The sequence below is a fragment of the Schistocerca gregaria genome, chromosome X (assembly GCF_023897955.1).
Source record: "Schistocerca gregaria isolate iqSchGreg1 chromosome X, iqSchGreg1.2, whole genome shotgun sequence".
Lineage (NCBI taxonomy): Eukaryota > Metazoa > Arthropoda > Insecta > Orthoptera > Acrididae > Schistocerca > Schistocerca gregaria.
Window position 1 is genome coordinate 776021893 of NC_064931.1, and position 72089 is coordinate 776093981.

The window sequence follows — 72089 nt, forward strand, 5'->3', positions numbered from 1 at the left end:
TTTGAATACAGTCAGAGAGTCCCTTTAGTCAGCCATAGTGCTAGTGCCAGTAGTGCTAGTGTTTGTTTTGAATACAGTCCAGAGACAGGTAGTGCTATTTTCATAGTTTTCTACAAGAAGTGGTTAGCAATCACAGTTTAGTCATTAATCAGCTGCCTTTAGTGAATTAGCAGTCTAGTTAAAAGTTGATTAAGTCTCTTCAGTAAATTGATTCCTTAGGATAGATAGGATGTGTGAGTGCTGTGTGCGGACGCAGGAGGAGCTGGCCACTCTTCGCGAACAGCTGAGCGTGTTGATGGCCGCGGTCAGCCGTCTTCAGGCTGCTGCCTCGGAGTGTAGCGGCAGTGGGGAGTCTGGTGTGTCGCATGGTACACCCCAGGTGTTACATGCTTCACCCACTGTCCCTGCTGTCGAGACATCTTCGCGGGTACCTGGCACAGTTGGGCCACCCTCTCCCCAAGGGGAGTGGCGGGTTCAGCGGCGTTCGCGGCGCACGAGGCGGTGGGTACATGTGGAGGCTGGCCGTGTGGCATCGCCCGCTCTGCCTGTGAGTGGACATGTGGCTGCTCCTTCAGCAAGGTCTGAGCAGGCACACGGGGGAGGGGTTTATTTGTTATTGGGAGCTCCAACGTTAGGCGGGTGATGGAGCCCCTTAGGGAAATAGCGGAAAGGTCGGGGAAGAAGGCCAGTGTTCACACTGTCTGCTTGCCGGGGGGTCTCATCCGAGATGTGAGGGAGGCCCTACCGGCGGCGATAGAAGGCACTGGGTGCACCCGACTGCAAATTGTTGCTCATGTCGGCACCAATGACTCCTGCCGTCTGGGTTCAGAGGTCATCCTCAGTTCGTACAGGGGGTTGGCGGAATTGGTGAAGGCGGAAAGCCTCTCTCACGGGGTGGAATCAGAGCTAACTATTTGTAGTATCATTCCCAGAACCGTTCGCGGTCCTCTGGTTTGGAGCCGAGTGGAAGGCTTAAACCAGAGGCTCAGACAATTCTGCAGAGAGCTGGGGTGCAAATTTCTCGACCTCCGCTATCGGGTGGAGAAATGTAAGGTCCCCCTGAACAGGTCAGGCGTGCACTACATGCCGGAAGCGGCTACAGGGGTAGCGGAGTACGTGTGGAGTGCGCATGGGGGTTTTTTAGGTTATAGAATTCCCTCCCTAGGCCCGACAAGATGCTTCCTGAGACGCGGCAAGGTAGGAGTATGCAAAATGCAACAGGGAATAACAATATTAATGTGCTAATAGTAAACTGCAGGAGCGTCTATAGAAAGGTCCGAGAACTGCTCTCATTAATAAACGGTCACAACGCCCATATAGTACTAAGGACAGAAAGTTGGCTGAAACCAGACGTAAACAGTAATGAAATCCTAAACTCAGATTGGAATGTATACCGCAGAGACACGCTGGACAGTGAAGGGGGAGGTGTGTTTATAGCAATAAGAAGTGCAATAATATCGAAGGAAATTCACGGAGATCCGAATTGTGAAATGATTTGGGTGAAGGTCACGGTTAAATGAGGATCAGACATGGTAATTGGATATCTCTATAGGCCCCCGGGCTCAGCAGCTGTTGTGGCTGAGCACCTGAAGAATAATTTGGAAAATATTTCGATTACATTTCCCCACCATGTTATAGTTCTGGGTGGAGATTTTAATTTGCCAGATATAGACTGGGAGACTCAAACATTCATAACGGGTGGCAGGGAAAAAGAATCCAGTGAAATTTTTTTAAGTGCTTTATCTGAAAACTACCTTGAGCAGTTAAACAGAGAACCGACTCGTGGCAATAACATATTAGACCTTCTGGTGACAAACAGACCCAAACTATTTGAATCAGTTAATGCAGAACAGGGAATCAGTGATCATAAAGCGGTTACTGCATCGATGATTTTAGCCGTAAATAGAAATATTAAAAAAGGTAGGAAGATTTTTCTGTTTAGCAAAAGTGACAAAAATCAGATTTCAGAGTACTTGATGGCTCAACACAAAAGTTTTGTCTCAAGTACAGATAGTGTTGAGGATCAGTGGATAAAGTTCAAAACCATCGTAAAATATGAGTTAGATGAGTATGTGCCAAGCAAGATCGTAAGAGATGGAAAAGAGCCACTGTGGTACAACAACCGAGTTAGAAAACTACTGCGGAAGCAAAGGGAACTTCACAGCAAACATAAACATAGCCAAATACTTGCAGGCAAACAAAAATTATGAGAGGCGAAATGTAGTGTGAGGAAGGCTATGCGAGAGGCGTTCAGTGAATTGGAAAGTAAAGTTCTATGTACTGACTTGGCAGAAAATCCTAAGAAATTTTGGTCCTATGTCAAAGCGGTAGATGGATCAAAACAAAATATCCAGACACTCTGTGACCAAAATGGTACTGAAACAGAGGATGACAGACTAAAGGCCAAAATACTAAATGTCTTCTTCCAAAGCTGTTTCACAGAGCAAGACTGCGCTGTAGTTCCGTCTCTAGATTGTCGCACGGATGACAAAATGGTAGATATCAAAATAGACGACAGAGCAGAGGGATAGAGAAACAATTAAAATCGCTCAAAAGAGGAAAGGCCGCTGGACCTGATGGGATACCAGTTCGATTTTACACAGAGTACGCGAAGGAACGTGCCCCCCTTCTTGCAGCGGTGTACCGTAGGTCTCTAGAAGAGCAAAGCGTTTCAAAGGATTGGAAAAGGGCACAGGTCATCCCCGTTTTCGAAAAGGGATGTTGAACAGATGTGCAGAACTATAGACCTATATCTCTAACGTCGATCAGTTGTAGAATTTTGTAACACGTATTATGTTCGAGTATAATGACTTTTCTGGAGGCTATAAATCTACTCTGTAGGAATCAGCATGAGTTTCGAAAAAGACGGTCATGTGAAACCCAGCTCACGCTAGTGGTCCACGAGACTCAGAGGGCCACAGACACGGGTTCACAGGTACATGCCGTGTTTCTTGACTTCCGCAAGGAGTTTGACACAGTTCCCCACAGTCGTTTAATGAACAAAGTAAGAGCATACGGACTATCAGACCAATTGTGTGATTGGATTGAGGAGTTCCTAGATAACAGAACGCAGCATATCATTCTCAATGGAGAGAAGTCTTCCGAAGTAAGAGTGATTTCAGGTGTGCCGCAGGGGAGTGTCATAGGACCGTTACTATTCACAATATACATAAATGACCTGGTGGATGACATCGGAAGTTCACTGAGGCTTTTTGCGGATGATGCTGTGGTGTATCGAGAGGATGCAACAATGGAAAATTGTACTGAAATGCAGGAGGATCTGCAGCGAATTGACGCATGGCGCAGGGAATGGCAATTTAATCTCAATGTAGACAAGTGTAATGTGCTGCGAATACATAGAAAGATAGATCCCTTATCATTTAGCTACAAAATAGCAGGTCACCAACTGGAAGCAGTTAACTCCATAAATTATCTGGGAGTAGGCATTAGGAGTGATTTAAAATGGAATGATCATATAAAGTTGATTGTCGGTAAAGCAGATGCCAGACTGAGATTCATTGGAAGAATCCTAAGGAAATGCAATCTGAAACCAAAGGAAGTAGGTTACACTACGCTTGTTCGCCCACTGCTTGAATACTGCTCAACAGTGTGGGATCCGTACCAGATAGGGTTGATACAAGAGATAGAGAAGATCCAACAGAGAGCAGAGCACTTTGTTACAGGATCATTTAGTAATCGCGAAAGCTTTACGGAGATGATAGATAAACTCCAGTGGAAGACTCTGCAGGAGAGACGCTCAGTAGCTCGGTACGGGCTTTTGTTGAAGTTTCGAGAACATACCTTCACCGAAGAGTCAAGCAGTATATTGCTCCCTCCTACGTATATCTCGCGAAGAGACCATGAGGATAAAATCAGAGAGATTAGAGCCCACATAGAAGCATACCGATAATCCTTCTTTCCACGAACAATACGAGACTGGAATAGAAGGGAGAACCGATAGAGGTACTCAGGGTACCCTCCGCCACACACTGTCAGGTGGTTTGCAGAGTACGGATGTAGATGTAGATGTAGATGTAGGGGACCATCACATTAAAGGCCGAAACAGTTGAGACTCCTTTTAGTCGTCTCTTATAACAGGCAGGAATACCGCGGGCCTAGTCTTACCCCCGAACCCGCTGGGGAGCCGTGTGATGCGCCAGAGCCATATGCCAGATGTGATGATCTTCCGTCTCAGTAGTGCCGTATGGCAATCCAAAGCCCAGTCTTCCTGCAACAGTGCAGTCTTGTGACCACTGCTTCCAGCAATCATTTACAGTGACTACATTCCTGCCAAGTCTTTCTGCAATATCACAGAAGGAACATTCAGGTTCTCATAGCCCTATTACATGACTTCATTCAAACACAGTGAGGTGCTGATGATGGAATTTTTGTCACCTTAAAGGTGTTCTTGACTAACATCAACTCACCATGTCCAATCTCAGAGGTGACTAACGCTCAAGACTGTTACAATGAGTATTTAAAGAAAAAATGATTTGCATCTTCATAGTGGTGCTACTAGTGCCAATCTTATGTGAGAAGCATGAAATCTGAATAGACATCATCTTTCGGATGTAGAAACATGCCTACCAGCTTTTGTTTATGTCATACAATTCCTCCTTGGTGTTACAATTTTTTCCCATCAGTGTAGTGCCTCATGCCAAAAAATTTGAACATCCCAATCAACAGAGAGAAAGAGAGAGAGAGAGAGAGAGAGAGAGAGAGAGAGAGAGAGAGAGAGAGAGAGAGAACTATATAGCAGCACATAGACTTTTTAAACATCTCTAAACTCCAAAAACACATGAAAGTATTACCTCACACCCAACAATGAATGCAATAAATCCATTGTCATGTGTACTGTTTTGATAACTATCCAATACCTGAATTAACTTGCAAGACATATCAACCCCCATGCAAAAGAGTTGAAGACTTGAATATTATCAGAAACACATGCCCTGGTAATAGGGACATTATTGTTCATTTTCTCGCCCCCCCCCTCCCCCCCCCCCCCTACATACCATTTGACTTCGTGTACCATAGTCTTTTACTGTGGTAACAAATGACTGTGTACTATAGTTGTTTACGATGGTAATACAGCACTTTGATACCGCAAACAGTAACATTCATAATCCCTTAATCATGACAAACTAGTCGGCAGTAAACAATTTATTTAACAGGCTGAGAAACCCTGAGAACTGTTTCAATACTGTTATACAACTACCATACAGATATGGTATTTTACAATGGCTTGTGGCTTTTTATAGGTAAATTACTTCACTCAGCACCAATTATGAAGGCAGCTCCTGTAGTGGATTATCCACAAGCCTCTCGCTTTAGTCTAAAATTAAAAAAAAAATATTTGATAATGAATCTACCTTCAGAAACCTCTAAACATATTAAATCAAACTTAGAAGAGATAGAACATGCTTCAAACAGAAATAGTTGACAGAAAAATAATTAGAATACCATCTGTGATACAAATGTAGTGATATCACAGTTTAAAATCCATGACTGATTGTAATATCTGACTAGGAGTCTGAATATTTTATATTTCGTAGTTCGCGGACAAGTTCAAATATCTTTAACACGTGAATGAACTATAAGTATATATTTAACTTCAACTAGTTTCTTATGGTTTAAAAACACAGTACAAATGAGATCTGTTAATTAAATATAAAGATTCATCCCAGAAAGTATTGACATCAAAATTTAAAATTTCATATCAATGTTAATAATTAGAATTTTCAGTTACATTAATTGTTAATTATTGTGATTCAGTTGAAAAAAAACTGTTCCCAGTAAAGTAGGTCTTTCTGAGAAATATACAGTGGTTTCAAAAAGTTTTATCCAATTTCCCAAGTCTGAATCTTCTAACAAGGGAACCTACCGATCGCAACCCCCTCAGATTTAGTGATAAGTTGGCACAGTGGATAGGCTTTGAAAAACTGAACACAGATCAATCGAGAAAACAGGAGGAAGTTGTGTGGAACTATGAAAAAAATAAGCAAAATATACAAACTAAGTAGTCCATGTGCAAGATAGGCAACATCAAGGATCGCATGAGCTCAGGAGCACTGTGGTCCTGTGGTTAGCCTGAGCAGCTGCGGAACGAGAGGTCCTTGGTTCAAGACTTCCCTTGAGTGAAAAGTTTACTTTCTTTATTTTTGCAAAGTTATGAACTGTTCGTTGGTTCATTGATGTCTCTGTGCACTGCAATAAGTTTGGTGTCTGTGTTTTGTGACCGCACTGCAAAGCCATGCGATTAGTAGATGAAAGGATGTGCCTCTCCAATGGGAACTGAAAACATTTGATCGCAAGGTCATAGGTCAACCGATTCCTCTCTCTCTTCCATGCACTGTAGTCGACAGACGTAGTTTGTTTCGATGTTTGTTTAGGTGTAGCGTCCCCATACTATGGGGCAGTTACCTCGCATTGGACAGATAATAATTGTCTGAAAATAAAAAATTAAACTTTTCACATGAGGGAAGGCTTGAACCAATGACCTCTCATTCCGCAGCTGCTTACTCTAACCATGGGACCACGGTGCTCCTGAGCTCTCACAATCCTTGATTTTACCTATCTTGAGGATGGACTACTCAGTTTGTACATTTTGCTTATTTTTGTAATAGTTCCACACAACTTCTTCCTGTTTTCTCGATTGATTTGTGTTCAGTTTTTCGAGGCCTATCCACTGTGCCTACTCATAACTAAATCTGAGGGAGGTGCGATGGGGAAGTTCCCTTGAAAGGGACTGATGATACAAACTTACTGTTACATTTTAACTTGCACTTGAAAACTAAAAGTTTACCTTGGTACCAGTAGCAAGTTGCTGGTTCAGGTCATCTGGTGCAGCCCATTGTGCTCCAAGTCAAGGTGGCTATAAGACAGCAAAACAATGTGCTTTGTGTTCTCCATTTTAACATGTAGAATTCAGTTACAACTGTGCTGAGTGATTTTCATCAAGAGTGTGGTACTGCAACTCCTACAGCTCAAAGTATTTGACAATGCCACAAGTGGTTTCAAGACACTGGTTGTTTATGTGTGTGGAAGGGGGGGCGGGGGGGGGGGGGGGGGGGGGGGGGGGGGAGGGGAGTACAGACCAGAGATTGACCCTGTGTGCTCGCTCATTCCAGAAATAGAATGCATTCAACAGAGTTTTGCATGCAGTCCACACAAATCTACTCATCGTATCAGCAGACACTTTGGCATGCCTCAGGTATGTGCTGAATTTTGTGCCAACTTCTGTATTTGAAACCATACTGGATTTAATTTGTACAAGCCCTTCATGGTGGTGACAAACAACATTTCATAAGAGTTTTGTGAATTTATTCCAGGTGTGGGGCTAGGAGACAATAATTTCTTTTCACATTGAGTGTCCAGTGATTAGGCTTTGTTCCATTTAAGTGGAAAAGAAAACCACCACAACATAAAAGTATGGGGAACACAATGGGCATATACCATAGTGAAGCAGGAGAGAGACTCTGAAGCTTCATGTGTTTTATGCTGTTTCCTTAGAAAAGTTTTAGGCCCTATTCTTTTTACAGTTACAGGAATCGTGTACCTAGATATATCTGAGTTTTTTTCACAGCTGCAGGAACATGCTAAAACTTTTTTGTTTCAAGAGGATGGAGCCCCACCGCAGTGACACCTGCATTTAAGAGCATTTCTAAATAGTGAGTTGTCTTAATAATGGATCACCCTTTTTTTTTGTTCAGGGTTTGTGAAAAACTATATGCCTCCCATTCTTATGACATTAGGTGAACTGCGATGCCACATAACAAGCATGCTAACTCCAGACACACTTGCAAAATTATGGGATGAGTTTGACTATCATTTGGATCTTTGTAATTAGTCAGATGGAGGGCATATTAAATGTCCATGAAAGGTAATGAAAATTTTAATGTTAACATAATTGTCAGAATAACTCCTAAGGTTATATGGGCATGCAAGTAAAATATATTTTTCCTTGGCATTTACCAGAAATGATGGTCTCCCTCTGCTTACTTTTGCAAAGGCCATATGTTCAGTACCCCTGTTGATGATTTCTCACCATTTCACTCAAGGCCTCCATCATCTACTTCTCTTCTTTCTCTGATTTTAATTTTGTTTCACCACTACTGTACTAACTGAAAATGCTTCATGGGTATTTAAACTGTTTGTTTCTTTAAGGTGTCAGAACACTAACTTTTAGAGGAGCCTCCCTGATGCGTGTCTTACTGATGAATGCTATGTTTCTGTACGTAAGAAGCATGTCAATGATGTGTCTCCGTTTTAACTTACTGGAACAATGTCGTCTGCACAGGCATATACTGTGTACAGTATGTTGTTGTTGTTGTTGTTGTTGTTGGGGTCTTCAGGCCAGAGACTGGTTTGATGCAGCTCTCCACGCTACTCTATCCTATGCAAGCCTCTTCATCTGTCAGTATCTACTGCAACCTACATCCTTCTGAATCTGCTTAGTGTATTCATCTCTTGGTCTCCCTCTATGATTTTTACCTTCAATGCTGCCCTCCAATACTAAATTGGTGATCCCTTGATGCCTCAGAATATGTCCTACCAACTGACCCATTCTTCTAGTCAAGATGTGCCACAAATTTCTCTTCTCTATTCAATACCTCCTCATTAGTTATGTGATCCACCCATCTAATCTTCTCCTCATTAGTCATGTTATCCACCCATCTAATCTTCATCATTCTTATGTAGCACCACGTTTCGAAAGCTTATTTTCTCTTCTTGTCCAAACTATTTATCATTCATTCAGTTCCATACGTGGCCACACCCCATACAAACACTTTCAGAAACGACTTCCTGACATTTAAATCTATACTCAATGTTAACAAATTTCTCTTCTTCAGAAACGTTATCGTTGCCATTGTCAGTCTATATTTTATATCCTCCCTACTTCAACCATCATTAGTTATTTTGCTCCCCAAATATAAAAACTCCTTTACTACTTTAAGTGTCTCATTTCCTACTCTGATTCCCGCATCATCACCCGACTTAATTCGACTACACTCCATTATCCTGGTTTTGCTTTTGTTGATGTTCATCTTATATCCTCCTTTCAAGACACTGTCCATTCCATTCAACTGCTGTTCCAGCTCCTTTGCTGCCTCTGAGAGAATTACAATGCCATCAGCAAACCTCAAAGTTTTTATTTCTTCTCCATGGATTTTAATTCCTACTCCGAATTTTTGTTTCCTTTACTGCTTGCTCAATACACAGATTGAATAACATCGGGGATAGGTTACAACCCTGTTTCACTCCCTTCCCAAACACTGCTTCCCTTTCATGCCCCTCGACTCTTAACTGCCATCTGGTTTCTGTACAAATTGTAAATACCCTTCTGCTCCCTGTATTTTACCCCTGCCACTTTCAGAATTTAAAAGATAGTATTCCAGTCAAAATTGTCAAAAGCTTTCTCTAGGTTTACAAATGATAGAAATGTGGGTTTGCCTTTCGTTAATCTATCTTCTAAGATAGGTCATAGGGTCAGTATTGCCCCACGTGTTCCAACATTTCCATGGAATCCAAACTGATCTTCCCCGAGGTCGGCTTCTACCAGTGTTTCCATTTGTCTGTAAAGAATTCATGTTAGTATTTTGAAACAATGGCTTATTGAACTGATAGTTCGTTAATTTTCACATCTGTCAACACCTGCTTTCTTTGGGATTGGAATTATTATATTCTTCTTGAAGTCTGAGGGTATTTTGCCTGTCTCATACATCTTGCTCACCAGATGGTAGAGTTTTGTCAGGGCTGGCTCTCCCAAGGCTATCAAAACTCTTCACGCTGTATCGTATCTTGCATTTCATCTTCTTCCATTTCAACAATATTGTCCTCTAGTACATCGCCCTTATACAGACCATCTGTATACTCCTTCCACCTTTATGCTTTCCCTTCTTTGTTTAGAACTGGGTTCCCATCTGAGCTCTTGATATTCAAAGAAGTGGTTGTCTTTTCTCCAAAGGTCTCTTTAATTTTCCTCTGCCATTTTCTCTTAGTGATATATGCCTCTACATCCTTACATTTGTCCTCTAGCCATCCTTGCTTAGCCATTTTGCACTTCATGTCATTCTCATTTTTGAGACGTTTGTATTCCTTTTTGCCTGCTTCATTTACTGCATTTTTATATTTTCTCCTTTCATCAGTTAAATTCAATATATCTTCTGTTATCCAAGGATTTCTGCTAGCCCCAATCTTTTTACCTATTTGATCCTTTGCTGCCTTCACTATTACATCTCTCAAAGCTACCCATTATTCTGCTACTGTATTTCTTGCCCTCATTCTTGTCAATCGTTCCCTAATGCTCTTTCTGAAACTCTCTACAACCTCCGGTTCTGTCAGTTTATCCAAGTTCCATCTCCTTAAATTCCCACCTTTTTGCAGTTTCTTCAGTTTTAATCTGCAGTTCATGACCAATAGATTGTGGTCAAAGTCCACATCTGCCCCTGGAAATGTCTTATCTGAAACCGTCCAGTATCTCCAGGCTTCTTCCATGTACATAACCTTCTTTTATGATTCTTGAACCAAGTGTTAGCTATGATTAAGTTATGCTCTGTGCAAATTTATACCAGGTGGCTTCCTCTTTCATTCCTTACTCCCATTCTATATTCACTTACTATGTTTCCTTCTCTTCCTTTTCCTACTATCGAATACCAGCCACCCATGACTATTAAATTTTTGTTTCCCTTCACTATCTGAATAATTTATTTTATCTCATCATACATTTCATCAATCTCTTCATCATTTGCGGAGCTATTTGGCATGTAAACTTGCTCTACTGTGGTAGGCGTGGGCTTCGTATCCATCTTGGCCACAATAATGCATTGACTAAGCTGTTTGTAGCAGCTTACATGCATTCTTATTTTTTTATTCATTGTTAAACCTACTCCTGCATTACCCCTATTTGATTTTGTATTTATAGCCCTGTATTCACCGGACCAGAAGTCTTGTTCCTCCTGCTACCGAACTTCACTAATTCCTACTAAATCTAACTTTAACCTACCCATTTCCCTTTTTAAATTTTCTAACCTACATGCCTGATTAAGGGATCTGACATTCCGCACTCTGATGCGTAGAACACCAGTTTTCTTTCTGCTCATAATGACATTGTCCTGAGTAGTCCTCACCCGGAGATCCGAATGGGGATTTAGCCATACAGTAAAGCTGCATGCCCTCGGGAAAAATTATGGCTGTAGTTTCCCCTTGCTTTTAGCCGTTCGCAGTACCAGCACAGCAAGGCTGTTTTGGTTAGTGTTACAAGGCCAGATCAGTCAATCATCCAAACTGTTGCCCCTGTAACTACTGAAAAGGCTGCTGCTCCTCTTCAGGAACAACATGTTTGTCTGGCCTCACGACAGATAACCATCCATTGTGGTTGCACCGACGGCACGGGTATCTGTATCGCTGAAGCACGCAAGCCTCCCCACCAACAGCAAGGTCCATGGTTCAATGGGGGGAGGGGGGGGGGGAGAGGAGGAGGCAGGGGGGATGATAAAAGTTTGCCAAGGTTTTGTTGCACTATTGCACTAACACACTGGCTAACTAGATGATGTAGTGAAAGTTTCTGAATTGGACACAAAATGTTCTCTCTTAGACATAAGGAGTTCACTAGTCGTAGACTTCATTAATCACTATTCCACAATTGTAAGAGTATTAATAAAATGTTTTAGCTCTAAATCATTGTGATGGAATATGGAATAATTGCAGAAAATTATGTAAGTATTTTGTAAATTGCCGCTTTTAATTTTAGGTTTTTTACTTTCATGTGTGAAGAAAAGTTTTATGTATATCGGCTAGTGTTTTGTAAATGTCATTGTATTTTATGAAAATTTTTACTTCATTAAAATTGGGAGCACAAAGGAAGGAAGGTTGGGTATTATCTATCCTTGTTGTCATTAGAAACTGAGGCCAAGTTGACACTTGAAAAGCCTAATCAAAATAATCTTCCTGGCATTCATCTTAAGCGCTTTATGGAACATCTAGAAAACCTAAATCTGAACTCCTGAGAGGAAATTTGAAATAAACACTCTGAATAAAGTTTCTTGACTACTGCATGATCTTGCACAGTTAATTATAATACGAAAACATTAGCTACATAGCATTATATGACATGATTATTATTGATGACTTCGTGTCTCCATACGCTCAAAAAAGAAAGGCTTTTCCCATGCAGTTCTGTGAAAATACATCAGGGTGTATATATGGACAAGAAAAACAATTTTTCCAGATTTTCTGGTTAAAAATACACTTTTCCTGGGTGACACTTTTTTCAGGGTGAAAATACACTATACCTTGGGTGAAGGATATTTGATGCATGGCAATATGTACACTGCTTTTTTTGTATTATCGAAGTATAAATATGAATTCCACTAAATGCACCACAGTAGCTTCTGAGGCATTGAAATCGAGACTGTGATGTGCTTTTGTTAGCCAATCATAGCTCTTGTAATGTGACCTCTCACCAGTCAATGACAGCAGACATTCAGAGCATAGGTCGTGATGTAGTTAACTAACAGCAACATCACTGGTGAGTAGTGCGAACACACAAATATCAGATGCAAAGTAGCCAGTGAAATAGAGAAGGAAAAGCAGCAAGCTGACCCATGGCACTTAATGTATAACCATCAAACACATCCAACTTGTCTCATATCAAGGAAGAGGTTATCCAATGGACAGTACTGCTAGAAGGCCAATCTGAGACCTGCGGCCTATCTTTATGGTTGGATTACCTGCAAAATACAAACCTGCACTCCAAAGAGGGAGTCACACAAAGGCATCAACTACAGTACAGTAAATGGACAGCACTGAACAGATTCCACTGCAGAACACCAAACATTTCGTGGGTTACTCGGCTGAATAAATGTTCTTCGGAGCACGTCAACTTTTCTGTAGAAAAGCCAGTTGTGTGTGAAATTGCTCAAGAACTAGCCTCACACTTTTTCTGAGGGATAATTATACTTTTTGCCATCATTGTATGATTTATAATCTAGGAAGGAACTAAAATACATACGGAAAACTAACCTCGAAGCGTGAGCTTTTTTATCGTGCATTACTGCATTACCCTTTAAGGTTTATCAAACACAAATGAGTCAGTAAAATTTTTATAATGGCATAAAGACTGATCTTGTGGAACTAGAATGTTTCTAAATGGCTGGTCCACAAAGTTTTATATTTTGAATGAGATTCGAGTTCTCTATGCTTTAAGAAGTCCATCACACATTTCCACAGGCAACATAATTCACCTTGTGTAAAAAGAAATTTACTCTGGAACTGATGCGTCTCAAATCACCATTCACAGTATTTTCCCATGACCTGTCAGAAACGTAATCTTTGTTCTAAAGCCTTTGACACATTTTGCCACCAGCAGATGCTTGTGTGTGCTGTGTGATTTTTTTTTTTTTTTTCTGTAAATGGAGGATTTTCTTTGCAACTGAAGTTTTATTTTGGTGTTATTCTCTCATTTATATTTTATTGCTGCAGTGTTATTCTGCAGTAGCATACTGAAGTAAATTCTCTGTTACAGTATCAGTTCTTACCAGTCAAAATTACAAAAAATTAAGTGAAAACGAAAACAACGAAAAATTCCTAGTGTTGTAAAAAAAAATGCCCTGGTTTTTCCCACATTTTTCCTGGATGAAAAAATTACCACGTTTTTCAAGATTTCCCAGTTGTCCCAGAGTGTATACACCAAAACCAAAAGTGAATAGTGTACTGCTAGTACATTGTTGGCAGAGAGAAAAATCAAAGTTGGCTGTACAAATAACTGTGCGAAAATTCTGTGAATGCATATGCTGCCACTGGATCACCAGGTGACCATCCCACTATCATGATAATCATTATTATACAACAATCGTATATGCAATTGAGGTCCTCTGTACTCATCTGCATAATACATTGCTCCCTATGAAATGCAGCACTACATATTGCATGTTCCTACTAAAATTTCAGTCTCAGTCCATTACAGTTGTACCAACACTGTTTCAGTATCAAATGCTATTTGGTCGAAAGGCTGTAACAACACACACTACATGCTAATGCAATTATTAAAGGGATATAATGAGAGAAATGTAAGACATGGGAGAATTACCAAAATACTGAAAAATTATACTGAAACAGGTATTAGCTCTACAACTTTGCTTCCGCTGTTTTGTGATACATGGCAGTAGTGGCAAGTGGTGGTGCAGGTGGTAGGTCAACAAAATGCCATCACAATATTAGACAATTTGTGTTTTCATCATGAAGTTATTAACAATCACAAACGTCAACTTATGAGTCCAGTTCTCGTCCTTTGTGGGAAGTTTTTATATTTTTGCTCTAACATGAAGAAATCTGTGGCTGAGGTTCAGAAGATAATGGGTAAGCCCTATGGTGAGGCACCTTTTAGTGAAAGGATGTGCAGAGAATGGCTTCAAGAATGGTGATTTGGATAGCGAAGACTGGCATGGTGGTGGAAGAGAGGAGGTTTCTGAAGCTACTGACACTGACAGAAACAATCACAGGGATTGCTATCAGAAGCAACTGATGCATTTTAAACTAGCACTGAAATAATTGGAAATGTTGAAATGGGAAGTCCGAACCCACCCACTGTATTCTGCAGACATAATCTGTCTAACTACCACCTTTTTCGATCCATTGCACATGGCCCGGCTGACCAGCACTTCCAGTCATGTGTACAAGTGCAAAATTGGATCAATTCATGGATTTCCTTAAAAGATGCCCAATTCTTCCACCATGGAATACATATGCTGCACGAAATAAGGGAGAGAGTAGTCACCAGCGATGGCCAATACTTTCAACCATAAATTTATTTTAAGTTTTTCACAATAAAGCCACAAAATTCATTAACAAAATGGTGGAAACAAGGTTGTACACCTAATTAAAAAACTATGAAACACTGTTTCACCACTGATGCAAAGTTACAAATCTTTGCAGTACAGAAGGGGTTTTAACAAACATGCAGAAGGTGTCGACACATTTCGGAACTGTTGCTCAAACAGTACAGTCAACTCAATGGCACAAAATGTCACTGTAAAGATTTAACAAACTTAATAGATGTGCCCATGCTTTAGTAGTTTAAACAAGCACTTAGTGTAAACATTAAGAATTGTAAATATCTGTACACAATTCACTGCTCAGCCCTAATAACCTTCTCAATGTTTTCACTATGGATACATGTAACTTACATATGAAGTTAGATGGCATAATTAGCTCAACATAGAAAATTACAAGCAAACAATCTGCAAGTAAGCTCTTACCTCAGTATTTCACAGTTCTGAATCAAATAACGTTACATACACATGGTGTACTTGCCAAAAACTATTATTGTGTACTGGGTCTAGAAGTCTTCATTTGATTACCATTTAGAAGATACTTACACATAAGAGCTGTTCAGACACAACCAAAACATGTCACATTAGTGTGTTTACTTGGCATGGGGAATGTAATAACAAGTCACAAACTGACTAACAAAACAATATATTTTTACTAACAGTATTGTGTTTTCCAACACACAACTATTTCACATTCAGGTTTCATTACTAATACTGAAACACAGTTACTAAAACATAATCATGTCATCAAGCTCTCATCATTATTGCAATAAATATGAGTGGGAGGGACAGGAAACGTCAGGGTATACAAACAAGAATAACAAGCTCAAAGCAACAGATCACATCTGTTCAAATGCTTTGAAATATGCCTAACATATAAAACCTCTATTTATAACATTTTAAGGATCACAGTTCACTGGCACAATCTGTGTAATTTAACTATCAAGTAAAGCTATAACTAGAAAAGAAACACAATGAGTATTTTCTTCATAAAAAAAACACATTACTGGGAGTAAATGAAGTAAAAAACGAAACAAACAATAAAGAAAAAAAAGGAACATTTTTATCTAAAAATAAGTGGAATGTTTGAATGGCAAAGGAGACCAACTTCAGTCTTATATTTCTGCAAAGAAATGGTGCCAACTTTTTAAGGTCACTGAAATTTGCATATTGACATTGAGATATTGTCATTTATCCACCAAAAAACAATTTCCTTAAAATAGGAAAATGTCTTTTAAAAATGAAAAATACTGTGAATACTGTCTAAGGTTTTCTGTCATGATAGTACAAATACATTACGAACTAGACTCTGATAAATTAATATTTCACTGTACAAACTACATCAACACATTACAATATATTGTTCGTGGAACATGAAATTACCAACAGTACATAACTATCAGATTTTCAGTAATAAATAGTTACTCAGTTACTACAAACAACTATTCATAAATATATTACGCACAGAGTACATACATTTTTGCTCGATTTCTAAGTATTTTTAAAAATTAACGCTTCATTGTGTTCATAAACTTTCCGCACATAAATAGTAGGCTACTTATGATAATAAATTCTTCATATGCATTCAGCCTCACAATGGTTCTAGGAAACTGTGCTGCAGGCCATTTCTTTATAGCATAAAGTAATGTCTCAGCTCAGTGACACTTTTGTAACTCTAAAAGAAATACATCTGATAATTGGTACAATTTTTCTGCTAAACAGCATACTCCAAAGCTCATGTGCAAACTGCACAATTCCAGGTACCATAAACACGAATAATTTCTCTTACAAGAAAGTAGTAGCAGTAGTAGTAGCTTTTTCATGAAATGGTTCGACGTGGGGTGACAGGTGGAGTGGAGTTGGCAGTTCCTACCCTTGCAGGAATTGGAGGAGGAACACCAGCTCTTGCTGGTACTGGTGGTGGTTGCGCTCTGTCAGGGATAGGTGGCGGTGGTAGCTGCCGCTGTGGCAGAGGTGGTGGCTCCATCTCTTGTGCATTACTACCTGATGAGTCTAATCGTGGTGGAGGTGGAGGGGGCCCACTTGGTCTTGCTGGGCAGTAGTCATCCTGAATCTCCTCATATATTGCATTGCTGTCTTCCTGTTGGTTGTAGACTGTCTCTGGAGGGGTGGTAGGAATTTTCTGTTGCACAGGTAAGGGTTTTGAAGGAACACTGATCACCCTGCCTGTAAGAACAGTGTTTGAATCATCATGATACTCAAAATATAAATAATGCCAAATTACTTCTAACACATTGAGCCAGCATTTAGACAGTATGTAAAAAGCTAAAGGTACTTTTAGTCATAAAACAACCACTAAACAGGAAGTTTCTAGACTAATAGAGGCAATTAAGTTACAACTAAACACATTTCATAGGAAGGAAATGGATTATAGGCCATCAAAAAAGGTAATGTTTTTTTTTCCAATAACAAACATACTCCTCATTTTGGCATATTCTATAGTCCAGTCCCTTGAAAGTCACACATGAAGGAAATTGAATAATTTTTTGATTTATTTGTATTTGGATAAAGTTTTACATCTGCAAAATTAAAAGTGGTGGAAGAAAGGAGAGAAGCAAGTTTTTGCTCAAACACTGTGCTGACAGCAAAGTCATTAGAGATGAACATAATCTCCAACACGGCAATAATGAGGGAGGAAATCAATCATTCTCTTTTCAAAGCAACCATGCCACCATTCACATAATCAATTTAGGGAAACAATGAAAAACATAAATCAAGATGTTAAGATGGGGTTTTGAGCATTGCTTCTTCTGAATAGAGTCCACAGCACCACCTCAATTGGTGAGAACACGATAGGTATTAATTCAGCACTACAATAAAGGGGATAAGTAATTAACTACAGCCTTGCTGAAAGAACTCTCATCACAGAATTTACTTGAAGTTATTTCAGGATGTCACATGAAAAATAAATCAGAACTGAGAGACAAAATTCAACCTCTTTCCTCCTGAATAAGCTAGTACCATTTTGACCATGCGCACAGTGCCTCCTTACTTGGGTCTGCCATTTTTGTTATCCTGTGGGGTGTTATGTAAATATGTTGTGATTCAGTCTCCTACAACACTAGTTTACAATACTTGATAGCCAACAAATACTGATTTAACTTATCTCAAACACTTCAAAATTGTGTACTGAGTAGTCATGACTGTTTTCCTGTGAGCATTGGTACAAAATTATATCTAACCATCTAGCTGACTCTACATAGACCAATGAAGAATGGAAACACTTTCTGTACAGTATTTGATTTACAAACAGATAATCATTTTTAGGAAACAATATATTACGTAGAATATCTAGACAAAAAAGTGTACAACTAGAAAGAAAGGAGGTGGTGGTGGTGGTGTGTGTGTGTGTGTGTGTGTGTGTGTGTGTGAGAGAGAGAGAGAGAGAGAGAGAGAGAGAGAGAGAGAGAGAGAGAGAGACCAGGGGGATGGGGGGTGGGGGCGGGGAGAGGAGATCCACTGTTGGGAAGTATGCAAAGATTTGTCCATGTAGAAGAGGACATTAGATGGCACTTGCAGCTCCCTACCAAATGGTAATATTATTATTGAAATCTCATCAGCTTGATTTTTCCACAGTGGAACCTCTACTTTAATGTCAATTAGAATTCTACCATAGAAACACATATTTGAATCTAAAAAATTTACACAAACTAAAATTTCTACAGATATGAATCCTAATTATGATGTAATGCATCAGAAATGTCTGCAGGTACCCAATGGTGGCAAAGTTTTATAGAATCACTGTGCCCTTCTTTGGTTTCACCTGACAACAATTCCAGTAAGCGAACGTCACTGACATGTCCAGTGTGCTCCCCCTTATAACGAATGTTACAATGAAAAAGCCTTTCCACATGAGATGCAAGACAATGTGACTAAATAGTTGCTAGCCCCTTCTGATGCAATATAACACTGACAAATTTTTCATAGAGAGACAATCATATGGGTGAATTGTTGTATCATTCACGAGAAGCTAACTTGAACAGTAGTGAATGCAGTTTACATTTAATATTTGGAGGAGAAAAAAAATGATGGAGTCAAGAAGAAACATTCTTCTGAACTGTAAAAACTATGCCAATCCTCAGAACTTCTGTATTTGCTCATTCCCACTATACACTGTGTCCCATTTATATTGCTCACCCAAAATAACTTTTTTCTTATGCATTAAATGAAAAATTGTTTCCACCAATGCTTTTATCCTCATTGGGTAATTCTTGCTGAGGGTATGTGTTTTATGTATCACCACAGATGTAGGAGATATGGGGTAGAGGTTAAATTTTCTAAACGGAACCATGTACAATTTATTCAAGAACACTCTCACCCTCTCCAAGACATATTCAAAAATGTACCCCAGTGAATCATTTTATCCATGAAACTAGTAGCTATGGAAATCATAAATAGCACATAACTTGAAACTTCCTGGCAGATTAAAAGTGTGTGCCGACCGAGACTCGAACTCGGGGCCTTTACCTTTCACGGGCAAGTGCTCTACCATCTGAGCTACTCAAGCACCACTCACAGCCCGTACTCACAGCTTTAATTCCACCAGTACCTCGCTGCCTACCTTCCAAACTTCACAGAAGCTCTCCTGCGAATCATGCAGAACTAGCACTCCTGGAAGAAAGAATATTGCGGAGACATGGCTTCGCCATGCCTGGGGGATGTTTACAGAAATAACAACACGGGTTTTTGAAGAATATCAGGAAGCATGTTCCAGAATAAGTCAACAACACTGGATACTAAATACACTGCATGTAATAAAATACAGCATAAAGGAGAAAAACTTAAAGTAAACACACACACACACACACACACACACACACACACACACACACACACACACACACACGACTGGCCCTCTTCCCTCCACCCCCCCCCCCCTCTCCCTCTCTCTCTCTCTCTCTCTCTCTCTCTCTCTCTCTCTCTCTCTCTCACACACACACACACACACACACACACACACACACACACACACACACAAAACAATTGATGTTCAAAAACTGAATGAACTAGTCATAGCACTTCATATATTAGATATTTGTGTCCTCCTTTGAGCACATGTTCAGCAAAGGTGGAGTCTGATTTACTTAATCTCCAGCTGCATTCCTGTTCAGTCAGCCTTGTTGACATGGCCTGGCCCGTTTGACCAATGTACAGTTTATTGCAGTCAGTGCAGGTTATTTTGTAGATCCCACTGTTGCTTAGTTTATCTGTTTTGTCCTTGCTGGTGAATAGGAGATTAGCTGTAGTGCCTCTTACATAAAATGATGTTTTATAGTTTTGGAATTTCACTCTTTTGCCTAGGCTAGTTTGTCTGATAGCTTACTTAGATATGGAATAGTGCAGCAGTTGGTGTTTGGTGTGGTTGTTATTGCAGAGGGGGCATAAATGTAGAGCAAGATTTTTCTTCTTTGTTTCTTGTCAACTAATTCAGCGTTACAGCCATTGTTATATGCAATATATTTAATGGTGCCTACTTCTGTTTGGAAATTTTGTTTTGGCTCTGGTATGGATGTGAGGCGATGCACCATGGAATGGAAGGCTGCATGTTTGTGTGTTATTGGGTGTTGTGAACATGAGGGTATTACTGTGTATGTTGTTGCGGGTTTTCTGTACAATTTGAAAGTATATGTATTTGTGGTGATCTCTATGTTAAGGTCTAAAAAGTTAATGGATTTTTCACCTAGCTCCACGGTGAATTGTATGTTTTTGTGTTGTGAATTTAGACGTTCTAGGAATGTGTTCAGTTGTCTGTTGGTACCTGTCCACATACACAGTACATCATCTACATCTTTGTATCACTATTTAATATTATTACTGAAGGGGTTCATTTTCTAGGAACTGTTTTTGAAATTGTCCATGAATATTTCAGCTAAGAGGGGACTGAGAGGGGACCCATTGCCAATCCTTCTAGCTGTTTATAAAGGGTAGCTTCAAATTGGAAATAATTTTGTTTCAGACATGTTTGGGTGGAAAAATTTATGTCTTCTACTAGTACTGGGTTGACACCTGCTTTGTATAATAGTTCTGTCAGAATACCAAGGCATTCTTGTGTAGGTATGTTTGTAAATAAGCTGCTTATGTCAAAGGATACTAGTTTTGCAATACTTAGTATTGGAAGGTCTTTAATTTTGTTGACAAGGTCCACTGAGTTCACAATTCCAAAATTAGATTTGAATTTTGTTTTGATACAGGAATGTAATTCATTGGAAATTTTATAGTTTGATGCAGTGTAGGTTGGAACAAGTGGTCTTAGAGGATGGTCTTTTTTGTGTAGTTTAAGGAGTCCACACAGTTTACGAGCTGTTGGATTCATGTTGATCAAATATTTAGCTTCATAATCGTGTATTATACTTTTGCAGGACTTGGTTAAGTTTTTAATTTCATCATTAAAAGTTTTTGTGGGGGTCTTTGTTAAGAACACAGTAGGTATTGGGTGTGAGTAGTAGTTTCACTTTTTCAACATATTTACTTTTGTCCAGGAGGACCAAGGTATTACTTTTATTTGTACTTGTAATAATTGTTTTGTTTTGCGTGATTTTCTTCTTTAGGTTATTCAGTGTGCTGTAGTCACTAGATTGAGTTGTAGTAGTGTTACACTTGAGCCATTTTTGTATTTCACGCCTTACTATGTGTTTGGCTGCAATGTCATTATTTATTCTGTATTCTATATCAACTTTTAATACATCAAACTGCTTGGTGGAAGGATTAAGATGAGGAGCCTATTTGACACATTTTACTAACACTTTGATTTCCTTTGTGGAAAGGACTGTTTTTGATAAATTTACCACTTGTTCAGAAAAGTTTTCTTCAGTTTTGTGTTTACGGTTGCACTTCGATGACATTGGTTGTTTATTTTAAGTTTCTGGTGTAAGAACACATCATGGATTATATTTTGCACTTGTTCCCTCATTTCATTATCAAAAATGTCGAACTCACACTGATGTAGATTGCTTGTAATTCTCATGTGTATCACTTTTAGAAACAATGGAAACAAAACTTTTCTGAATGAGTGGTAAACTGAAGGAACATTCTGTTAGAAATAATAGGAAATCGTCTTGTGAGCAATACAATATTCTTCACTAAAATTTGGAATGCCTTATCTGGACTGAGGTCAAGTTAACTTTGGCAGTCTTTGCAGATACAATCCTGGTTAACAATGGATGGATTGTAAAAATAACAACTTCATTTACTTGTTGATCACTTTCATCATAATCCTCTCACTACCACAAGAATTATCCTTAATAATGAGGCCAAACTGCACAAAGAGTATTGGGAAGGGGTACCAGATTTAATTGTGCAACATGCATCCTACAGACATGAAGACTACAGTCATAGTAATTTTTCTTTTATTTATATATTCTTTCATAACAAACAGAATGACTAATTTCTTTGATTCAGTGTGTTCAGAATAATGTCACTTGCTAATACAGCTTAACACGCAGCGTGCTAGCTTGTGGAACAGGGAGATGACACATATGTATGCCTGACTGTGACTCGAACCTGGGACTTTTGCCTTTTCTGAGCAAGTGATCTACCGACTAAGTGATTCAAGCACAACTCATGAACTGTTCTCACAGGTTTACTTCCCAGTACCTCATCTACCTTCCAAACATCACAAAAGCTCTCCTGCATACTTTGCAGGACTAGCATCCTGGAAAAAAAGGTACTGCAGGTATGTGGCTTAGCCACAGCTTAAAACAGTATTTACAGCTAGTGAAATGAATGTGCCCCATATTATATTAGTCAAAGGAAACTTTAAAACTTTAATCTTAATTGATTATGGATTTGAGTAATATCTGTACAAAAACAAACCTTAGGAACTTGTTTTCTGTGTTGATATGGTGATGCTCCAGGTGACACACTCGGCAGAGGTGGTCCACCAGGAGGGGCTGGTCGGGGAGGTGCCTTTAGCAGCGCATCAGACTCTTCACCAGGACTTGGACTGTATGATCTGTCCACACTATACACATAATCTGCTTTGTCTGTACCTATAAGAAAATCTGTATTTCAGTTTCACAAATGTGTATTATTATGTATTTCAACTTAATATCACTTTTTACATTTGTACTAAAGTAAGTACACTTGGTTTACAGTTTTATATGTGAGGGTAAGTTGACATTATCTTCTTACTTTCAGATTATTCTTAATGGATTATCACTTACACTCTTGATCAGTTGTGGATGATACATCACTTGATAGCTCAGGTAAAGGTTCGATGTGATCGCATAAAGGTATTGTGTTATTGCTGCAGAGCTCTATTTCCTTCAGGGCCTGATCTTGCCAATTTGGAGTTTTTAAGGAAATATTCAATGCATGACCACAAATCTGGAAGAAGAGAGAATTACCTTCCATTAAAAGAAGGCTTGCTATTCATGTGTAATACAAAAATTAAATGAAAAAAGAGCTGCCTGTAACAATGGACTTAATGATGAGAAATACATGTAATTTAGTTTTAATCATTCAAACAAATATGCACAGCGCGTATAAACGAAGCTGTACATTCCATGGTTATCACAATAATATTACTCATCAAATGCACATACAATGTGTTGCTTTTGAAGAAACTGTTTTTTGCCTGGAAATGGTGTGCATACAATATTTACATCAGTGACTTTCTTACAACAGGTACTGCGAAATTTAAGACTCTGATAAAACAAGCACCACATGTACAACAGACTTGATGATAATTTCTAGAGGAAAGCTTCATACAAATGCAAGTGATACACAGATGGAAGCAAAAAATAGTTGAATGGAATTGAGAACAAATACATACAGAAGATGAAAATACAAGGGTTACAAAGAAGGTATCTGGTAGTTGGTGGGAAGAAGGCAAATGTAAAAATGGAAAGCACAGAGAAACACTTTCAATCTCAGAAAAAAAAGAATGGGAAAATGGTAATACAAAGGAAAGATGTATTTATTTCCAGGTTTTGTAAAGCACTCTTGCCAGTACTTCTATCAAAGAAAATTACAATTACAGTGAAATGATCTGATGGAAATCTAAACACAGTGTAAAGATTTTTTAATCTTTCGTCATAAATTTCTGTTTATTTGTATCCACAATCCTACAGAACTTTAGAAATGATATTTTCCACCTGGACTGTTATTAAATCCAGTATATTTAATAATAGTCCAGGTGGGAAATGTTGTCTTTTTTATCATAATGTCGAAGCAATGGAAATTCTAAAATGGTACTTTATCTGATAGTTTGTGTACAGCAAATTTTACGTGCCCAATAACATACACTGAGGGCTTGAAGTGGGGACCATAACAATTTGGACTAGGGAACCACATTAAGATAGATCCTAGTTTCATACAACATGAAGAGAGAGATATAAAACAATGTATTCCACTCCCCTATGTTTACTGGGTGAAAGATTGACAGTAATTTATGGCGACTACGGTAAGCATTAAATTTAAGGCCAATTAATGCGGTAAACACTCACAATGCTAAGTAAAATTCCTTGATGGAGTACAAATATTTAGCAATTAACAGCTGCTTTAACTTTATTTTAAATATGTTTCCTTTTAACTTTTTTATGGTATTTGGCAGTCTGTTGTAAAAAAATCTTCCAGCAGAAAATGGATTATGATTGGTTGCTTTTTTATTTCTGAATTTTATGTGGTAATCATCTTTCTTCCTTGTATTATAACTATGGATATCACTATTTATTATACTGTGTTCCAAATTTTCTTTTACAAACAGTGTAGTCCTTAGAACATATAATGAATACACTGTTAGTATATTATACTTAATGAAGTATTCTCTGCAGGATTGGCGTTTACTAATATTTGCTATTATCCTAATTGCTCTCTTCTGGGCTCTAAAAGCCCTATCCATGTATACCGTTAGTGTCCTGCCCCAAATCTCAATACTGTATTGTAGGTGGGAGTGTATAACACCAAAATAGATTTGTCTTAAGACTAGTGATGCTATTATGCTAGAAAGGCATTTTAGCAGGTAGGTATTACACGAGATTTTTTTACACATGTAGCTGATGTGTTCCTTCCATGTACGATGTTCATCAAGTAAAATACATAGGAATTTATGTTTATCAATTGTTTCAATTGATAACTCTGGCTCAGTATCCACTTGTCTTGATTTGTAATTTAGTACAAACTCCATTAGAATTGTCTTTTCCTTATTTAATGCCAATTTATTTTTAGTCATATATTCTGTGATGAGGCTAGGGTTCTTCATATTATTTTGCACTGCTAGCTGTTTTGTAGAGCCCCAGCTTATAAAGGAGGTGTCGTCGGCATAAAAAAAAAATGAAACATACAGCATTCACATGTCACACTGCACATTCATTCCACATTCAGGTTATTTTGCATCATACATGCAGCAGAAAGGAAGGTACACCAATTAAGGAACATGAAATAATTTATTCTTCAGTTTAATACAAAAAATGTGGTTCACTGCAGAAGTGCCAGAGTATGGATCCAAAGGTACTGAGTTCAATCCCCAGTTAGTGATAGAATTTTTGTCTGTCACTTTTCTTTCACATCTCTCAATGTTTGTTAACTTGAAAAAATGCTGAGTTACACATTGTGGTTCACAAACCACATCAAACTGTAGGTTCCCCTAAAATTGGTGTAGTAAATCTATTCAAATTTCCGAGGGTCGCAATGGCATACAACCTCTAACAGGACTGTGCTTGGTAATTCATTGTGGTTTCAAACTAACCTTTGGGTTGATGACAGCTTTAGCACTATAAAACAATTCATATTTACAGTTCCATACAGGGCAGCTCTTAATATGTTTGTTTCAGACTGAATTGTGGCTATGTTGCAAGACCTTCATTTACAACAATTATTTCAACAATCATCAAGTAATAGATTATAAAAGATATTTACAACACCAGGTGAAGAAATAGCTTTGTCCAAGTGTATTTATCAATTCATTCACACATTGCGACTTTTGACAAAGTGTCAGAGAATGGGGCACAATGAGGAACTCTAAGTGTTCCACAAATTGGGTTTTGGAATAATCTTGTTGAGTAAAATACTTCAGCTGAGGTGAAGCTGTGCCACATTTAACATAAGAAACACCCCTGCGAGAAAATGGACTCCAAAAATGAGGCACTTGGGCATAGGCAGGAAAATGTGGTGTTTAAATAATTTATTTTAGTCATGTTTCTCCAAGAAACATAATTATACAATAATCTATTACTTCTGCCATTAGCAGAGGTTGCTACTGAATTTATAGAATACTAAGTAAAGACTTAATCAACGGAATTAGTTAATCAAACAGATGCCAGGACAAGCCACCTACCTTCAGTCTTTTCTTTTTCACTTACACACATACTGTGTACATCATGACAGTTCATCACTCTACTGACTAATCTTCATAACCAGCAGATGAAGGTGCAGAATACATGCTTCTGCAGCATTGGACTGCCTTATTTAGTTTCTGCACCACCACTGCTGTGTTAATGGGTAAGCCACAGCTATGCCAGGTTTTTGGGTCCAGTGATTAACAGTAACTTCAAGAAGACTGCTAGGGCTCAATGGCTCTGAAAACCTTTCCTATCTACATTTTCGTATCTTTATTTTCACTGTACTAAGACACATGTAACAGATCAGTATTACAGATTATATTTCCATGTATGCTTGAGTAAACTATTGTCTTGTCTCTTTATAAAAAAAAAAGAGGTTGTAATATATATTAATGTTAAAAGATCGGGATGCTATGTTATCAATGGCAACTGTGATGGCTATACTTAAAATAGTAATTCAGTGTATAAGATTTTCTTTTTCAAAGTAATCACAAACAAAATACCATATTTATCCAAGAATATTTGATCCTGAATAAAATATGACCCCTTTTTAAGATGGTACAAAAAAATTTATTTCTAACATATTCTGACCAATCAAACTTACTAACCATTTTATTAACATAAAGTATATGTGTAAAAAAGTTATTATTATATCTATAATAAACTTATATTGTGTATTGATTATCTACATTCTTATAATAGAAGAAGAAATAAAATAAAAAAAGAAATGATTTACACTACATTTTATCATCACTTTCTTTTTTGCTTACTATCTAAATTAGTCATTTGTGGTACCGCTATTTTTGGCTAAAGTGAAGATATGGGACATTGCCAGCCGTGACGGTGTTTTTCTATTGTTCAGAGAATGACAAGGGATGATAATTTCAAGTAACCAATGAGAGGTGAGGACCAAGACAATGAATTTCTAGCTCTGAAATTTAAATCATTCTCTTTTTCGCTATGGTCACAAATATTTGATCCCCCCCCCCCCCCCCCCCCCCCCCTAGAATTACAAGGTTGTGGGTGTGGTTGTGGTTAGGTTGGGACCTAAGAGCAGTGCATATATTGCTGTGAGTGAAACAGATATCAGTAACATTTATAATTTTTGTTCACACAAATATTTAGCCATATCCTTCAAATATGAAGAGGTTGAAAAATCAGCCAACCAGTTGCAAATAAAGGTTTATTAGCTCTTGACCTAGGTTTCAATATTTGTAAAAATATCTTCTTCAGTGGGCCTCCTTCTGAAGAAGATATTTTTACAAATATCGAAACCTAGGTCAAGGGTTAATAAACCTTTATTTGCAACTGGTTGGCTGATTTTTCAACCTCTTCAGGTTTACACATTTGTTGTTTCACAGCCATGTTTAAGATCCTCTAAATATGTTGTGATTACTGAGCTGGGGGTTATGATGGGACCTGAGAACATGACCAGAACACAAGGATTCAGAGCACTGTTTTCCAAGGAGGAGGAGCGATGCTACATGCTGTGCCTTGTTCATCGTGACGTAGATATTATAGCCACTGGCTGACAACGAGTAGGTCATCAGTTATTACCACACTCTGAATTTATTTATCAATTAACATTTGTGATTTCTGGAAGGTTCAGACACTTATTTATGGAATTCTGTAACTTATAAGAATGTCCTATGTATGTAAGTAATCTTTTGAACCAGGCAATTTAGTTCCATGTGCACTCTCATGTGAGCTCAGTATAATTGATTGATTTTAGTGATAAGTTTGCATTCTCGTTGACAACTCTGATCTCCATAAATGCATCATTTCTTTTCAACAACTCTAGAGGGTAATATACTACGTCTAAGTAAATAAGTGATAACGACGACATACCTGTGTGTGAGACTTGCTGGCTGCCACCAGAGCACATTGCCCATCATGAAATGTGACCCACATTGTGTCTTCAACAAATCTGACAAGAATTACTTCTCCAATTTGACTCAGTTCTTGTAGAAGTGCCATCATGAAATTATCATCAAAGAGATCTTCTCCTGTAGCTTCAGAATCAACTGCCTGTGAATTAAGTACTTGGACATTATGATATATTATTACCAAATATAGTAGATGTGTAAAAAATGTAGAACATGCAGCTTCCATAAAAAACAAATAATCTTCTGCATATAAGAAGTAAGGAAATAAAGGTATCTGTGTTTTGTGCTATAAATGATTCAGTGTAATGAAGTGGCTGATAGCAGAAGGGCTTTAATAAATGATGCAGATAGTAAATAAGAAAGGACAGTGACTACTTAGGAAAGATCAATACTATGAAATTAATACAGTCTGCAGTGGTAGATGAAAACTGTGACAAACATGAGCAAACGAAAAACATTCAGTGCAAATGACGAGTGGGCACAGAATGATTCCATGGAAGTTTGCCTCTCTTTTTCCATTCCTCACGCAATCTTATTTCCTGGCCCTCATACCTACATTGGCTCCAAATAATATTCACAAGCTTTTATTATGTTTTAGGTTATTTTATTGATTTTGATTTTCAGTAAGTAATAATTGACTTTCTTCCATTTCCTGATCAATTAATCAGCTATTGCTTTCTGATCCTGGAGCACACGTACCACATCCAGCTATGAATCACATAGATTCACACAGCAGTATGATACATTACACAGTAACTGTGAACACCAAGGCACAATATAACTATGCTCGTATTCTTTATTTTATGACAGTGATGGGCAGGACACATGTTACACATAATATGCTGTTCAACATAGTCAATTGTACCAACTACATGTGAGATCATATATTATCAATTACTTTCAGCATGCTTCTTATGCTAATTCTTTCCCAAAAGCTCATTAATTGAAGTAACATCTACATCATCTATACCTGAATTACCACTGTTGCATCTGGAGGCCCAATATCCTGAATAACTTCCATGAATATTTGGCTTCGGCGCTCTTCATCTACGTGGCCCACATCAATGTCGATTACTGCAATAACTGGTCTATGGTCACTTTGTTTCAGCTCAGCACGTCCATAATGCACAAGCCTCCCTGGATTCCAATCACTTGGTAAGTCTGTAAAAATAAAAACAGTAAAACTTTCAGAGATCTAAAACAATATTCAACAGAATCGTGTTTGATACAGTGTGAAGACATACACCATATAATCTATGTTTGTCTAAAATTTGCAGAACCAATGTTACGTCAGTAGTTAAATCACAGAAGCAACCTCGTGATTACATTAAGTCAGTGATTAGTACAAATTGTGTGATAAAGTCATTGTGAATCCTCAAACTAAAGTAACATGCTGCAGCATGGGCACCACAAGGTGGTCAAATCATTCTAGAGAGATACTGATTCACACACCTTGCACTGCTACCTACAATTTTCTCAGGTAGTTGGTGCTAGGCATACTGAACATAGATGGCTATCAACAGTATACCATAAATGATCAAATGGGTTAAGATCAAGTGATATGGGAGGCCTAGCCATAGTCACAGTCACATATTCACTTGGGGGCAACCAAAAAGTAGTGACATGTCACACAGTCCTGTTGAAACATGCATCTCCAACGAAGTACTCTAACGTCAGAAAGACATGCAAGAATGTCCACCTAACGTGCACCAGTCTTTGATAACTAAAGCTGGACACTACCTTACTGACATACAGTCTCCACAGCTTCTTGCGCCATTCACAACAGCCATGGTGTCAGTTGCCTTAATAGCTAAACCAACAAACAAGATTCACTGGACCATGTTACACGTTGCAACCGTTCCATAGTGTTTGTGGGTTCATGCTGAGCATTTAACTCTGTGTTGAACAAAGGGACACAAGTCAGACATCTGTTGCATTTGTCTCTGTACAGCCCTAGTGGAAATGGGCTCCTGAAGAACCATATTCGAATAGGTCAAATAGGTGATGATCTGGTCCACAGTAGACCACTGACAGCCCTGTATGGTTCTGTGGAGGTAATGTGATGTCCATTTGTCAAACACCTGGGATTGCCATTTTCAGCCGTTTATGCATGCGGGAACATTATCTTTGTGATATCTAAGATCTACCACTGACTGTTTACCATGAAACAAGAATTATTGTGTTACCTCCTTTTTAATAATAAGACCTAATGAACAGTGATAGAGTACTAACAAAAATTCCCTGCAATGAAGATGTGCAGCAGAGGGTGCCCCATACCAACCCACCATTGCTGGATTCTGTTGGTGTTTCATGGCTGACTGTTCAAAGCTTCTACAAGCAGCGGTATAACATGTGGGAGGACCACAGAACACAATGTCAGAATTGCGACCGGAAAAAGATCCTGATTGAGAGGGGCCAGAGACATGTTTTAAGGCTTGTGAATAAAAATTGTTTCCAAACCCAACAGGAATTGTTGCAGGCAGTGAAAGTAGGTCCATCCCAATCTGTTGGGGAAATAACATTGTGATGGGAACTGCATGCAATGAACATTTGGAGTCAGTCACTTTGCAAAAGGCCATTGCTCACACAGACACATAAAGATGACAACAGCAAAGTTCATGGGCTGGAAGAATATGTGACCAGCTTTTAGAACACTCCTTCACTCTATTACATATCACATGGCCTGCATAATCATTTGACTTGAACTCCATATTAAATTTGTGGGATATGTTGGAATGGCAGGAAAATGCTGACATCAGCACCCCTGCAATTTGGTGGAACTGCATAATCAAATCATCAGTGAGTGGCTTAACCTGGATGTGACACACCTGTATAGCCTTGTGGACTATCTTCCTAACAACACATTATCGAGTGCATGGGTATAATTACACACTATTAAATGATGCTTGAAAAGGTTTCTCTAGGGTTGACTAATTTTTGTCCGATGATCTTATGTCTCAACATAAGTTACCACAAAGTTTTCTGTGCCATGAGTCTCTTAAATGGTTTCATAATGGTCTATGAATTAAAATGATGTGAAAAGCCCATAACCACCATACAGTCAAGTAACAAAAATTATTTATAGTTCCTCTTTTTTTCTTGCGTCGATTTACCAACTTTTGCTTCAATTACAGACATTTTGATCAAATGAAAAAAACATTTTTATAAGTTTCACTAGCTAGCTGTTCTGGATTAGACATCTCTAATATTTCCCATAACTAAACACTGAACTTTAAAAAATAGCAAGCTATGTAAGATCAAAGCAAAAATTAAAATGTTCCATTAATATGGAAGAAAGGTCAGTAAACTAATGCTTAAAAAGTTTTTACCTGTAAATAAGATATACAACAACTATGGTATTCATTAATATGAACTAAGAACTAAAATTACTTCAACTAAGAACAAAAATTACTTCCACATTTCATGATTTAATCTCACTAGCGCACAATGTAAACACATGAATGAAAAAGCAGTCATACCCATGTCAGGTATCTGCTTCCGCCGCTTCCACAGTACCCTATCTGTCCATGCAGGTGCTCTGCATTTTTCACTTGTGTCATAGTCATCTGAGAATAGATCATACTTGTATGTTGGAGGGAAATTAATGTTTCCTTCAATAAAATTTTTGAATACAAGACCTTGATCTTGTTGATTCTGAAAAAAAGAATTTTTGTCATTATTTGCCAACTAATTTAGGTAACATGATCACTTCAATAGCATTTAAGAAAAGAATTTCTAACATAATTCATAGTAACACACATTTAATTTACATTCTCATTGCAATCTGCATCTGAATCCACATTTTGCTGGTGGAGTTGAAGGTGATAACTGGAGAATGAGTGTCCAGGCAAAGAATTTTCATTCATCACTCATATCTCTCTATCTCTCTATCTCTCTATCTCTCTATCTCTCTATCTCTCTCTCTCTCTCTCTCTCTCTCTCTCTCTCTCTCTCTCTCTCTCTCTCACACACACACACACACACACACACACACACACACACGCACTCGCACTTGCACACTACATACTTCTTTAGTATCACCGTTTAGGTACATCAGATTGCAAGAGAGGATGATAATGCTCAGTCAATAGTAGTGTAGAAGGCAGGCGGTGGGGGCAAAAGCATTCCACTCTTCTGGTTTGTCCCATAGATTGCTAAGTGTGTGTTAAATATTTAGTAATGAATTTCTCTTTAGTGCATATATACTGACAGTTATATTGTTTGCACAGGGTTAATTGTGGATGAATGAGAAGGAAACACCAAAAAAGTTACAAAATCAAACTTGTGAAACACCGCCACATAATGGAAATGACATCTGTAACTGCACCAGTTATCTCACACACAGTAATTGAGTTTAGTTTCTGTTACTCACTTATTTCTGCACGGAAATGAACTGTATGTGTGTATTTTGCTGTGTAAACTAGTGTTACTAGTTTGCTCTTAAGTTCTTTTGTGTAAATCTTGGTGTATATCTGTGAGAGGTGATCTACTGGCCAAAGAGCAGTCTCGCATGACCCTCTTTAAATTTCGTGACCGTTGCATACAATGGTCAGTGCAGCTGCTGCCATGGAACAGAAAGGACGCTTGTTGTCTGACACACAGTAATTTAGATTAATTTCCGTTTCTCACACATTACCACAATGAAGCAAATTGTACTTGGGTATTTTACTGTGTGGACTAGTGTTACTAATTTGCCCTTAAGCTTTTCTGTATAAATCTTAGTGCATATCCGTGTGAGGCAATTCGTCATCTGAGGAGCCATGTCACATGACTCTGTTTAATAAGTCAGTGCTTGAGAGTTAGCTTGTTTATTTCCTGCAATAGCTTTCGTGTAAGCTGAAGTGCTAATAAAAACTAACTGTTGATACATCCATTTTCAGTAGAGAAATTTATTCCTGTTTTAAGGCCGAGCAGATCTTTTGATCTTAGGCTGTACTGATAACTCTGCAAAGTAGATTTTAGTGGTTGTTTATTCTCTCACCTATATTTGGCCTTTATTCCATCTTCAGTTACACCTCAGTGCTTTTGAGATTCTATTCAGTTTTTAAGGCAGGGACCGTGCTTGTTGTGAGCGGCCACAAAGGGAACTGGCTGCTGTCCTTAAACAGCTGGACGCTATGTTAGCCACTGTCGAAAGGCTTCTGGCTACTACTCGAGGTAGTGGCAGCATCAGGATGCTGGTGATGAGACATTTGACATGATTGGTGCTGCTGAATTTATTTGGTGACCAGGATGTTGTTGCGTTTTCTGATGTGCAACATCTGCTTGTTTGTCTTTACTAGTCAGCGAATGGCAGTCAGTGGTGGGTTCATGTGTCACTGGGCAGAAGGCGAAAAAGGGAATGGTCCACACGACTAGTTCCTTACGGCTTAGCAACAAGTATGAGGTGTTATACAGAGTTGACAATCCTTTTGAGCCAGTACTGGATGCCTCTCCCTTTGGGCCAGTGGCCAATTTTCCTGCTCAGTCCAGACAAGTGAAGAGGGCAGGTTTGCTAGCCATTGGGAGCTCCACCATTAGTCACGTAATTCAACCCCTCAGTGTGGCAGAGGGAATCTTGTCCATGACACAGAAGAGGCCCGTTGGTGGCTATCGGGCGTACTGGGTGCAACCACTTGCAAATAGTGGCACATATCAGCACCAATGACGTCTGTTGCTTGGGTTTTGCGGCCATCCTCGGTTACTTTCGGCAGATGCCCATGGGGTGCAGGCTATGGTAATCATTTGCAGCATCGTACCCAGCGTCGATCAGCGTCCTTTGGTTTGGAGCATACCCAGTGTCGATCAGCATCCTTTGGTTTGGAGCAAAGCGCAAAGTCTAAACCAGGGGCTCAGACTACTCTGTGATGGTATAGGATGCAAATCCCTTGACCTCTGCTATCACATGCAGAATTGTAGGGTTTCCCTTAATAGATCACACATGCACTACATGCAGGAAGCAGCTACAAGTGTAGCAAAGTATATGCGAGATGCACATGGGGTTTTGTTGGGTTAGTGAACACCCCAAAAATATTTTTGCTTAGAAAGAGTGACAGGATGCAAATTGCAGTGTATCTTGGGCAGCATCAAACATTCAGTGCTGAGGTTGAAGATGTGAAGCATAAATGGCAAAAAATCCAAAACACAAAACATTGTTCAATATACCTTAAACAAGTATGTTCCAAGCAATATCTTAAGGGATGGGAGAGAGACACTGTGGTTTAATAGCTGCATTAGAATACTAAGAGAGCTTCATCCCAGATTGAAGAGAAGTCAAAAAATACCTGACAAACAAAAGCTGAACATAGTGAAAATGGGCATACAGTGAGCAATGGGAGAGGCATTCACATGACTTTGAAATTAAAGTTTTGCCAACCAATCTTGTTTTGGTCTTACATTGTCAGTAAGCAGTTCAAAATTCTCTATTAATTCACCCAGTGACCATACTCGCACCAAAACAGAAGATAACACAGAGTAGGACGAAATACAGAATTTGGTCTCCTGAAATTGTTTTCCACAGAAGACAGTAACACAATCCCTCTTTTCGATCATTGTACCAATGACAAAATGGCTGATATTGTGATAACCGATAGTAGAATAGAAAAACAACTGCAATTGCTTACTAGTGAAAAGGAACCAGAACCAGATGAGATACCTATATGATTCTACAAAGATTATGCAGAAGAACTTGTTCTCCTTCTACCAGCAGTTTATCGTAGATTCTGGAGCAACAGAAGCTCACTTGGAACAGGAAAAAAGTGCAGGTCATTCCCACTATCAAGCTGGGTCGTAGGACTAGTAACACTAATCTGCACTGCCACGAAAGTGACATAATCCTTAAGAAAAAGGTAGGCAACTTTAGATGTTGTAATGTGTATTGTAAAGCCAAATTTCTGAGTGCAGAAAAATTTGTTCTGCATATGAAAGAATTCATGAATTCTAATGGAAGTTGGTGAACAATGTTATGAATGTCAAAGAACATGGGCTTCACAATAAAACGAATTATGGGAGGAAATTACTTATGAAGTAGAGCCATACTGAAGATGCAAGAATGGTATTTTTATGAAGAATAATTTGCAGGAAAGTGCAGCACCTTACATTTACTACAGTGATGAACAAGTGTAATGTGGAACCATGTAAGGTCAACATGTTGAAAAATTTCATTCACAAAGGCTAAGCTAAAAAGGACTTTATTCCTCAGGGTAAGGCATCAACTTCTAAGATTTCAGAGAAGTAGCACTGAAAATGATATACATACATTAAAAAAAAGTTTTGCATTCGCTTGGTTTCGAGAGTTCTGGAGCCTGTATAGAAAATTGGAATAGAGATCAACAAAATCATCATTTCCACCTTATTTATTGCTCATGAAAACCTCACTTTGCATGCTTTACCACCATACAGCGAGACCTTCAGAGGTGGTGGTCCAGATTGCTGTATACACTGGTACTTCTAATACCCAGTAGTACGTCCTCTTGCATTGATGGAAGCCTGCATTCGTCGTGGCATACTATCCACAAGTTCATCAAGGCACTGTTGGTCCAGATAGTCCCACTCCTCAAAGGCGTAGATCCCTACAAATGATTGGTGGGTCACGTTGTCCATAAAACAGCCCTTTTCAATCTATCCCAGGCATGTTCCACAGGGTTCATGTCTGGAGAATGTGCTGGCCACTCTAGTCAAGAATGTCGTTATCCTGAAGGAAGTCATTCACAAGATGAGCATGATGGGGGTGTGAACTGTTGTCCATGAAGATGAATGCCTAGCCAATACGCTGCCGATGTGGTTGCACTATCAGTCGGAGGATGGCATTCACGTATCGTACAGCCGTTACGGCGCTTTTCATGACCACCAGCGGCGTACGTCAGCCTGACATAATGCCACCCCAAAACAACAGGGAACCTCCACCTTGTTGCACTCACTGGACAGTGTGCCTAAGGGGTTCAGCCTAATCGTGTTGCCACCAAACACGTCTCCTACGATTTTCTGGTCACAGGCATATGAGACTCTCATCGGTGAAGAGAACGTGATGCCAATCCTCAGCAATTCATTCGGCATGTTGTTGACCCATCTGTACCACACGGTGTTGTGGTTGCAAAGATGGACCACACCATGGATGTCAGGAGTGAAGTTGGGCATCATGCAGCCTACTGTGCACAGTTCGAGTCATAACACAACGTCCTGTGGCTGCAAGAAAAGCATTATTCAACATGGTGGCATTACTGTCAGGGTTCCTCAGAGCAATAATCCACTGCAGTAGTAGCCATTGTGCGGCCTGAGCGAGGCATCTCATTGACAGTTCTTGTCTCTCTGTATCTCCTCCATGTCCGAACAACATTGATTTGGTTCACTCTGAGATGCCTGGACACTTCCCCTGTTGAGAGCACAAAGTAACAATGCGGACATGATCGAACCTCGGTATTGACTGTCTAGGTGTGACTGAACTACACACAACACAAGCCGTGGCCTCCTCCTTGCTGGAATGACTGGAACTGATTGGCTGTTGGACCCCCTCCATCTAAGAGGCCCTGCCCGTGCATGGTTGTTTACATCTTTGTGCAAGTTTAGTGACATCTCTGAACAGTCAAAGGTACTGTGTCTGTGATACAATATTCACAGCCAACGTCTATCTTCAAGAGCTCTGAGAACTGGGGTGATGCAAAACTTTTTTTTGTGTGTGTGTATATTTTTAACAATGGTTTACAACCAATTATTTTACGATCTTCACCCACATTGTTACTGTGATTAACAGTTCCACTAAGTGGAAGAATCAAACACCTCACTGCACATAACAACCAACCAGATTTTTTCTTTTGGCTAAAGCAGCCCCCACAATCTGGCACAAACCACAGCAGAATTACTACTACCTGATGGTGAACAGAATGAGCACCAAGCAATATGAATGTTGCAGTGGAGAAATATACAATGTTTAAAACTGGAAAGTGCTCACAGCAATTGGCAGCATTATACTTTTTCCATGGGCTGACTGCATAAGAGTTTGAGAATAATTGCCAGTTGAATATGACTGACAATAAAATAGCAGGAATTTTTAAAGGAACCTTTCAGCACAAATCTTCACACAGCTGATTCATTTGAGCTTGACAGTTAAGAAATCAGAATGTTGTTACTGACCTGAAATAGGCATGTATCTATCTATCAATAGTCTAGTCTGTGTGGCTGTTGCACCTGTAGACACATTTCAAATTTTTAGTAGCTAGGTATCTGTCTATGGAACAATAATTATGTACAAGTAAATGTCCAGTAGTAGTTATGTGAATGCACATTAAAATATTTTTTATTTTTCACAAAGACAGCCAACGTCATTTCACCATTTGAACCAGAACAATACTATTTACATTCAACTGGTTACTAAAGTTGATTTGAATGTCTGAAGCATGAGTGAACATCAACCAATATAATTACTTTGAAATAACTTACTTTGAAATCAGCTAACTTGAGCAACAAAGTTACATATGACCTTTCTTGGTTGCTACAGGTGTGCTTTGCTAGAATTTTCCATCTGCAATATCCATCCAATAAAGCTTCTGTTAAAATTTCAGCTCAATATCTCAATTTTCGCAACTGAAAGTTATCTGTTTGACATACAAATACAAATAAATACACACACACACACACACACACACACACACACACACACACACACACACACACACACACACACAACCTGCAGAGAGAGAGAGAGAGAGAGAGAGAGAGAGAGAGAGAGAGAGAGAGAGAGAGAGAGAGAGAGAGGGGGGGGGGGAGGGAGGGGGGGGAGGGGTGGAGGGGGGGAGTGGGGCAGTAGACATTACGTTACTGAAATAATTTACTAACCCTAAGTTGATCATACTGTAGAATTTTATCATATTCTTTCTTCTTAATCAATTCCTTCATTTCATCTTTATCCATGTCCACACGATAGTTGAAGTCTCCACACCAGAAAACATAATCATGTGAATTAAGCATTCGGCTCTGAAACATAAATTAAAAAAGTAATGTTACTCTCTCTCAACAGTTTACGATAATGTATTTTCACCCAGAAAGTGAACAAATTTTATTTCCAGTTTTAATATACAAAAGCATTAGCAGAATTAGATACAAAACAACCCCCCCCCCCCTTTAAATTCTCACTCATTTAATGGTATGCAGTTATGTTCTGCTTTAATTGCCATTCTACATAATTTCATATGTATATGCTTATGTATGCTAATTTTATTTGTTAGCAGCTATTTACATTTATTTTGTGATATATACAAGGTATGTAAAAAAAAGTACTGCGAATTTTGTAACTTCCTGGCAGATTAAAACTGTGTGCCAGACCGAGACACGAACTTTGGACCTTTGCCTTTTGCGGGCAAGTGCTCTACCAAATGAGCTACCCAAGCGCGACTCTTGCCCCGTCCTCACAGCTTTACTTCTGCCAGTACCTCTTCTCCTACCTTCCAAACTTTACAGAAGCTCTCCTGCGAACCTTGCAAAACTAGCACTCCTGTCTCCGCAATATCCTTTCTTTCAGGAGTGCTAGTTCTACAAGTTTCGCAGGAGAGCTTCTGTAAAGTTTGGAAGGTAGGAGACGAGGTACTGACAGAAGTAAAGCTGTGAGGACGGGGTGTGAGTCGTGCTTGGGTAGCTCAGTTGGTAGAGCACTTGCCTGCGAAAGGCAAAGGTCCTGAGTTCGAGTCTCGGCCCAGCACACAGTTTTAATCTGCCAGGATGTGTCATATCAGTGCACACTCTGCTGCAGAGTGAAAATCTCATTCAGGAATTTTGTAATTTCACGGGCTGTATTAGTCTAATTCGCACAATTTATTGTTGCCCTGTTGGTAAACAGTCTGAAATGTATCTGTACAATGGTAGCCATATTGGATGTTTAGTGTGTCACTAGTTGTCATGAAGGTTACATATGTTTGCTTACGAATGGACAGTATTGATCGAAAGAAACAAATGGATTGGAGAATTTGCATTAAATTTTGTTATAAAATTTGGTAGAAGGCAACAATGTTTTAAAAATGGTTTTGGTGAGTCTGCTCTGAGTAAAACAAAGGTTTACAAGTGGTAAAGGCATTTCTGAGATGGCCGTGAAGAAGTTGAAGATTTTGAATGTTCTGGATGTCCCAACACGCCAACAACCAATCAAAACATAGAAAAAGTGAAAGAAATGACTGAACGGTTGTAGAATCACAATCAGAGAAGTTTCTCATGATGATTAATTGGGCCATGCAATTAAATCTTGTCAGATGTTTTGGGTATAAGACACGCCACAGCAAAATTTGTGCCAAAGGTGTTGAATTTCAACCAAAAATAGTGGTAAATAAAGGTCGTTCAGGAGATGCTAAATGAAGTCAACAATGATGCACAACTACTGAAATGTGTCATAACACTTGACGAAGCATGGGTTATGGTATGATGTCAAAACTAATGGTCAATCATTCCTGTGGAAGCATTCTGGATCTCCAAGACCAAAAAATGCTTGGAAATGCAATCAAATGTAAAGGTTCTGCTCATTGTTTCCTTTCATTTTCATGGCCTAGTGCATCATAAGTTCTTTCCAAAAGGTCAAATAATCAATAGTACTACCCACGTATTCAATGCTGTTTGCAAGAAACAATCCAGAGGGGGCAGGGAAGGACAGTCTGGATTTGTGGCGTAACAATTTGTGGCTTTGCTACATGTAATGCTCCTGCTCACACTTCATTGCTAGTTTGTGAATTTTTGGTGAAAAGCAACACTTTAATGATGCACCAGCCCCCATATTCACCAGATATGTCCCCATGTGAATTTATGTTTCCAAAACTAAAGAGAGCTTCAAAAGGCCATTGCTTTACAAGTTTACACGAGATTAAAAGCATATCGCTGAAAGAGCTAAGAAGCACAGATGTAAGTGTATAATACCTAATGGGGAATACTTTGAAGGAGATAACATTAATGTTGATTATTTCCAAAAAATGAAAATTCCCAAAACTTTTTGAACATACCTTGTATGTACTGCTGTGAGATTTATTATCTAGAGAACTTAGTTTCTTATGAAGTTACACAAAATATGGTGCTACATCTTCAAAATTTAATGAAATTTTATATATTAGACTAACAGATGTTCTTGCTACCATGTATTTATGAGCTGATATTTTGTGAAATTCGATGTCAGCAGCGATGTTCCTGTGGGTCTGGGTTTGCCTGGCAGTAGAAAATAACGACTTGCATGATATTTCAATTGACATTTCACCTTCACAGTGACTGCTTCAATCACACAGTGTGATGTTAGTGAATCTAGTCAAATTGCCTTATCACTAGTCAGATGAAGAAATGACCTGAAGATGAGGTACAAAATTTTCATGTATGTCTTGCAATATTAATAAATTAATCTGTAACTCGTTACAGTCTTCAGACTGTTGCTGTTATTACAGTAAAAAAATAAGTGCCTTTAATTCCACTGGTATTTGTTATCACAATTAGGTGGTTGTACTCAATCTGCACAATGCATGATTGTAACTGCATTTTTGACAATGCTGAGCAAATAAAGTTGCTTATTGGCATGAAAGGTTGCGGTAGTTCAACAAGTATGAAAGAAGAAAAATTTGGTTTTGGGAAGTACAGTTTCCATCATCTGGACGGAAGGAAGATATGAATAAATCTGACAGTGGAAAATGTTTGTAACTTATTAAAATACTAAGTAGGAAGACACAAGAGATTCCACCCAACATGTGGAAACAGCAAATTATAAAGTTCTCGTAATATTTTATTTAGTGACTTTACATCAGATCATGAAGTGTCTGTTTTGCATTACTATGTTATGTTTTTCTTGGCTCTAGGTCCTAAATGATATTCTACAGAGTTCATTAATAAGAATACACCTTTTCCTCACTCCCTCCGCATAAGAAATTAATGATCTGGAAAAGTCTGAGATCAAGTGCTTGTTCAGAACAGCCTGTAGAGTTGCTTTCTATCCAAGATCTTTTGGTTTACTGATTGAAGTTACTTTGCTGATTGAAGTGTCGTTTATGACTGTTTCTCAGTGGAAAAAAAAATTTCTCTGTAGTGTTCATCTTACCTTTAATAATTGTGAAATATTAGAAAATTGGTAAGCTATTGGGTTTCCATGATAAACCATGTTACCCACACTTTTGAAAGATTTTTTTTTTAAAATTCAGTAGTCAAGAGAAGCTTTCACTCACCAAGGAGAAAACAGCAATTAGTTAATAATTTACTTATTCATTTCTTCTACTGTATGGCAGCTACTACGTAAGAGTGCGCCCCCAGTAGCTGAGTGGTCAGCGCAACAGACTGTCAATCCTAAGGGCCTGGGTTCGATTTCCGGCTGGGTCGAAGATTTTCTCCACTCAGGGACTGGGTGTTGTGTTGTCCTAATCATAATCATTTCATCCCCATTGACGCGTAAGTTGCCGAGTTGGCGTCAAATCGGAAGACTTGCACCAGGTGAGTGGTCTACCCGCCGGGAGGCTCTTGTCACACGCCATTATTATACTATGTATGAAGGTTACTGACTACATAAAATTAAAAGGGGCTTGAAAGTTTCCACTGATGAGCAAAGAGAATTGGTTCAAAACATTTAAATGTAAGTAACTACACTGGAAAGTGAATGACCATTTGTCTAGATAACTGGATGAACTACAGTGTCTGTTTTATTCAAATATTTCTTTTTAAATGTGATTACAATGGCCTGTTGGCAACAACAACAATACACAGTTATACATATTTTATAATTATTCAGTTACAGCACCTGCTTCAGGGCGACTGTATTCAGATGTTGAAAATTTTCAAATTCATGTCTGACAATAGCAAGATGAAACAAATTAACAAAGAGAAATCACATAAATAACAATTCATTCAAAAATAACAAATGAACCCACCAGAGAAATTTTATATATTTATTGTGTAGTTATATTAGAAATCTATATGTATGTACCATTGGAAAATTAATTTTTCTGGTGATTTCTGCATAATCAGCATTCCTGTCAGTGACCTGTGACTGTCCTGCAGCAAAGTGTGCACAAACAAAACACAGTGATGTGCTGTAGAACACACAACGAATTGCACAAGCTCCTTTATTCCCTGTGAGGAAAAGAATAAAAGTTGCAATCAGTATAAAAAATGTAATATAGAAATGGAAAAATGTCAGTTCCTAACAAATAGTATGTATTTAATACACATGAGAAGACACACAATTTTCAGTTAATGGAGATATATGAATAGTGTTTGGGAAAATCCATTCATCAAATAAATCACTTCTATGCTTTTCTTTTAATTTTTTTTTTCAGAGAGATTTTTGTTACTTTTTAGTTTTTCAATTATACTAACAGAAACAGTTCCTTATTTGAACCTATCTGAAAGAACTTTTGCTTTTCACGGGCAATCCTCTCACCAGGAATTTGGAAAGTAGGATAAAACTTTGAGCTGCAGATAGCTTAAATGATAAAGCATTAACCACAAAAGCAAGAGTCAACATTAAACTTTTAGTACAGTGCACATTTTTAATCTCTCAGAAAAATTCATTACAGCAAATACTTCGCTGCAAGGTGAAAGAGTCATTCCAGGCCATCGTTTTGATTTATATTTATTATTTTTCACATAATCTGCAGGTAAAATATCACACACTATTGCTCAGAATACATTAATACATGAGAAGTACAGTAAACCCACAATATAACAATGCCTGAAGTCAGTAGTATGACACTTGATTTGTATATGCATTTAAAATTACTCTGTGAATTTTAATTAACGCACAAAGATGGAGAAAATCATGGTTTTACTAAATAGAAATTTAACAGAGGTTGCAAACATGGCTAGAAATGTGTCAAACAGCTTAGGTATCCTGTAAGTATCAGAAAAGTAATGATAATTTACTGACAACCAACCTGTAGCACCACCCAATCCTGTCTTCACAGAGTCCACAGCAACGTCTCTTATATGAGGAGCATGTTCAGGTCGAATAAATAAATACAGGCAAACCCCAACTAACTGCATGTATGTTACTAAAACATATTGTGAGTCTCTGGACAAGACTTTTTGTAGTTCTTCAGCCCATGCTTTTGCATTTTCTGAACTGAAAAAAAATTGTTTTTCACATTTATTCCATAATGTAAATTATAAATTTTACTAACAAAAATAAAAATTGGAGTACGTTTATGGATAACGTACTGAATTTATAACTGGAAGAAAGTATGAAGCCATTGCATGAATGTAAAGCAGAAACCAATGACAGAATGTTATTTATATAAATAGCTGTTATACAATCACATAAAAATGAACTGTGATGTACTATTCAACTAGGTTGAAGCATACAACAGAATGCTTCATATAATTATGTAGTTAGTTACATGTTCCATAGATTATTTGAATGATTCTTTTATCAAAATGATGTTGAACGAGTCAGTTAACATTTTATGACCAATGATTAGTGTTAACATTAATGAACACTTCTCTTTTTAGTCCTACTCATACAACTACGAATAAAAAGAAGGTTGCTTTTTTTCCCTCTTGGGCTACCAGTTTTTAAACAGAAATTCGTCCATGAATATGAGTTGTCCAGAACGAATGATTTTAGGTTAGCTTTACAATTTCCTCTGCTACTTGTCAGACATTTCCTGTTACTGGGAAACAACAAAACATTTTTGTTGCTGCATACTGAATTCCTTTATTGGCCACTGACAGCTTTAATAATAGGCAATATAGGTCTATTTTTCCTCTAGTGTTAGAGGCATGAACATCACTGCCCTTTTCAAACTGTCATAGATTATTTATGATGAATTTCTTTAGTGAATATATGCATTGAGATGGTGCAGTTAAAATGCTTAACTACTTGAAGAGATAACTACATGATGACTGTGGGTGAACACTACGTATTATTCTTACTGTTTGCTTTTGTGCAATCAATATTTTCTTTCTAAGTGGTGAGTTACACCACAAAATTATTCCACAAGACATGTAAGAAAGTAAACAGAAACTCTTCGCAAGAGAGAACTTTATCTGTTACAAGAATATACTGCACAATTAATTGTCAAAAAATTGTAACTGGAGATGAAACTTGTGTCTATGGATACACCCTGAGATGAAAATTCAATGTTCCCAATGCAAACGCACTGAACCTCCTCATCCTAGGAAGGCAAATCAGCCAAAATATGAAAGCCATGCTCCATTTTCCCGATACTGAGGGTACAGTGCGAAGAGTTAATTCATAGGGACACAGCTGTAAAGACCAAATTTTAGAAGGGTGTACTGTGATGTTTGCAAAATGATGTACAAATAAAGAGGCCAGAAAAATGGGCCAATCATTTCTTCCTTCATCATGACAATGCCCTGTGCCACACCTTGATTTTGATTTGCAAGATATGGCCGGAGAAAGTGTTCCTGTCTGACCACATCCACTTTACTCAGCAACTTTAGCACCATACAATTTCTGGCTCTTCCCAAAAATTAAAATTGTGCTTAAAGGAATCTGTTTTGTCGCCAATCCTGAGACTGACCGGGCCATCACAGAGGAGCAGAATGCCTTCCAAAATAAGCCTTCCGGAAATCCTTCCTGTCATGTATTCAATATTATAATATCCTTTGAAGGAGATTAAATCAAATGCCATGTAAAAATATTACTTTGTTTCTAATACAATAATTCATCATGTTTTTTGATCACACCTCATACATTCCACTAAAATGCTATATACTGTCAGTGGTACATTACATCCACTGCACAGTGTTGGATCCTCTCGCTGGAGGAGATTACCAGATATGTAAAGAAAACTTCATTCAGCCTCAGTGACTCGAAGGAGCTGTACCATGATCTGCCGGCCGAAGATGCATGGTCCTTTGCTTCGACAGATACACCACTGGGTGTAGAGGGACTTTAATGGTGCCACTGTAGGGTGCAGGTCTCCTTGGCTACTGCATCTGCCATTTCATTTCCTTAAATTAGTACATACCCTTGCACCCAGGCGCACACACACACACACACACACACACACACACACACACACACACACACACACACACACACACACACACACACACAGCTTGTGGTGCACTTGGGTAGTCAGAGCAGATGAAAAACTTTGTAGAAAATGTATGTCTCATATTCTCCAATGCCATGGGGATGGGGTGGTACTTCTTTCAAACCAAGTGCTATGAGCTCTGCTTTCACACTAATTACTGATGGCTTTGTCACTCATGGAGACTCTGTGAAAGTCTGTTCCATGGGCACAATACTGGTGATCATGTATTAGCTAAGAACTTATATGCTATGAGGAGTTGTCACCATACAGACAGTTGTGGTTCACCAGCCTCAGTACATTACATTCAGTTACAAGAAGCTCTTCTTAGAGCAGTTGAGACAGCAGCAGTAGGAAGATGATGTAATGTGGTGTGAGGCACTGATGACAGATGGTTTATGTGGTATATGTACTGTGAGAAAGACCACCTAAATCGTGGTCATTCTCTCCAATTGGCTGCTGTGTTAGGTAGCAGCATGTCAAAATGATAAACTTCAGTTCGATTCAATTCATTGCTCTTAACACTTAATTTTACCTGCATGTACATTTTCAACAAAGTATAAGGATTTTATAATAACAATCTTTTTAGTTTACATTATTTCTTATTACACTGTAATTCATGATAAATTCAAGTTATAAGGCTTGACTCACTTTTAAAAAGTATCCCCTGTCAATATCTTAACTTCATTTGGTAACAAGTTATTAAAACCAGCTCCTTTGACATAGGGACTTTTCGCTGTTAAAGTTAATTCTCTGTTAACCATATGAAAATCTTTTCTGTGCCTTATTTCATAGTTGTGAATATCCATGTTTCTTTTTGTGACCTTAGTGTCTTCTTTCACTAGCATTATAGTTTCTAGAAGATACATGGCATAATCTGTGGGAATAGTGTGTCTAATAAATAGAGGTTTGCAAGAAGTTCCTGGTTTTACTTTTGCTATGATCCTCAAGGTTTGCTTCTGCAGTATGAAAACTCTTTTCATATTAATTTGGCATGTCCCACCCCACAGTATTATTCCATAAGACAAGGAAGGATACACTAATCCATACTACACAGACAGTCCTTAGTGTTTCAGAATTAAGATATGGTGATAATCTTCTTAATACTTACAGACTGCCCCCCCCCCCCCCCCTCGGACATAATCAGCTTGTTCCTCCCATGAAAGTCAATCATTTATGCATAAACCCAAGATTTTACAATCTGTACAGGTTTTTGGTAAAATTTCATCAATCACAGTATTTTTTCTGTTTGGACCATTTGGTTTAAAAGGAATAATATTAGTTTTTTCTCTGTTTACTTTTAGGTTCTCTCTTTCATAGTGAGCTCCTGCCTTTTCAATAAAGTTATGTATCTTTTCAACTAGGCTGGGCTCATTGTCTGCATAGCAGACACCAGATGTATCGTCTGCATACATTGTGATCAATTGTTTATTGTCAAGAGGACTTGGAAAATTATTTACACGGCATATGACTAGGACTGGACCTAAAATGCATATCTGAGGAACACCAAAATGACTAGTTCTTATACTTGACCTTTTGCTCTCCAGTATTTCTCCATTAGAGTAAGTAATCTCTGTGCATTGTTGTCTACCCTTTAAATATGTTTCTAGCAATTGCATGAGTTTTCCAGTGACACCACTCTTCACAATTCTTGATATGTGCATATAATGATGTACCCTAATCAAAAGCCCTTAAGAGGTCCAGGAATACTCCTGCTGCCTGGGATTTTTCATTTACTTTTTCAAGTACATTATGGAGAAATTGTTCTGCTGCTGACTTGGTGTTTCGACCTCTTCTGAAACTATGCTGGAAATCGCTTAATATGTCAGCATTGTTGTAATGATCCAAGATTTTTTAAAATATTATTTTCTGAATCAGCTTGCTGAAAGTTGAGATCAGGGCAATTGGTCTGTAGTCCTGTACATGCTTCATTTCCCCCTTTTTGTGCATTGGTTTCACTACAGAAAGTGTCAACTTGTCAGGGAACACACCATCTTCAAGAACACAATTTATTAGATGAACTAATGGTTTCATTAGTTTATGTTTGTATTTCTTCAATAGATTTTGAGAAATTTAATCTAATCCTGCTGATTTTTTGTTTCTGAAGTTATCAATAATCTGCAGAATGTCATATATGCTTACTGGGGGTAGTGCACTGCATTTCTGTATGTTACAGGACTCAAATGAGTGCTGAATATCCTGTTTCACAGAGAGATCATTTTCGACAGTATCTATGAAGTAATTATTAAAAATATTGCTGACTAGAAGAAGATCAGAGATATCTTTATTATTCACAATTAATTGTACATTACTGATTTTAGTTTGTGTTTCATTGTTTTTGATCTAATTTATAATTAACCAGCAAGTCTTTGAAATGTTATCTGAACCTTATAACTGTTGGCTGATTCTTTCCAATTTTAATCTCCTGATTTCTTTGCAGTACTTACATTTGTACTGCTTGTAGAGTTCTTTATGTAACTCTGAGTTAGTCAGTCCGTGTAAACAATACACGTTTTCCATTTTTTCTTTCAGATCTTTTGTTTTAAAATCTAATGGCACAGTTTTTGATTTTGAAGGCTGATTTTTCTGGATATTCACTGTTTTTAATGGCATGGCTCTATTTAAGTGCCCAGTCGTAATTTCAGTGAACATGTTCCATTTATTGTTGGCCCCAATAGTGATCATTAAGGATTCCCATGATTCCTGCCATAAACTATGTCTTAGTGTAGTAATGTTGTTTTCAGATAATATTTGCCTGTGCTCTTACACTCAGACTGAATTTGATATTATATTTTAGCACTAGTGTTTGGCCTAAATGATCTGAGGGGTGACCATTTATTACGTGTGTTGGGATGATGTGGTCATAATTTATAACAACATGACAAACTGAACTACTGTGTGTGCTAGCTATCCCTGTGGGTGCTAATCCAAGAAGATGTTTAGCCTGATAAGACACGATAAAATCTGCAAAACATTTGCTTTCCTGACCATCATGTAACGTGCTGATGTTCAGATCTCCCAGTATGACAAGATTTACACTTCTATAGCCTGACATTAATTTACTTAAAACTCTATCAAGTGATTTCAGAAAAGCATCAATGTTGCCACAGGGTGATCTATATACACCTATAGCATAGAAAGAACAGTGCAAAATGTGATTTTAACAATTGCAATTTCGAAACCTCTGTCAACACTTTTTCTGTGGTGCTTTTCTCAAGTAGATGGCTACACCACCACCTTTATTGTGTGTTCTGCAGTAAAAAACTAAACAGCAAATTTACTTGCATTTCATATAAAAGCATCTCTAAATACCAGGCCATCGTTCCATTACTTCAGAAGTGTTAATTAACAGTAGAATAATAAACAACTGCTAAACGAAATGCCTGATGGAACACTTTGGAGAACTTCAGGTTGTGTGCAACTTGAATGGCGGGCGATATGGTTTGGCTGTCACATCAGAGCTCGATTGGCAGTCCTGGACAACACATGTTATCTGCGTGGTCATTATCCGTCAAGTTTTAATTAGCAATCTCTGGTCTGAAAATGTAAGAGGTCGATCAGCAGTTGAGGAGGACAGACATGTTCTCTACTGCGATCGGTATTGGTTAAGAAATCAATTAGAAATCTCTGGTTTTGAGACACTTAAATGATAACTAGTTTGATAGTAATTATGCAGTTCACTATTTTGTTTACTCTCTGTGAAAGTGTGAAGAATGGAAGTTATTTGTGATTCATAAAGTGGACTATAATTGTGCACTCAGGAACAGCATCTAGGCATATCTATGTTAGTGCCAGTGTTCTCATCTGCGGCAGCAGCATGTCAGTAGTATATCAGTAGTATATTTCCTGGGAGTACTGTGACAGTTATGGAATAGGGAATTATGTCCTGCAATAGTATGTGTGTTCTTATCATGGCACATATGGAGATGGGCTCCATCTAATGAATGATAATGCCTGCCCACATGGGTTTGATTTTGTAGATGAGAACCAAAAATATGAAGACTTCACGCACCTTGGGTGACTAGCACAATATCCAATACTGAAATAAAACTGAACATGCATGGAGTGCTCTAGGATAACAGACTGCTGCCTCAATATCACCATGGAGCATTGGTGACCTATAAAAGGTGCTTGTCCACTAATGGGAAACATTACCACAAGCAGTCCCGATGAGCCTAATCAACAGTACTGACATTCTGTATATTACGGCAGAGGGATACTAAAGGTTCCTTATCATGCAGATATGAGCTTATGAGCTGAAAGAGCATGAACTTTACTCATTATGTTAGTTTGTCTTGTGTCATGCATTTTTATTGTGAGCAGAACACATATCCCAAAAGATTATGTCATCAAACAATGATGACAATATGCAAAATAAGTTAGTTAATTTCTTATTATGTCCAATGAAGGCACTTATTCTGAAGACAACATCAATGAAGTGACTCAGGCTGTTACACAGCTACTTTAATTCACAGATTAATCAGCTGCACGTAATGCATTCGTGAAAGTTTTGATACAGAGTTTCTTTGGGGCTGTAAGACAATTACTGTACACAAATCAGTACAACAACAGCTCCTGTACCAACACTTTGACACTGCTCTCACTGTCTTTATTTCTGATATGGTATAAAACAAACTATACTGTAGTAATTCTTCATTCACTTAGTCAGTTACAAATTAGTAATATGGCTAATGTGGTAATGCCATTATCCAAGATCATAGACCTGCTGGTATTGGTAATTATCAATAAATCAGTTGCATGGAGGTAGAGTTAAATATAAATAAAGCACTTTTGGAAGTTGATCTACAAATCTAAGCAGTTACTTCTGATAGCTCAGTTATTTAAAAATAATAGTAATAAAATAAATAAAAGAAACACTTACCTTGCAGCGACTATGTTACTGGCATTAAGATCAACAATTTCTTCAAATCCTATTGCAAATATATCAATAGGGCGGTCAGCTGAAGAATTGTTCATTACGTCAACCAGAGCTAGACAATAAAGAAAGGAAGTTGAACATAACCGATAAGGTGCAAAATTGTGAAGGGTCAAAATTAGATTCTTTCTATTTCTATAACTAAAAACTGGTAAAAGAGATTTCATTTTTCAATGTCTACTCTACAGTTAATGTCAATTTTTTCCCCTCCTGAAAATGAATGAACTAGTTCAAATCAACTATTACACAGAGTGTGATACAGGGGGGGAAAAATCCAGTTAATTTGTTCAGCTTCCAAAATATAAATCTTTGAAAATGTGCTTCAGTTCAGAGTGAACGATCTTACATACTTCTACAATCGTACTCTGCAAACCAGTGGAAAGTGTATGGCAGACAACACTTACCACTGTACCAATTATTAGGGCCTCTTCCCATTCCACTCAAGTATGGAGCTGTCTAGATGTCTCTGTGAGTGATGTAATTAATCTAATCTTTTCCTCACGATTTCTAAGGGAGTGATATGTAGGGGGTTGTTGTATATTCCTTGAGCCACCATAAAAAGCCAGCTATAGAAAACTTTCTAAGTAAGCTTGCTTGGAAACTTCGTGTGCATTGTGAAGTTTTCTCCAGTTCAGTTTCTTCAGCACTTCTGTGACACTTTCCCAGGGGTTAAACAAACATGTGGCCATTTCTGCTATCCTTTGCTGTATACATTCATCCCTTGTTAATCATATTTGGTACAGGTCCAATACACTTTAATGATATCCTAGAATGTATCGCACAGGTTTGTAGACTAATTGCATTTCCTTTGTATTCTACCAATAAACTGAATTCTGCCACCTGCTTTACCTACGACCGAACCTATGTGATACTTCCACTTCCTACTGTTACAAAGTAGAAAGTGTTACATGCAGATAGCTGTATGAGTTGACCAATTCCAGCTGTGACTCACTGATACTATAGCCATAAGGTACTAGGTTTTTCCCGTTTTGTGAAGTACAAAATTTTAAATTTTTGTGTGTTTGAAGCAAGCTGGTGATTTCTGCACCACTTTGAAATCCTATCAAGATCTGACTGAATATTTGTGCAGCCTTTTTAGACAACACTTCATTATAAATAACTGCACCATCTCGACAAATTCTGGGGTTACTGTTAATATTGTCTGCAAGGTCATTAACATGTAACATGAACAGCAAGAGTCTGAACACACTTCCATAGGGCACATCAGAAGTTACTTCTACATCTGTTGATGACTCTCCATCCAAGGTAATTTGATGCATCCTCCCTATCAAAAAATTCTCAATCCAGTCACAAATTTCTCTAGATACCCCATACACATGATCATACTTTTGATAATAACACTTTTCAGAAATCAAGAAATACCATATATATACTTGACAGCATTGATCCATGGCTGTCAAGATGTCAAGTGATAAAAGTGAGAGTTGCATTTAATCTTCTTTATAGTACTGTAGAATTTATAAATACACATAAAACAGAGCCCTTTGCTGTATATTGTGCTCATATCACACTTTTTCCCATTTCTGCTATTCAGCAAGGACTTTTCATGGAGAACAGGAAAATTTAGTGTTTTAGTGAGTATAGCCTTAGTGAATGTGATATGTTCTACAGGCAGATGAAATGAAAAGAAAATGTATATAATTCCCTGCAATAATTCAGATATAAGCTGACCAGTAATGAGAGCAACATTCTTTTGTCTAAAATGTTATTCTAAACAAATCTGTTCCTTTTGCCATTTACAAAACAATAGTCTAAGCCCAAACTATTAAAACAACTCCAGACCATTATCTGCCTCCACCATATTTCACCACTGTCATAGCACTTGTATCAAATAATGGTCTCCACGTATATACTAGGTTCCTAGTTTCCCTTGTGAGTCATACTTGATGTACCTTGTCTCATTATGCCATAAAAATATTCACTGCTACACAGGTCAATGAAAGTGTTAACAAATACTGGTCCATATAAAATGACAATGTAATGACTAAAACTTCTGTGTTTCAATATCATAACTACAAAACTGTGCTATATTTTCAACTGGCAGTCAATATAATTTCCATCACAGGACAGATTGCTACTCAACATGTAAAGGAGATGTTGAGTCACAGACAGGCACAACATAAGGATTGCTAACCATGTGAGCTTTCCGGCAATAGGTCTTCTTCTGAAGTAAATGACACACACACACACACACACACACACACACACACACACACACACACACACACACACACACACAAAAGACCAACTCACACTCACATGACCACTGTCTCTGGCCACTGAGGCCAGATTGCAAGCAACTGTGCATGATAGGAGAAGAAATCTTGGTGGTGGGGGTAAGGAGGAGTCTGGGGCAGGGAGGAGGAGGGATAACAGAGTAGAGGTGAGGGAACAGTAAAGTGCTTCTTGTGGGAGTATGCAGGAACATGGGGGAGGAGAAGGGAGGGTAGGGTAGCTAGATGAAGTCAGGAGGTTAGACAACAGGGGGAGAGGAAAAGGAGAAGAGTTGTTGAGGAAAGGGAAAAAGATACGAGGAGAGGAAGAGGGGAGTGAAAGGGGGAGAGGGAGATGGGGGGAGGGGCGGGGGAGGGAGAGGGATGGGGAGGGAGGACAAGAGAGGGAGAGGGATGGGGAGGGAAGGCAAGAAAGGGGGAGGGATGGGAGGGGGAGGTGAGGGGGAGGGAGGGGAGGGGAGTGGGAGAGGAAGGGGGTGGGAGGGAGTAGGTGGGCAAGGGACATGGGTGAGGAGGGAGGGGGAGGGAGGAGGTCAAGGGAGGGGGGCAAGGGAGAGGGAGGGGGCAAAGGAGGGGAGGGCAAGAGAGGGAGCGGGAGGGGGAGGGCAAGAGAGGGAGCGGGAGGGGAGGGAGAGGTAGGGGAAGAGGGAGAGAGGGGAAGGGGGAGAGAGGGGGAAGAAGGGGAGAGAGGGGGAAGAGGGGGAGAGAGGTGGGAAGAGTGGGAGAGAGGTGGGAAGAGTGGGAGAGAGGTGGGAAGAGTGGGAGAGAGGGGGAAGAGGGGGAGAGAGGGGGAGAGAGGGGGGGAGATGGGGGGATAGAGGGGGAAGAGGGGGAGAGAGGGGGTGATGGGGGGAGAGAGGGGGAGAGGGGGGAGAGAGGGGGAGAGAGGGGGAGAGAGGGGGAGAGATGGGGAGAGAGGGGGGAGAGAGGGGGAAGGAGGTGGAGAGAGTGGGAGAGAGTGGGAGAGGGGGAGAGAGGGGGAGAGGGGGGAGAGGGGGGGAGAGAGGGGTGAGAGAGCGGGAAAGAGGGGAAGAGGGGGGAAGAGAGGGGGAAGACGGGGGAGAGAGGGGGGAGAGAGGGGGAGAGAGGGGGGAGAGAGGGGGAGAGAGGGGGAGAGAGGGGGAGAGGGGGGAGAAGAGGGGGAAGAGGGGGAGAGAGGGGGGAGAGAGGGGGAGAGAGGGGGAGAGAGGGGGAGAAGAGGGGGAGAAGAGGGGGAAGAGGGGGAAGAGGGGGGAAGAGCGGGAAGAGGGGGGAAGAGGGGGGAAGAGGGGGAGAGGGGGGGAAGTGGGGAGAGAGGGGGAAGAGGGGGAGAGAGGGGGAAAGAGGGGGAGAGAGGGGGAAGAGGGGGAGAGAGGGGGAAGAGGGGGAGAGAGGGGGCAGAGGGGGAGAGAGGGGAAGAGAGGGGGAAGAGGGGGAAGAGGGGGAGAGAGGGGGAAGAGGGAGAGAGGGGGGAAGAGGGAGAGAGGGAGGGAGGGGGGAAGAGGGAGAGAGGGGGAAGAGGGAGAGAGGGGGGAAGAGGGAGAGGGGGGAAGAGGAAGAGAGAGGGGGAAGAGGAAGAGAGAGGGGGAAGAGGAAGAGAGGGGGGGAAGAGGAAGAGAGAGGGGGAAGAGGGGAGAGAGAGGGGGAAGAGGGAGAGAGAGGGGGAAGAGGGGTGAGAGGGATGGGGAAGAGGGGTGAGATGGATGGGGAGGGGAGAGAGGGGAAGGGGGAGAGGGGAGGGTGGGAGGGAGAAGGGGAGAGGAAGAGGGAGAGAGGGGGAGGGTGGGAGGAAGAAGGGGAGAGGAAGAGGGAGAGAGGGGGAGGGTGGGAGGGAGAAGGGGAGAGGAAGAGGGAGAGAGGGGGAGGATGGGAGGGAGAAGGGGAGAGGAAGAGGGAGAGAGGGGGAGGGTGGGAGGGAGAAGGGGAGAGGAAGAGGGAGAGAGAGGGGAGGGGAGAGGGAGACTAATGGGTGCATTTAATGGAATAGAAGGCTGTATAGTGCTGGAGTGGTAACAGGTAAGTGGATGAAGAACAGGGACTAATGAAGATTGAGACCAGGGAGGTTACAGTAATGTTGGACATATTGCAGAGAGAGTTTTCACCTGTGCAATTCAGAAAAGCTAATGGTAGGAAGGGTCCAGATGATGCCAGCTGTGAAGCAGTCATTGAAGCGAAGAACTTTCTGTTGGGTAGCATGCTCAGCAACTGGGTGGTTTATCTGTCTCCTCGTGACTCAATACCACCCACGACAGGAGCAACTGAATCACATTCTCCACCAGGGTTTCAACTATCTCTCATTGTGCCACGTAATGAGGAATATCTTACCTGCTATCCTTCCCACCACTCCTACAGTGGTATTCTGCCACCCACTGAATTTACACGATATCCTTGTCCATCCATACTCCACCCCTGTTCCAAACCTCTTGCCTCATATCCCAGCAATAGACCTAGGTGCAAGACTTGTCCCATACGTCCACCCATTACCATCTACTCCAGTGTGGTCAGGTGGCAAGCATCATCTATCCTGTCAAAGGCAGGGAAACCTTTGAAAGCACTTATGTGCTCTACAAGCCAGTCTGCAACCACTGTGTTGCATTCTACACAGGCATAACAACCAACAAGATGTTTGTCTGCAAGAATGGCCACTGAGAAACTATGGTCAAGAGACAGCTGGATCACCCAGTTGCTGAGCACGCTACCCAGTACAATGTTCTTCTCTTCAATGACTGCTTCACAGACTGTGCCATCTGGATTCTTCCTACCAACACCAGCTTTTCTGAATTGCACTGGTGGGAAATCTTTCTGCAATATATTCTACATTCCTGTAACCTCCTTGGCCTCAGACTTTATTAGTCCTGTCCTTCACCCATCTATCTCCTTCTCTTCTCCCACTCTAGCAGTACATCATGCTGCCACTCTAGCACTACGCAGCCTTTTATTCCAGCAACACACCCACTAGTCTCTCTACCCCACCCCATTTTTCTTTCCCTTCCCCTACTTCTCTCCCCTCCCCTCACACTTCCTCCACCTAGCCTCCTGACTGCACCTAGCTGCCCCACCTACTCTTCTCCCCACACCCCTGCATTCTCCCAGCCCAATGAACTCTGCTGTTGTTGTCTTCAAAAAAAAAAAAAAAAAAAAAAAAAAAAAAAAAAAAAAAAAAAAAAAAAAAAATCGGGATATCACATACTATCATGCAAATGTAGAATGAAAGGCAACATGCGCTCATTCAGAATGTTTAAAGAAACATGCTGGTTCATGTCAGTGCTCAGTTCAGTGATTGGGCCCAATTCATTATAAGAAAAACACCCCTAAAACATCGCAGACCCATCTACAGCTTGAACTTGAGCTTTCACACATTCAGGATGAAATGCTTTATTTGGCTCCAGTTCACTCATTCATGTGCGTCATTTGAATGTAGGCAAAAATGTGATTCATCAGACCACATTAAGTTCTGCCAATCAAATACTGTCAATGTTTGATGAACTCCAGCCCACTGAAGACGCGCAGCTATATGTGTGGGAGCAATGGCCTCTTGTGAGGTGACTGGCTCCAAATGTTTCATTGCATGCAGTTCCCATCACAATGTTCTCTTGCTTCATTCACTGCCTGCAGCAATTACTGTAAGGTTCGGAAGTGATTCTGATTCACAAGCCTTGAAATGCATTTCCGCTCTCTCTCAGTCAGGTTCTTTTTCTGACCACAATTCTTATATCATGTTTCATGGCCATGTGTGTTACACCACTGGTTGTAGACACAAATAGTCCGCTATGAAATGCCAACAAATCCAGCACCTTCACACACCATATAGCCATGGACATAGCCAAACATGATTGCCCCTTTTGCACTCTGTCATGTCCTTTCATTTATCCTTGTTTATTTGCAATGTCAGCTTGAAACATACATGTCTAACTGATCACTACTTCCTTATGCTCACACAGAGGCAGTGCACGTGAGGTTCAATACACAACTCAACTGCTGTGCTATTTATTCAGGCTTAAAGATTCAGCTATGCATGCACACTGGGTAGACTAATTTTTTGTCCGGTGAACTTATGAACTGCCAATGATGAGATAACTATAATGCTAGAAGTACATATCTAGAGTTACACTGGCGTAATACTTAACCAGCATACAATGTTGGTATATTTCTGTAGCCTGAGCATCAATAATACTATCTGGATTGTCAAAAATGTTTGATGAGCATTTTTTTTCATTCTTTACATGTTAGTCAAGTTTATGTTGTAGTGAAGAAATTAGGTGTGTGTGTTTGAGTTCAGAACTCTATTATAGTCTTAATTTGTTATTTATGAGTTCCAGAGGGGGGGGGGGGATGATGGAAGCTGTTCTATGGAATTTAGAGTCTAATCCTGATATGTATTACAATATTCTCCTAAAGTACCATAGTTTTGAAATCCTACTGCAATGCTTTATTCCTCTTCTCTGTCTTGTTAATTTCCTTAGAGACATTTAAGTGGTAACATTAAATATTATCTTCTTTAATTTTTTTGTATATCTGTTAAGCTGAATAGTAAGAAATGTTTCAAATATAAAATAGACAATATACTAAAACACGTTTCAGTTGCTCTGTAGGTAGCACTGGTTCTTTGCATGTCCTGAAGGTAAAACCACCAGAATCAGCCACTTTGCCTTCTACTTTGCTTGCCAGTGGCAACACTTGTAATTCAGTTTCTCCATCTGATATCCCCTCTGCCATTTTGGAATATCAACCATCATCTGATGATTAATGAGATGCAGAGTCACAAAGAAGAGCAAGTGCTTTATTTTCAAGTACTAAAAGCCAGTTAATGTTAACAAAGTAGATCACGAGACATGGAAAAAGCAACTGAAGATGACATTACTATGTGCACCCCTTAAAAAGACAGAATTTAGAATGTATGGAAGAAACTAATTCAAGAACAAGCAACACTAGGAAAAAATTAAAATATCCAGAACAGGGGGCAGAAAATGTTTCCAAAATCATACAATAGTGCATAGAATCCTACATTTCATTCAAGAAAATGCCTGCTCCATGAGTATGCGTGAAAGATCCATGTAGAGAGAACTGCAGAAGAAGGTGTTATAAAATGTTTACCCATTCACAAAGGCTAAACATTTTTGAAAGATGATATAAATTAGATGCTTATGAGAGAAAAGAGACTTTACTCACAGCAACATAGACAAGATCATTAAAATGACTAGCACATGAGTGAACTCAAAAATATAAAATAAAATAAAATAAAATAAAATAAAAAAATAAAAAATAATTAAAAAAAATTCTGTGTTGTCACAAGTAACAGAGCAAATCTGAGTTTGCAAGAACATGCTTCTGAATGCATAATGGCAATGTGGATATGGCGATGGAGAAAAGAACATCCAAAACTACAAGTGAAGATATGGACAGTTTGAGGACTCACTTTGCAGTTTTTGAACATCAATATTGCCACTCTGGGACAAATAAAAAATTTCTAAGTCCATCACTTGATATTACATTTACAAACTTCCTGCACAAAAACCTACCACATTAAGGAGCTCCAGAAGGACAAGGACGTAACTCATCATCTGAAGATTAGATGAATGACTTTTGATAACAATTTTTGTTCCAAATTTTGTAGTATGTTTGAATATGTAAAAGTGAATGAATAACAGAGCATTTTCTGAAGATTTGATATTATAAGGTATGATTAAAACAATTATTGCATATTTCAATGTTATTACATATTCCTTTGCAAATCTACATCTATATCCATACTCCGCAAGCCACCTGACGGTGTGTGGCGGAGAGTACCTTGAGTACCTCTATCGGTTCTCCCTTCTATTCCAGTCTCGTATTGTTGGTGGAAAGAAAGATTGTCGGTAAGCCTCTGTGTGGGCTCTAATCTCTCTGATTTTATCCTCATGGTCTCTTTGCGAGATATACATAGGAGGGAGCAATTTACTGCTTGACTACTCAGTGTAGGTATGTTCTCGAAACTTCAACAAAAGCCCATACTGAGCTACTGAACGTCTCTCTTGCTGAGTCCTCCACTGGAGTTTATCGATCATCTCTGTAATGCTCTCGCAATTACTAAATGATCCTGTAACAAAGTGAGCTGCTCTCCGATGGGTCTCTTCTATCAACCCTATTTGGTACGGATCCCACACCGGTGAGCATTATTCAAGCAGTGGGCGAAATTTCCTTAGGATTTTTCCAATGATTCTCAGTCTGGCATCTGCTTTACCGACAATTAATTTTATATGGTCATTCCATTTTAAATCACTCCTAACGCCTACTCCCAGACGTTGTTGTTGTTGTGGTCTTCAGTCCTGAGACTGGTTTGATGCAGCTCTCCATGCTAATCTATCCTGTGCAAGTTCCTTCATCTCCCAGTACCTACTGCAACCTACATCCTTCTGAATCTATTAAGTGTATTCATCTCTTGGTCTCCCTCTAAAATTTTTACCTTCCGCCTTGCCCTCAAATGCCAAATTTGTGATCCCTTGATGCCTCAGGACATGTCCTACCAACCGATCGCTTCTTCTAGTCAAGTTGTGCCACAAACTTCTCTTCTCCCCAATTCTATTCAATACCTCCTCATTAGTTACGTGACCTATCCACCTAATTTTCAACATTCTTCTGTAGCACCACATTTCGAAAGCTTCTATTCTCTTCTTGTCCAAACTATTTATTGTCCATGTTTCACTTCCATACATTGCTACACTCCATACAAATACTTTCAGAAATTACTTCCTGACACTTAAATCTATACTCGATGTTAACAAATTTCTCTTCTTCAGAAACGCTTTCCTTCCCATTGCCAGTCTACATTTTATATCCTCTCTACTTCGACCATCATCAGTTATTTTGCTCCCCAAATAGCAAAACTCCTTTACTACTTTAAGGCTCTCATTTTCTAATCTAATTCCCTCAGCATCACCCGACTTAATTCGACTACATTCCATTATTCTTTTTTTGCTTTTGTTGATGTTTCATCTTATACCCTCCTTTCAAGACCCTATCAATTCCGTTCAACTGCTCTTCCAAGTCCTTTGCCGTCTGTGACAGAATTACAATGTCATCGGCGAACCTCAAAGTTTTTATTTCTTCTCCATGGATTTTAATACCAACTCCGAATTTTCCTTTTGTTTCATTTACTGCTTGCTGAATATACAGATTTAATAACATCGGGGAGAGACTACAACCCTGTCTCACTCCCTTCCCAACCACTGCTTCCCTTTCATGTCCCTCGACACTTATAAATGCCGTCTGGTTTCTGTACAAATTGTAAATATCCTTTCGCTCCCTGTATTTTACCCCTGTACCTTTAGAATTTGAAAGAGAGTATTCCAGTCAATATTGTCAGAAGCTTTCTCTAAGTTTAGAAATGCTAGAAATGTAGGTTTGTCCTTCCTTAATCTTTCTTCTAAGATAAGTCGTAAGGTCAGTATTGCCTCACGTGTTCCAATATTTGTACGGAATCCAAACTGATCTTCCCCGAGGTCGGTTTCTACCAGTTTTTCCATTCGTCTGTAAATAATTCGTGTAAGTATTTTGCAGCTGTGACTTATTAAACTGATAGTTCGGTAATTTTCACATCTTTCAACACCTGCTTTCTTTGGGATTGGAATTATTATATTCTTCTTGAAGTCTGAGGGTATTTTGCCTGTCTCGTACATCTTGCTCACCAGATGGTAGAGTTTTGTCAGGGCTGGCTCTCCCAAGGCCGTCAGTAGTTCCAATGGAATGTTGTCTACTCCGGGGGCCTTGTTTCGACTCAGGTCTTTCAGTGCTCTGTCAAACTCTTCACGCAGTATCGTACCTCCCATTTCATCTTCATCTTCATCTACATCTTCTTCCATTTCCATAATATTGTCCTGAAGTACATCGCCCTTGTATAGACCCTCTATATACTACTTCCACCTTTCTGCTTTCCCCTCTTTGCTTAGAACTGGGTTTCCATCTGAGCTCTTAATATTCATACTAGTGGTCCTCTTTTCTCCAAAGGTCTCTTTAATTTTCCTGTAGGCTGTATCTATCTTACCCCTAGTGAGATAAGCCTCTACATCCTTACATTTGTCCTCTAGCCATGCCTGCTTAGCCATTTTGCACTTCGTGTCAATCTCATTTTTGAGACTTTTTTTTCTCCTTTCATCAATTAAATTCAATATTTCTTCTGTTACCCAAGGATATCTACTAGCCCTCGTCTTTTTACCTACTTGATCCTCTGCTGCCTTCACTACTTCATCCCTCAGAGCTACCCATTCGTTTTCTACTGTATTTTTTCCCTTATGCTCTCCCTAAAACCCTGTACAACCTCTGGTTTAGTCAGTTTATCCAGGTCCCATCTCCTTCAAATCCCACCTCTTTGCAATTTCTTCAGTTTTAGTCTACAGTTCATAACCAATAGATTGTGGTCAGAGTCCACATCTGCCCCTGGAAATGTCCTACAATTTAAAACCTGGTTCCTAAATCTCTGTATTACCATTATATAATCTATCTGATACCTTTTAGTATCTCCAGGATTCTTCCATGTGTACAACCTTCTTTTATGATTCTTGAACCAAGTGTTACCTATGATTAAGTTATGCTCTGTGCTAAATTCTACCAGACGGCTTCCTCTTTCATTTCTTAGCCCCAATCCATACTCACCTACTACGTTTCCTTCTCTTCCTTTTCCTACTGTAGAATTCCAGTCACCCATGACTATTAAATTTTCGTCTCCCTTCACTACCTGAATAATTTCTTTTATCTCATCATACATTTCTTCAATTTATTCATCATCTGCAGAGCTAGTTGGCTTATGAACTTGTACTACTGTAGTGGGCATGGACTTTGTGTCTATCTTGGCCACTATAATATGTTCACTATGCTGTTTGTAGTAGCTTACCCACACTCCTACTTTTTATTCATTATTAAACAAACTCCTGCATTACCCCTATTTGATTTTGTATTTATAACCCTGTATTCACCTGACCAAAAGTCTTGTTCCTCCTGCCACCAAACTTCACTAATTCCCACTATATCTAACTTTAACCTATCCATTTCCCTTTTCAAATTTTCTAACCTACCTGCCCGTTTAAGGGATCTGAAATTCCACGATCCGATCCGTAGAATGCCAGTTTTCTTTCTCTTGATAACGACATCCTCTTGAGTAGTCCCCGCCCAGAGATCCGAATGGGGGACTATTTTACCTCCGGAATATTTTACCCAAGAGGACGCCATCATCATTTAATCATACAGCAAAGCTGCATGCCCTCGGGAAAGATTACGGCCGTAGTTTCCCCTTGCTTTCAGCCATTCACAGTACCAGCACAGCAAGGCCATTTTGGTTATTGTTACAAGGCCAGATCAGTCAATCATCCAGACCGTTGCCCCTACAACTACTGAAAAGGCTGCTGCCCCTCTTCAGGAACCACACGTTTGTCTGGCCTCTCAACAGATACCCCTCGGTTGTGGTTGCACCTATGGTACGGCTATCTGTATCGCTGAGGCACAGAAGCCTCCCCACCAACAGCAAGGTCCATGGTTCATGGGGAAGGGGTGGGGGGTGGGGGGGGGGGGGGGTCCTCCCAGGTAATTTATGGAATTAACTGCTTCCAGTTGCTGACCTGCTGTATTGTAGATAAATGATAAAGGGCCTTTCCTTCTATGTCTTCGCAGCACATTACACTTGTCTACATGAGACTCAATTGCCATTCCCTGCACCATGCATCAACTCGTTTCAGATCCTCCTGCATTTCAGTACAATTTTCAATTGTTACAGCCTCTCAATACACTACAGCATCATCTGTAAAAAGCCTCAGTGAACTTCCGATGTTATATACAAGGCCATATATATATATATATATATATATATATATATATATATATATATATATATATATATATATATATATATATATATATATATATATATATATATATATATATATTTTACACACACACACACTGAGAATAGCAACAGTCCTACAACACTCCCCTGCGGCACACCTATAATCACTCTTACTTCGCAAGACTTCTCTCCATTGAGAATAACATGCTGTGTTCTGTTATCTAGGAACTCTTCAATTCAAACAAACAATTTGTCTGATAGTCCATATGCTCTTACTTTGTTCATTAAACGACTGTGGGGAACTGTATCAAATGCCTTATGGAAGTCAAGAAACACGGCATCTACATGGGAACCCGTGTCTATGGCTCTGAGTCTGTGGATGAATAGAGCGAGCTAGGTTTCACATGATCATCTTCTTCGAAACCCATGCTGATTCCTACAGAGTAGATTTCTAGTCTCCAAAAAAGTCATTAAACGTGAACATAATGTGTGTTCCAAAATTCTACAACTGATCAACGTTAGAGATATAGGTCTATAGTTCTGCACATCTGTTCGACACCCCTTCTTGAAAATGGGGATGACCTGTGCTCTTTTCAAATATTTTGGAATGCTACGCTCTTCTAGAGACCTACCGCTGCAAAAAGGGGGGTGGTTCCTTCGCGTACTCTGTGTAAAATCGAACTTGTATTCCATCAGGTCCAGAGGCCTTTCCTCTTTTGAGCAATTATAATTGTCATCTATTCCGATATATACCATTTTGTCATCTGTGTGACAGTCCAGAGAAGGCACTACAGTGGAGTCTTCCTCTGTGAAACAGCTTTGGAAAAAGACATTTAGTATTTCAGCCTTTAGTCTGTATCCTCTGTTTCAGTACCATTTTGGTCACAGAGTGTCTGGACATTTTGTTTTGATCCACCTACCACTTTGACTTAAAACCAAAATTTCTTAGTATTTTCTGCCAAGTCAGAACATAGAACTTTACTTTCAAATTCGTTGAACGCCTCTTGCATAGCCCTATTCACACTACATTTTGCTTCATGTAATTTTTGTTTGTCTAAAAGGCTTTGGCTATGTTTATGTTTGCTGTGAAGTTCCCTTTGCTTCCATAGCAGTTTTCTAACTCGGTTGTTGTACCATGGTGGCTCTTTTCTATCTTGCTTGGCACATACTCATCTAATGCATATTGTACGATGGTTTTCAACTTTGTCCACTGATCCTCAACACTATCTGTGCTTGAGATAAAACTTTTGTGTTGAGCCATCAAGTACTCTGCTTTTTGTCACTTTTGTTAAACAGAAAAATCTTCTGACCTTTTTTTAATATTTCTATTTATGGCTGAAATCACCGATGCTGTAACCACATTATGATCACTGATTCCCTGTTCTGTGTTAACTGTTTCAAATAGTTCAGGTCTGTTTGTCACCAGAAGGTCTAATATGTTATTGCCGCAAGTCGGTTCTCTGTTTAACTGCTCAAGGTAGTTTTCAGATAACGCACTTAAAAAAAATTACATATGTTTATGATTGTTTGCAGGTGCTTTATTTTGGAAATCACAAGTAGGTAACTCGCCATCTCATCTTGTATAACAAGTACATAGCTATCTCTTTTTTTAGTTTAAAAAACCAATTTCAAAAGGAAAAGCAGAACAAACCTACTTTTTCAAACTAAATAACCACATTACATCAGAATTATTTTAAACATGTTACGTACAGTGAAGCTTTCAAATTCTGAGAAATTTTTAAACATGTTTCTTTCAGTAACTGCTGTTCACCCCCTTTCCTGTATTGATATTCATTAGAATTTAATTTGTTTTTATTATTTGCTTATTTATTCCCCTAGCCATTTGCACATCTGACCCTTCACCTCACATTCCTCTCCTTTCTCTTTTCACCTTTCTCTGTTTATTATTCTTTAATTGAATTAATTCTTCCACATTTTATTTGCTATTCCTCTTCCTATACATCCTTGTGTTCTTTGTGCTATTTCTATCACTTCCGCGCTGGAACGGGCACTACATGTACTAATGTTCTACCTCTACCTTAATTTATTCATTCATCCAAGGATCATCTTAAAATTATGAACGATTTGTTATCAAAATACAATGAAAATAAATGGCTGAAAAACACACATACAAACAGCTTATATATGTATGCTTTACGAGGATAGGACAGGGGATCAGCTATGACCTTGATGAGGGAACCATCCCAGCATTTGCCTTAAATGATTTAGGAAAAGCACAGAAAACCTAAATCAGGATGGCATCAGACAAAGAAAAAACTCCATCCTCCCAAATACGAGTCCAGTGCCTTAACAACTGCACTACCTTGTTTGGTTGGTGCCATTTGTACAATGTCCTTTTATTCATACAGAATTTACGCAAGATAAATTGTAGTACAAAAATGCATTGCTCAAAAGAATTAAAGGGTCATTTTTTGCAACACCATCATTTTCCCCCATTGTGATTCACAAGTTTGAAATCTGGCTCAAAGGTGCCTACAACCTTCCTCTGTAATGGTGCAAAAGCATTATGCCATGTGACATCGCCCGTGGTCTGGGTCATGTTTCAAACAGCAAGTTGCAGTGGGGAGGGGGGGGGGGGGGGGGGGGGGGGAGCCACGCTCATAAATTTGAGTGAGGTATAAAGTGAGTTAATGAAGTCATATTGACACCAAATTTCCCCACAATTCTGTCCAATACTACCATGGACATGTCATGCTATGGCGAGATTGTCACACGTGCCTCACTAACATCTCACAGCTACTCTTGACACCTCTGCGATGGATGTCAGAATCATGATGCCTAGCATTGAAATCATGCAGTTTTCTTGTGTGTGACTAGGGAAAATATTTCAGACATACTGCCACTTGAAATAAACATGAAAAGTCTTCTGGAGATGGCGTCAAGAGCATCAATGAAACCTCTTCTTCCCTTGGGGCTTTTATTTACACACATTTCCCAATGAAAACAACAGTTTGCAGTGTGACGTGCAACAGAATGATATTCTTCACAGTGCCTGACCCTGCTGTGTGGCAAAGTGAACTGAGGAAGAGAAAGGTTATTGAATTTGCATTCTTTCTACCAAACCTTTACAAAACATCAGTATGAGAATTAATTATGCCATATATATCTAATAATTTCATTTTGTTTTCTTATAGCGTCATCTTAATTCTACCTGCCCGGATATACGAGTGTGTTAAAATGCCTGGTTCTGGGACGCAGGGAGGTGTTCAGTCCTCTGATCAAATCCACATGGGGGAATAATGATGAGTGCCGGCATGCTAGACAGCCTAGATGTGGTTTTTAGGTGGTTTCCCACATGCAACTAGTTGAATACCAGGCTGCTACCTATGTTCCGTCTGTTACACGATTTGTAAACATTCTGAAAATGTTCTCTCACTTGCACATGAGATAACACTAGATGCAGATAGATGAGATACACGAACTCCATTCCCAGAGGAAGTAGCAACATCAGGAAGGGCACCCAGCCAGCCACCCACCACTGCTAATGATGCAAAATCCAAAATAAGATGCCAATCCCATGGAGACATGGGACAAGGCCAGGAAGAAGAAGCGGCCTTCTTAATTCTCTCACTTCTTTTCAGTCCTCTAATATATCAATATTTCATCTACATTCAGTGCTATTTTAAATCACCATATTTTGTAATTTTGGTACTGTGACTATTTTATCTGTCAAATGTACTGTACGGCTCTCACTTTTGAATGATTTTATAATACTTGGGCTTTATGTCCTATGTTAGGGTTTATGATTTCTACAAATGTCCATGCTAATTATTATGGCACAATTATGTCATACATTACTCTATAAAAGCAGTCTCCATATGACAGAATTTAAATGTTTCATTTAAAATAACACTTACATTGAGATCCTGAGAGCTTTGGGGCATCTAGCAACCAGTCTGATAATGAAAGGTCTTTGTACACGACACTGCGAAAATGTCTGCCACCATTCACATTGTAAGTGCCAACTGCAATGCGTGCTGTTGACATGACACATACTCATTGCAGCGTTTACACATCTCCCGTAACACACTTGTTGGAGCTGTAAAATTAGAAGAAACAAACATGAAAGGTAACGTTAAATTTGTATCATATTCTACAGTGTGGCAATATCATTTACATCGATACAGAAAGACAGCTAAAACCAAGTTGTTAGGATTACATTTGTTTAATGTGATGTTTTATGGTGATGGAAAGTCTTCGATGGAATATAAATAATGTACGGATTAAATGTAACAACTGACAGTATAGCTGAAGGTATTGATGGGTACATTTTTCTTTCTGAGCTAACAGAGCACACACAAACGAGCAATGGAGAGCGCGGGCGAGCACTCCCTCCCCCCCCCCCCCCCCCTCCCCATATACACACACACACACACACACACACACGCCTGGATTGGAAGGTGGTACCAGTGAGCTTGTTCTGGCCACAGACAGGGGGAGTTGTGCACAGGTCATGATGATGTGGAGGAGTGGATTGGGTGAGGGAGATAGAACAGAAGAAGAGGAAGACTGCAGAGATGAAGTGGAGTGCAGGATGAGTGACGAACAGGGGTGGAGGTGGACACAGGGCATGATGCTGTAGCAGAGATTCCATAATTCTCTTGGCCTCAATCTCCACTAATCCCTTCCCCACAAATATATTGAAAAGGAAGACTGCAGAGATGAAGTGGAGTGCAGGATGAGTGACGAACAGGGGTGGAGGTGGACACAGGGCATGATGCTGTAGCAGAGATTCCATAATTCTCTTGGCCTCAATCTCCACTAATCCCTTCCCCCACAAATATATTGAAAAGGAAGACTGCAGAGATGAAGTGGAGTGCAGGATGAGTGACGAACAGGGGTGGAGGTGGACACAGGGCATGATGCTGTAGCAGAGATTCCATAATTCTCTTGGCCTCAATCTCCACTAATCACTTCCCCACAAATATATTGAAAAGTAGCCATCTTAGACAGCTTATAATATACTATGTGATTTGAATATTTAATGATGAACCCGATACCTTTTCTTAAATCCTATAATATGTTATTTCAAAGTTTTGTCTTTAACACGAATTTCTGAGTAAACAATTAACAGTTCTGGATAATAATTTGAGTTTTTTGTTACATTTTAAAATTAAAAATGATAATTGGCAAAACCAATCATCTCTGACAAAAAATACCCACGTGCAGGGTAATTCATTGTTCTTAGCAATGTAAAACTGCAGTATCTCATATAAAAATAATCCACGTAACATAAAACCAAAAGTATGTACAATTACATTTAATGAGTAATTGCTGAATATGTGTGTACAAGCGAAATAATATATAAATAATATGAAAAAGATCACATATTTGTATTAAAGGTCAAATTTATAAAAGAAATTAATGTTAACAATTTTAGTCAAGAACTTAAATATTTTGTCACAATACGATAAAACTGTAACTAAATTTTCAACAAAGCATGAACTGTTGAAAGACAATAAATTTGACCATGGGTAAGACCACATATCTCGGTGTTATTTCAGACTTTGCGTCAATCAATGTTTCGATTAGGAGAAGACGTAATAAAATTTTAAAGTGATCTAAACAAAATTATGTTTTACACCTTCAGTCAGGCACAAAGTTATCGGTACCCAAATCATCCCCTTGCTGAGCTGAGGAATTCTGGAGGTTTTGGTGTTTGTAAGTGTGCCACTATGCACATAAATTACAGCACTGCATTAGCAGTTAGTTAATATAGCTACCAAGTGCTCAGGTCAGAAACTAATATTCTGAAAAATCTGTAGGACACTAGAGGCTGTGTCCTCCGCCCCTGCCCTATGACTCAACAACCTTCTTCACACTACACTCACGCCTCCCTCTGCAGTCTCCCTCTTCCTTTGTTCTATCTTCCCTTTCTCACACCCTACTGCGTCTCATCTTGTACTACATACAACTGCTCATGTCTGTGGCCAGAATAAGCTCACCGGTGTCACTTTCCTAGTCCATATATCTTGCCAACTTTCCCAGCTGTCAGCTAGTTTTCCTCAACCGCCTATCATGTCCTCTGCCTTCTTCCTCCCCTAACCCTCTCCCCCATGCACAACCCCTCACCCACTAAAACTGCATGTGGTCAGTCATGACAATGTTTGTTTGTTTGTGTGTGTCACCATAGAATTTGAGGGCAAGGATAAAATTTCTTAATTTGGCACCCAAATAATTTGTTTCACTTATTTTTTGACATAGTCCCATTTTAAATCAGGACACTTTGTGCAACATTTTCCTAATGAGTAGTCTCCATCCCATATGTGTCATTCTGGGAGGTTTGCAAAAGAAATATCTTCATCTACATAGATACTTTGCAGTCCACCATCCAGCATGTGGTGGAGTGTACCCTGTACCACTACCGTACCGTTCCTGTTCTTCTCACAAACAGAGCGAAGGACAAACGACTCTCTATAAGTCTGCATGTGAGCCCTAATTTCTCATATCTTATCTTTGTGGTCCTTATGTGCAATGTATGTTGGTGGCAGTAGAATCATTCTAAGGTCAGCTTCAAATACTGGTTCTCCAAATTTTCTAAATAGTGTTTCTCAAAAAGAATGTCAACTTCCATCCATGGATTCCCACTTGAATTCCCGAAACATGTTCGTAACACTTGCGTGTTGTCTGAATCTACCTGTAACAAACCTAGCAGCCTGCCTCTGAACTGCTTCAATGTCTTCTTTTTATATGACTTGGTAGAGAACCCAATCACTCAAGCAGTACTAAAGGACAGATTACACTCACATCCTATATGCAGTCTCCTTTGCAGATGAACCACACTTTCCTAGAATTCTCGCAATAAACCAAAGTTGACCATGTGCCTTCCCTACCATAATCCTCACATGCTCATTCTATTTCATATCGCTTTGTAACATTATGCCCAAATATTTAAATTACATGACTGTGCCAAGCAAGACACTGCTAATGCTGTAATCAAACATTACGGGTTTGTTTTTGCAACTCAACTGCATTTACTTACATTTTTCTACATTTAGAGCTAGCTGTCATTCATCACACCAACTAGAAATTTTGTCCAGTCATCTTGTATTCTCCTACAGTCACTCAAATTTGACACCTTATCATATGCCACAGCATCCTCAGCAAACAACCAAAGATTGCTGCCCACCCTGTCTGCCAATTCTTTTATATACATAGAAAATAACAGCGGTCCTATCACACTTCCTTGGAGCACTTCTGATCATACTCTTGTCTATGATGAAAACTCGCCATCGAGGACAACACACTGGGTCCTATAACTTAAGAATTCTTTGAGCCACTCACATGTGTGTGAACATATTTTTTAACAGCCTGCAATGGAGCACAATGTCAAGCACATTCTGGAAATCTGGAAATCTAGAAATAAGGAATCTAGCCTGTTGCCCCTCATCCACAGTTCACAGTACATCATGTGAGAAAAGGGCAAGCCAAGTTTTGCACAGGTGATGCTTTCTAAAAACATGCTGATTCGTGGATGTACGATTCTCGGTCTCAAGAAAATTTATTACATTTGAACTGAGAATGTGTTCAAGGATTCTGCATCAAACCTATGTGAGGGATATTGGTATGTAATTCTGTGGGTCTGTCCTTTTGCCCTTCTCATTCACAGGAGTCAGCTGCACTTTTTCCAGTCACTTTGGTCTTTGCACTGGGTGAAACATTCACAGTATATGCAAGCAAGATAAGGGGCCAGTGCTGTAGAGTACTCTTTGGGTAACCTAATTGTGATTCCATACAGACCTGGTGATTTATTTGTTTTCAACTCTTCCAGGTACTGCTCTACGTCAGGGATGCTTATTACTATGTCATCCATAGAGGAGCCTGCTCGATGGTCAAACAATTATACATTTGTATAATTCTTCTGCATGAATGATTGCTTAAACATGTAATTTAAAACTTTGGCTTTCGTTCTGCTGTCTTCAGCTTCCACACCAGACTGATTCTCAAGTGACTGGATGGAAGCCTTAGACCCACTTAGCAGTTTTACATAGGACCAAAATTTTCTTGGGTTCTCTGCCAGACTTTTTGCTAATGTATGACAGAGGTAGTTATTGTATGTACCATACATCAATCTTTCCACAGATGCATAAATCTCTACTAATCTTTGCTTGTCACCATGTGCATGTTCTCTTTTGAACTGAGAGTGCAACAGCCTCTGCTTCCTCAGCAATTCTGAATCTTGCCATTAAACCATAGTGGGTCTTTTCTGTCCTTAATCTACTTACTAGGCACATAATTCTCCAGGCCAGAATTCACAATCTGCTTAAACTTTGTCCATAATTCCTCTAAGTCCATCCTACTGGAATTAAGTGATGTCAGTTCACTGTCTAAGTGAGATGCTAACAACTGATTATCTGCTCTTTCTAGCAAAAACACTCTCCTAGCCTTCTAATTTTCTTAACCATAGTTCCTATAATGACACCATGATCGCTAATACTCATTTCTGTACTGATTTCCATTGCGTGTGGGCTGCTCAACTAATTGCCACCACCACGATTCCTCTTATTTCTGGCACGAAGGGACTCACACATATCTCATCTGTAGTTATATAGACCAGGCAAACAGTAACCTCACCTAGAAAGTTTTGAAAATTCATTTTTTATGTTTTGAATAGAAATTTTAAACTTGGAAACATCAAATCATCCTCGTCAATACAAAAAAAGTTAAAATGAAGTCACAAAATTTCAGTTCTCTTCCTCATAACAGAAAAAGGATGCATTTTCAAGTAAGACCATTCAATAATGTTGGATACCCATAGCTTTTGTGAAGCATAAGTCTTTCATAGTCAATTTAAGGCAGGAATACATAAAGACATCTGTCAGTGCCAAATCTGAAGAATAAGGAAGGTGCTGAAAAACAGCCATATTTTGTTGAGAGAGAAAGCTGAACATGTGGATCCCACTGTGCAGATGCGTGTTATGGATGTAATTCCACTATCCACTCCGACTTGCTGGATAGATAGCAGCAACCATTTCAAAACTCCCTCGTAAACTTCACATTGACAGTTTGACCTTTGGGTGGAAATTAACAAAAGGTGATCATCATCATCTTATTATTGGATTCTGTCAACCAACTTTTCTTGGGAGGCAAGGAAGATGACGAATATCATGCCACTGGCTGTTGCTTGGTCTCTGGATCATGTGTGTAGTATCAGGACTCATCTCTGGTAATGATGGTTTCCAAAAACTGCAGATTCCAGTCAGAAATTTAGATGAAATTTTCAGATGTTTTCACCTGAGTTTCCTTCTGCCCATCTGTCAGTGTTTGTGGTACAAGCCAGGCATCAATCTTCCACCGTTTTTAAATGTTCATCAACAATAGTGCTTACACTGTCTTTGCTCATCTTCAACTCTTCCACTATCATTCTGAAAGAAAGCTGCCATTCATCTGCAAGCATCCGTCACCCTCATTCGGTATTTTCTGGCATTGCGCAAGATGATGGTTGACCTGAATGCGCTGCTCATTCTTGGCACCTTCCTTTCAATTTCTAAAGCATTTAAACCATTCAAACACACACTTTTTTCTCACTGCTTCAACACCATACACTTGCACCAACATTTCATGATTTTCTATCTCCATTTCCCATAATTTGAAGCAAAAATTCATGTTACCACATTGTTCCATTTAGCAATGACACAAGTTCTTATACTGACTCCATTACCTTGTTTGCAGTGTGCACCGCTGCTTCACTTCAGTGATTTGCACAATAGGGGCACTTGTCAACATCTCTTTCAATGCGAATGTGTGGACACCCATCCTACACAGTGTGGTTTCTAACATATGATACAATTCATCAAACTTTAAAGACATTCCTTATATGTACTGGGTAGTTACAATTACAAGTGCAACTTCTCCCAGAGGTCCAGTGTGGGCTGTAATTATCACATGGCAGCAAAACATGGCAGATATTCTAAAGTGCTTATGCAGAACCGAATTACACTGGCAATAAACTAGTTCCAATTTTGGTGACCAGGCACAAATCTGGCACTGTGAGTGCAAGAAAGACCTATCGAAACATTTCCATATCGAGTGGATTAGGAATGGGATGTGGGCAGAAAAGGTCAAACAAGTGAGAAAGCCATGGGTTGATTTTATTA

The 72089-nt window shown here is 39.2% G+C and overlaps 1 protein-coding gene across 1 annotated transcript; it reads right to left on the minus strand.

Moving 5' to 3' along the window:
* Positions 1-15536: 15536 nt before the first annotated feature.
* Positions 15537-49967, minus strand: LOC126298312 (synaptojanin-1-like). Its single transcript, XM_049989609.1, has 11 exons — positions 49873-49967; positions 42867-43054; positions 41918-42063; positions 37828-37965; positions 31497-31671; positions 28988-29178; positions 27980-28159; positions 23015-23177; positions 22665-22840; positions 21322-21571; positions 15537-17018 (listed from the first exon to the last, which is right to left on the minus strand). Exons 1-11 carry the CDS (start codon positions 49965-49967, stop codon positions 16651-16653), a joined length of 2070 nt encoding a protein of 689 aa, XP_049845566.1. The 3' UTR covers positions 15537-16650.
* Between the last annotated feature and the right edge of the window lie 22122 nt (positions 49968-72089).

Bases quoted from the DNA above. Each gene is read 5' to 3' on its own strand.
- LOC126298312 (XM_049989609.1), bottom strand. From the start codon at position 49,967: ATGAACAATTCTTCAGCTGACCGCCCTATTGATATATTTGCAATAGGA. The intron at 29,179-31,496 runs GTATGACTGCTT...TTATTTTTACAG, and splicing joins GAAGCAGATACCTGACATGG to ACTTACCAAGTGATTGGAAT. The intron at 22,841-23,014 runs GTAAGTGATAAT...ATTTTCTTATAG, and splicing joins ATCCACAACTGATCAAGAGT to GTACAGACAAAGCAGATTAT.